This window comes from Castanea sativa, chromosome 2, assembly GCF_040712315.1.
Source record: "Castanea sativa cultivar Marrone di Chiusa Pesio chromosome 2, ASM4071231v1".
In the NCBI taxonomy this organism is placed as follows: Eukaryota; Viridiplantae; Streptophyta; class Magnoliopsida; order Fagales; family Fagaceae; genus Castanea; species Castanea sativa.
This window is the reverse complement of record NC_134014.1, coordinates 29,171,359-29,243,447: the sequence shown is the minus strand read 5'-3', so window position 1 is coordinate 29,243,447 and position 72,089 is coordinate 29,171,359. Positions and strand designations below refer to the sequence as shown.

Genomic DNA, 72,089 nt, shown 5'->3' with positions numbered 1-72,089 from the left:
GATTTTCACCTGGACCAAGGGCTGGCCTTGTAATCGCAGGCTTGACACCAAGTCCCACATCGGTTAGAGAACCCTCCCACTCATGGTTTATAAGCTTCTGGAGCAACCATGAGTGTACCACTACAATACATGTGTTGTAGTGGTACACTCATGGTTGCTCCAGAAGCTTATAAACCATGAGTGGGAGGGTTCTCTAACCGATATGGGACTTGGTGTCAAGCCTGCGATTACAAGGCCAGTCCAGTGAAAATCCCTGCACCGCACTCGGGGACGAGGACAAAACCGTGAGGGACTGGCTCCCCAAAGTGGACAATAACCGATTAATTGGGGAAGTGACCTCACACTTACTTTGTTACTTTCTTGTGCATAGTTAAGGTGTCAATGTCAAGTCTTAATTTTGTGTCTAATTTACCCTTTTTGCGTAATAGGAATAAAAAAAAATTCCTAATTTTTAAACCTATTCTTTATATCTTGATACACTCAATGTGCATTATTTTTTATTTATTTATTTATATTTGATATACAATCTTCATCATTGATAAATATGTTAGCCACTTGTTGATGGTTATATTGGCAAAAATGCCCAATAGCAGGAAGAAGCCCAATAATATGGGTAGAAAAGAGTTAGTAAATTGGAGGAAAAAAGTCATTATGCCCAAATGGCAGGAATAATGGATCATAGGCCTAGAAAATAATAAATGGGCCTCAAAGGAAGTAAGCGGGCCTAAAAGAGCCTAGAGGAAGAAGTAATAAACTCATGGGCACTATGAGAAATGGAAAGTAAGCAGGAATTGGCCAAAGAGGCCCAAAGTGAATGAATTAAGTAAGTAAGGGAGTAATGGCAAGCCCATAAACCCCCAAAGGAAAAGGATGCGGAAATTTAGGCTAAGGAACCCAAAAAGAGTTAGCAAAAGCCCATGGGAATGCGGAATTATAATGGGTCAAGGATGCTCAAGGAAAAGAAATGGGTCAAGGATGCCCGTAAGTAATAGAATTGGGTCAAGAGGGCCCGAAATAGCATGAATACAGGCCCAATGACAATACGGGGTCACTGTAATTAAGTAAAAGAAAAGCATACAGTAGGCTCAAAAAAGGTACAACTAGCATGGATTAAATAACACCACGACAGGAGTAAGAGAATGGTGTGGCAACAATGCTAGCAAATCCACAGAAGAAACAAGGAGTGAGTTAAGAAGAGAAAAGTCCACAATCAAGCAAGGCTTAGCCCTCGTAGAAAGCAAGCCATAAATAATGAAGGCTAAAAAATTAGTTCATGCCACAAGAAGTCAAGAATAAGCAGCAGAACACACAGGCGAGCATCCAGGCCATGGCAAACACATGAGCAGCAGACAAGCTTTGGACACACACAGAAGTGGAGCACGCATAAGGCTCAGGCACCACCAACCTGTACCCAACCAATACAGGAGTGGTGGGTCATGGGTCAAGGGTAAGAGAGAGTAAGGTCTAGCGGTGGGGAGAAGGGGGAAGCCTATTCTGGGGTTCCCACTGGGAAATGTTCTGCTGGGATGACATACTACCCAAAAGAGAGAGGATAAGCTAAAACCACTAGATGCATGCCATGAGGGATAGTGAGAGAAAGAATGCCCACCTTGTTGCGGTTAGGAATGCCACGGTGAACAAGCAAACAAAGTAGAATTTTTTGTCTAGTAATTGGGAGTGGCATGGCCAGCACAGGTAAGTGGTGGTGGCCGGGTAGCTGACAAACCAGTAAGTGGTCTAGAAGTACACCCGCACTTAGATAAAAGTGATCAGAGGGTAAAACAGTAAAAACCAGTCACAGCAGGAAATATATAAGGAGCCTCCATTGTGCACAATAGACATCATCAACACGATCATCACAATCACAACAATATAATAACAACAACAAGAGCACGGAAGTAAAAAGAAAAGAAGATAGTAGAAAACAGAGTAGCAAGAACTTAGGAAAAGAAAACTAGAGAGAGTAGGCAAGAGTAAGATGGCAGACATGCACCAATAGGCTAATCCCTTCTCTCCCTCTAAAAGCCTACCCTCTGTAAAGGATTAAGGATTTTCTTTGGGCATAAGTCATTCAAACCCATTCTTTCAAAGTGGGTAATTTCTACAGCAAGAACCTCCTGCGAGGTTATCCACATTGAGGAAGTGGTTCCTTTCTTGGTCTTAGTTCCATAATGCAATTGAGCACGGCAGACTAACCATTTCTTCTTTGATTTTTCTGTTTAAGCATCAGTATTATTTTCTCTTTTATCTTTGCCATTTCACTTTTTACATTGCATTTCCTGTTGTTGTGTTGTTCTTTTCTTTATCTTAATTGAATATATTTAGTTTATTTTGGCTAACGACAAGCGCGTCTCCTTTGCTATCATTATATTATATTTGTCTACCGTAACACTTTTGTAACAGTTTCATTTGCCAAGAGCAAGTGACCAAAGTTTTTTCAACAAAGGGGTCTTAGTTTGTGCACAAGCCGGTTTGAGGTGAGTTATAATCAAACCAATCCCGACTCTCGATTCAGAACCTTTAGGCCTTAGTGTGGTAGGAGGCAGTCAAGCTTACAAATCTCAAAAAGGCCCACCACATTTAAATTGGCGACTTCACTAGGGAGTTGGGAAAAAAGACAGGGAAAATAGATAGAAGCCTTCGCAAGCTATGTCCCCTAGGCGAAAAATGAGTATTGTGCCCTCGCAAGCATAGTCGAGACCAACAATGCCCCACCAACCCCAACCTAACTAGGCGAATGGTGCTAATGGAGCGAGGGCTGAACTTCAGCAACAACATAGGGTCCCCACGGACAACGCCAATGCTTTTGTCGAAATGTTGCAATCACTACAACACTTGCAGTAGCAGATGATGGAAGAAATTCGCCAACTGAAGGCGAACAAGACGAAGGAAAAATGAAGCCAGCACGACCTAGAGCATGCGGCAGACAAAGAGGAGGCACTAGTCGGAGGTGCTCAGCAGAACGCAGAACAATGTTTCATCACTATAGCAGAAGTAGCAGCTCTTTTGGTGCAGGAGAGGGCCAAAGTGTCTAAAGAAAGGTTTTACGCAAGGAGACCTCCTTACCCACTAAGAATACTCAGCAAGCCATACCCCGAGAGGTATGAACCACGAGTTTTTGCACAATACCATGGCAGAAAGGGAAGCATCGTCGAGCATGTGAGCAAGTTCATTGATACACTTGGCCCTTACGCAGCAGACGAAGACCTATGTCGTCGGCAATTTTCCAAATCATTATGTGACCATGCATACACCTGGTACATCGATCTAAAACCAGGGTCAATCCCAATGTGGGATGACATGATGGACATATTTTGTACTAAGTACTTCCACAGAGAAGAAACAGTAACACTTGCGACTTTACAAGCAACTAAGCAAAGAAGTGGTGAAGATTTGATGGAATACATCAAAAGGAAAGTGACGAAAGGGAGTATGACACCCCTCCACCACTACCATGTACCCCGAAAGAGCTGGACGTGCTCCTAGATAAATGGATAGCAGACGGAGTCTTTAAGCCCAATCAAGTTTCTGGAGAACCCACAGAAGAAGAGTAGAGGAACCACGCTTCTACCGCTTGCACAATTATGTGCAACATCCTACCACAGAATGTTGGACGCTTTGCAGACTAGTGCACTGAAGAATTAAGGAAGGGACTTTGGAGCTGTCCCAGCCAGAAGTTCAAAGAAACCCACTTCCAAATCACAAAAGGAAGGCTGTAGCGGCGGTTGTCATTTATGCGGATCCAGGGGAGGATGACGAAGAAAGTCCAGCCCTACCTGCCGTAGCAATTACCACATTACAAAAAAGTTCCAAGTTCAAGAACTTATTTGACCAATTGGGTCTCACGGTAAATGATCGAAGAATAGCTACAGAAGCCCTAGTAAGCATTGCCTCTGGGGTAGGAATAGAATGTTTAACAGCAAAAGTCACAGATGACAGAGCCCTCTTGCAGGAGGCAAGTGAAATCACTTTCACTATCGAAGATATGGAGATAGGGTACTTAGATCATAGAAGGCCCCTTTACTTAGCAGCATCTATAAAATCAAATCCCCATCAAGAGAGCTTTGATAAATACGGGTGCCTCTGTGAATCTTATCCCACTGAGCACCTTGTAAGCAGCATGAATTTTAGAAAGAAAGATTCAGGGATGCCAGATGGAAGTAACAGGATTTGGGGGAAGAGGTGAATACACCGCAGGCCACATTCTGCTGTGGTTGAAGGTAGGACCAATAACCTCTTTGGCCCACTTCCATGTGGTGAAAACAAAGGTCTCATACCACGTGCTATTGGGGAGACCATGGTTGCATAAGTACCGACTGGTCCCATCCATTTATCATCAATGTGTGAAAGGAAGGTTGAATGGCAGAATGATACAAATAGCAGCAAACCCGTCGCCCTTCGAACAAGCAAAGGCTCATCTAATGGAAACTATGTTCTACGACAAATGGGCACCAACTGGGGAGAGCTCGATATCAAAACCACAAGACACCTTTGTGCCTAGGTGGGAAGACATTTAAGATGACCCAAAGCCTGATCTAAGGAAACTGCTATCGCAGAAGAAGAAAAGAAAAGAAGCACCCATTTTAGAGTCAGGTGACACACCGCAATGTGTCAGGGTCTGTGTCAGGATCATTTATAAATTATAAAGGTGCGTGGGGCCCACATGCGATTTGCAAGCGAGCCTTGGGTAAGAATGGCAGCACAAAAGTTTGGTGTGTTGTGTGGTTCAAGAAGGTTCAGAGGAAGAAAGTGATACGGAGGAAAAGGAGGGAGTTACAACAGAAAAGGATGTACAAGTTACAACAGAAGAAAGATTGGAAGAAATTGATCTGGGAACTAATCCACAGGAATCAAGACCCATCTCAATTATTTCAAAACTATCCGAGAAAGAGAAGTCAGAATTGATATTATTGTTGAAAGAATTTAAAGATGCTTTTGCATAGGATTATAGCAAAATGCCCAGATTGGATCCTGGGCTGGTGGTGCACATGTTGAATATGGACCCTGAGGCTAAGCCAGTGGCTCAGCCTGCTAGAGTGTTTCACACTTAAATAAAGGAGCAAATAGTAAAGGAGATGAAGAAATTGCTGGCTGCAAGTTTCATCAAGCCCATCCAGCATCCACGTTGGTTGTCCAACATTGTGCCAATAAAGAAAAAGAATGGGCAAATAAGGTGTTGTGTAGATTTTAGAAATTTTAACAAAGCTTGCCCAAAAGATGAATTCCCGCTACCAAACATGGACTTGTTGATAGACTCTACAGCAGGAAATGTCATGTTTTCATTCATGGACGGGTTTAGCGGGTACAATTAGAACACCCAAAGGCAATTTTTACTACATTGTGATGCCTTTTAAGTTGAAAAATGCAGGTGCAACTTACCAACGTACCATGACGGCCATTTTTCATGACATGATGCACCGTGAGTTGGAAGACTATATGGATGACATAGTTGTGAAGTCAAGAAGGCGAGAAGATCATAGCCAAATATTAAGAAAAGTATTTGAAAGGTGTAGGGCTTTCAAATTATAAATGAGTCCTCTCAAGTGTGCATTCGGAGTATCTTCTGGGAAACTTTTGGGTTTCTTGGTTCATAGTAGAGGAATAGATGTAGACCCAACCATGGCCATGGCCATAGAAATCATGAAGCCGCCTACCACGGTAAAAGAGTTGAAGAATTTCTTAGGGGAAAGTCTCATATATTCAGAGATTTATCCTCGGTTTAGCATTAATCACTTCAGTCTTCGCCAGGTTACTCAAGAAGGGGCAAAGTTTTGAGTGGGGGGAAGCACAGCAGGCAGCTTTTAAGAGGTTGCAGCAAATCATGCTAAAGCTTCCTACAGTACATGCTTCAATCTGTAAAAAGCCACTACTGCTTTACTTAGCCACCAACTCATATGCCATAGGAGCATTGATTGCCCAAAAGGATAGAAGTGGCATGGAATAACCAGTCTACTACATCAGCCGTGCCTTAAAAGACGGAGACTTATTACCCAAGAGCAGAAAGAGCATGCCTGGCGATAATATATGCTTCACAGAGGTTACGCCATTACTTCCTAGCCTACAAGGTATGGTTGATGACTAAGTCTCCCACAATCAAAGCTTTGTTGCTGCAACCAATTCTTTCTAGAAGGATATCCCAGTGGCTACTACAGTTGTCATAGTATGATTTGAGGGCGAGAATGCCCAAAGCAATGAAGAGCCAAGTTATAGCAGACTTGTTGGCACAATTCCTAGGAGAAGAGGAATTCCCACTGGATAATGAGGTTCCAGGAGAGGTAGCCATGGCAGAAGAAGTCAGAGAGCAGTGGGTAATGAAGTTTAATGAATCCTTGACCGCCTAATCTGGAGGTGTGGGAATAGTTTTGTATCATAAAGAGGAAGAAGTTGTAGCACTCTCATTCAAATTGGAATTCCTCTGCTCAAACAATACTGCAAAATATGAGGCTTATCTCACTGGGCTAGCCACAACCCTAGAAATAGGGGTCAAGCATTTAAAAGTAATGGGTGATTCGAACCTAGTAGTCTGCCAATTTAAGGGGAGCTTTTCTTTGAAGGAACCCAGTTTGGCCCCATATAGAACAATGGCCTAGAAAATGGAGGAAAAATTTTTGACGTTTGAGATTGAGCACTCTCTGAGGAGTGAAAATTGGTATGCAGATGCGTTGGCCGCGTTGGGATCTCAAATAACGTTTGAAGGAAGCAGCACCAGGATAGAAGTCAGCAAACGGAAGGAGTCCATTGTTGAGATGCTAAAGGAAAGATTTCGAGAGGAACAATGTGAAAAAGATTGGAGGATTCCTATAAAAGAAGCTTTGATGAGAGAAGGAGACATGGCAGAATTGAAGGTGTTAAAAGACTACGCCTTGGTAAAAGGAGAATTATATCGCAGAATGCCAGGCAGAGTCCTGTCAAGATGGGTGAGGCGAGAGGAAGCCCAAAGAAAGTTGAAGGAAGTGCATGACAAGACTTGCGGGTTCTGTGGAGAAGTCAACCTTTACCGCAGACTCCAAATGGCAGGTTTCTATTGGCCAAGCATGGGTAAGGACGCAGACTAAGTCCAGACCCAATGTGAGGCATGCCAGCATACTGTAGACAGAGAGGAAAGCTATGATGTATTCTTCAGCGAAGATTAGAGGAGCCTATTCGTGCAATACCTAACAGAAGGTATTCTGCCACAAAAGCACAGTGAAAGATACAAGTTTAAGAGGTTGGCAACATGTTACTTTTTGCATGACGGAGTTCTTTTGAAAAAAGGATATGATGGAGACCCACTGCGATGTCTAGGTCTTAAGGAAGCGAGTGAGATGATAAGAGTACACGCAGGAAAGTGTGGGGAGCACCAAGGGAAGAAAAAGTTGTACAAATGCCTGCTACAAATGAGTTATTATTGGCCCATCATGAAGAGGGACACAGTAGAATTTGTGAAAAAATGTCACAGTTGCCAAGTACAAGCCAACTTGATTCACACTCACCCACAAAACTTACACAACATGGTCACCCCATGGCCCTTCCACACATGGGGCTTGATTTAATAGGGCCGATTAATCCACTATCACGTGGGTATATATGGATCTTAGTGGCTACAGAGTATTTTACCAAGTGGGCAGAGGCAATACCGCTCTGTAAAGCCATGGGAGGAGCAATGGCAAACTTCATCAAAGAGAACATAATTGTCAGATTTGGAGTACCCCATAGGATCATCAGCGACAATGGCATGCCCTTTGTCAACAACGATGTAAGAAAGATGCTTGAGTTCTACCAATCAAACACTACAGGTCATCGCCCTATTACCCCCAAGGGAACGGACAGGCAGAGGCGACAAACAAGACCCTCTTAAAGATTATCAACAAGATGAGCTAGGAATATACTGGAGAATGGGCACCGCACCTGCCAAATGCCCTTTGGGCTTATAGAAATTCACCAAATTTAGCCACAGGGTTTTCACCATTTTCCTTAGTCTACGGAACAGAGGTGATGAGCCTTGTAGAAGTAATGACTCCCTCTCTGAAAGTCATGCAAATGCGGAACAAGGAGAAGGAAAAAGAAGTATTTGCAACAGAAAGGTGCGAGGTCCTAGAGGGGCTTGACAAAAAAAGGGGAAGAGACTCAAGAGCGCAGCCGAAGATATAAACAAAAGATGGCCGAAGCATAGGGCAAGATGACTAAAGAAAGAGTGTTTACGGAAGGGCAACTCGTACTAAAGGTAGCGGATCACGTCAGGCGAGGTATGACAGGACTATCTAAGTTCTCACCAAAATGGAAAGGACCCCTTATGATAAGAGAAGCACATGTAAGTGGGTATTATTGTTTAGCCTAGATGGATGGCAAAGATCTAATGGATCCCATCAACGGCAAGTGGCTAAAACGATACTATGCTTAAAAGAAAATCATGTAGTTTTCCTTTTTGTTTAATTAATTCCATGTTTCCTTTCCTTTCCTGCAAGTGACTATGTCACAAGGCAATATTGTAACATACTTTTATTTAGAATGTAATGAATAAACTAGGAAGTATTAGAAAGCATATTGTATCATAGTCATAGTGATAGCAAAAGCAATAGCAAGTGAGTGTAGTATCATAAGTTTACAAACCCAAGCCATAATAGTTATGTAAGACTTGCCAAATAAGTACTGTAGAAATCATAAAGTGTACTAGATATGGAAATAAGGGGAAGGAAATAAAAGGGAAAACTACATAACATCAATGAAGTCCAGAAATAAGAGTCTGATCTCCAAAGCGACTAGACCCACCAACGTTAGAAAGAAGGCACTCACGACGTCCCTTCAAGTCCGCTACCTCCTTCCTCAGAGCCTCAATGCGTGCATCAATGGCGTCAATAGCAAGCTGAACCTTCTTCATGAAGAAGGCTCGGGCAATCTCACGTAGATGGTCCAACATAAACTCTACAGCAAAACCCACATTGACCAACTCCTGTACCACAGCCCTCCACTACAAGATCCTCTCTGCGGAAACAGTATAGATGAAGTTTTGCTCAATGTCATTCATCACGCTCCCCAACAACTTCAGGAAGTGCTCTCTTGCAGAACGGCCAAGAAGAAATCCTCGCATGAAGTCTCTACAGCTCTTATATACTGCCTCCAAGTGAGAAGCACGCTCCCTAGGAACTCTGAAGCCATAGAAGTCAATGTACGGAGGTTCAGCACCCTAAAAGTCTGCAAGATTAAGATCATTAACCTCGGGTTGATCAAAGCGATTAAAGAAGGCCACAACCTCGCTCACAGGATCTGGAACCGTGGCAGAACTGCTGCCCATCTCAAACTGGGAAGGGGCAGTAGGGGTCGGACCTGAAAGAAGACATGAAGTGCGGAATAAGGAATCCATGAAGTGAAGAGAGCGAATTTATAATGAAGATAAGGAAGAGGATAGAGGAAAGAAAACATACCAAGACTCGCGGGAATGGATGCTGTGGGAGCAGCAGAAACTGGTACTAGAAGTATGGCAGAAACTAGTACTTAGGTATGACGAAAGCTGATGCTGAAGATATGGCAGAAACAGGTGCTGCAGGTGCAGTAGGAGAAGGGCCAGTAGGCATCACTCTGTCTGTTGCAATCTCAGACTCCTTGGGAATCTCTATGAATCAAAAGAATGAATATGCAGGAATAAATGGAGATTGCATCAAGAAGTCATGTAGATACATATAAAAAGAAAAAGGAAGAAGATGGAAACGATGAAAGAACTTAACAAATAACAAATATGAGAGATACGTACCCATAGTCATAGCCTCATGCTCATCGCCCTCCTTTTCATTAGAATCAGAGATCCCCTTCTTCATGGTAGGTTCATAATCAGAATCCTCAAGAACCTCTTCGGATCCCTCATCAGAAGATAAGTCTGCATCAAGCCCATGAGTGGCAGAGCTAGGGATGGACGAAGGAGTAATCACCAGAGAGGAGTCATCCTTCACAGCCTGAGACAAAGCCGCGAAAGGATCGCTCGTCGAGATGACAAGAGGTGTAGCAGGAGACTCAATCTCAAGCTGGGGAGCAATAGGAAGAGTAACTCCCTCTTGGGGAGTGAGAGTCTCGGCAGGAATAGGGGCAGGCTCGCTAGCCCTCTCAGTATGGGCACCCTCATCTACAGGCACCGGCTCGGTGGAAGGGATAGGAATCTCAGCAGGAGATCCATGTTCAGCAGCAGGAGCAGCAGAAGCCATGGCCTCAGCCACCACATCAGCCCCATCAAAAAAGCCCTCTATGGGTGTGCCCATGGTAGCAGAAATCTCCTCAGTCGTGGGGTGATAGATAGAGATGGGCTCAGGCTCAGCCTGAAGAACACGAGACACAAAAGAAAATAAGAAAGAGAGGAACACATGATAAGTGGCAATGCAAATGTACATATATATATATATGAAGAGAGGAGGCAATGGGAGACACATGCAAAAAAGGAGGAAAGAAAGACATACCTCCACCTCAGGCTCATCAAGTAGAATAGGGCGAGTGGTAAATGTGTCCTCCTTGTGCTTGGACTGCAAAAGAAAAGACAAGACAAAAGGAAGAAAATAAGGCAACAAGTATATGGGGTTAGCTACAAGAAGGCCCTACAAGAAAAAACATAAAGGAGAAATAAAATTAGAGATAACATACTCTCCTCTCAGTGGTGGCAGGCGTAGGAGGAAGAGATGTCTTCCTCTTGCTGCCTCGGGTCCTACTAGAAGGAGGAGTATCAGCGGAAGGTCAGGGGGTAGTGGGCTTAGAACTGCCTGCAGTAAGGCGCCTGTTGAAATGGATACAAGCAGAAGGAGGAGGAGAACCCTCCAAGACTATGTTACCTACAGGAGGAAGGCCACCCTTGAAAGGTACAATGTTTGAACAAGTCTCGGAGGAGTCATCACCCTTCTTGGCAGACTTAGGCTTGGTGGATCGAGGCGCAGAACTCTTCTTCACAAGCACAGGGAGGTTTGTCACCTTCACTCTTTTTTCCTAACCTATGGGGTAATCACCAGCATACTAGAACCACCCCCTCTCCTCCTCAACCCACTCAAATATAGCAGACTGACTCTGCTTTCTAGCAATGCCACCACAAACTTGGTGGGAAGAAGCAATCAAGGGTTAGGAGAAATGACTGCATGAAGGCCATCAGGAGGAATGAGAAAGAACCCATGGCTACCCAATAACTCTCTCTTAAAAGAAGTCATCACGGCCTGCCAATACTCATGCATAGCCGCAGTACAAATACCCTCCTTCTGTGAGCTTGGGATGGTGGCTGCAATGAAACGCCTACTCCAAAACTCAAAGGCAATGTGCCGCAAGAATGGCCAAATAGAGATAGGAGACTCCATAATGGCAAAATAGTCATCAGGAATATCCTAATCCAGCCTAAACTGCCTCCTCACCCTATCAACAGAATAATGTACAAACAGGACTCCCTCATCAGCCAAATAAGGCAACCACCCAGTATTGGTGGCTGCCAAGTAAGTGATACCCCTCTCATCAAAACCAGTCAATGGGGTAGTGGTCCTAGCAATATCAACAAAGGACCCATGACAAAATCAGCACATGTAAAACCTATACCCAAACTCCTATGTGCTTTTCAACAAAGCCCAACTCCCTTATCAAAAAACTCAACAGCAGGATGTCCAATTGGCTTCAACCTGACCCAATGGAAATCCAATGGAAAATCAGATGCAAACCCACCACATAATCAGTAATAACTCTCGGGCACGACTGGTATCTCTCCTTGGCAAAGCGAACAGGCTTACACTTTGCCAAGTGTCTAGTACAAAGCTCATACAACAGATGCTACAAAACGGTACTATGAACAGAAGAAGTAACTATATGGCAGGAACCCGCCTACTCCTTATCACTTCATAAGATATCTAACTAAACATATAAATGACCCAGAAACATGGGTGCCAGACTCACCCCAGCAGAAATCTTAATGGCTAACTGAAAAAACAAAGGCTTCATAGCATAGTGAGGGTGAGAACCAAAGATGAACTTATAAAGCTAAAACATGACAAAGGTCGCACAGCGAGCAGCAACAGAAGCCTTAGAGAAGGACCCAACCTAATGTGATAATTTCGCGTTCCCACTCATCCCCTTCCTCAACTCGGCCTCCATGACCTCTTCCTCCAAAGAAAGCTCCAAGGCACCAGGGTTGACATCACTAAGCATAGGCAGAAGCAACTGGTTTGCCACATCCTCCAAGGTCATGGTGATCTCACCACAAAAAAGAAAGAAGGTGTGGGTCGCAGTGCACCACCGGCGGACATAATGATGAAGGTTGAACAAGTCCTTTTAGTTGGACAAGCAACACGATGAAATAATGGCCTTTAGCACACCAGCCCGCTGTAGTGCTTCCATAGAACCCTTATTGGACAATTTGGTGTCCACCTATTCCTTCCAACCCAAAGCTGTACCCGACCCAAACTAGAAAAGAATGGGCACAGGAAGTGCAAGACCTTGGCGGATAACGATATTGGGGATTGAAGAAGCCAACGGAGCCCAAGAAATCTCTATATTGCAGCAGCAAAGGGCAAGCCACACACGGCCCAACGGCGATGACGTGTAATCGCCAAGAACTTCTGGTAAATGGGCATGGGTGCGTACCATGGGTCTATAAGGGGAGAGCACTCACTAGAAAGGTCCGATTCGAAGTGAGGAGCCTCTTCACTGACGTCTCGTGTGGTAGGATCATCGGAGGCAATCTCTTTCCCTTTACAGTGGGAAGAACCTTGGCCTTTTGCCAGCGTCATGATGGAATGTTTAATCGGAGTAGATGGGTGAGAGTGTTTGAGGGAGAAAATGCGGTGAAGAAAGGGAAAGGGAGAAAGTGTTTTGTTTCAGAAATATGAAAGGAATCTCTTTAAGTACCGACGTCATTAAACCTGACACAAAAGGATGTGATGGGTCACCCATCAAATAAGGCATGGAATTAATGAAGCGGAAGCTGTGTTTCAAAATAACTACTAAACTGGAAAATTTGAAGAGACAACATTGTTCATAGCAAGAAGGAAAAATAATAAGGTGGGGCCCACTGTTCGAAAAAACCCACAAAGAAAAAGAAAAAGAAGAAGGAAAAACATAAAGAAGAAGAGTTTTTTATTCACATATGAACCGCATGAGCATTTCATATGCTCAGGGGGTTGAATGTTGATGGTTATTATGGTAGAAAAGCCTAATAGCAGGAAGAAGCCCAACAATATAAGTAGAAAAGAACTAGTAAATTGGAGGAAAAAAAACTATTATGCCCGAATGGCAAGAATAATGGGTCACAGGCCTAGAAAATAATAAATGGACCTCAAAGGAAGCAAGCGAGCCTAAAAGAGCCCAGAGGAAGAAGTAATAAACCCATGGGCACTATGAGAAATGGAAAGTAAGCAAGAATGGGCCAAAGAGGCCTGAAGTAAATGAATTAAGTAAGGGGGTAATGGCAAGCCCATAAACCCTTAAAGGAAAAGGATGTAGAAATTTGGGCCGAGGAAACCCAAAAAGAGTTAGCAAAAGCCCATGGGAATGCGAAATTAGAATGGGCCGAGGCTGCCTAAGGAAAAAAATGGGCCGAGGATGCCCAAAGAGAAAGAAATGAGCCAAGAATGCCCGTAAGCAATAGAATTGAGTCAAGAGGGCCTAAAATAGCAGGAATGCAAACCCAATGACAATATAGGGTCACTGTAATTAAGTAAAAGAGAAGCATACAGTAGGCCCAAAAGAGGTACAACAAGCACGGATTAAATAACACCACAACAGGAGTAACAGAATGGCATGGCAGGAATGCTATCAAATCCATGGAAGAAACAAGGAGTGAGTTAAGAAGAGAAAAGTCCACAATTAAGCAAGACCTAACCCTCGTAGGAAGCAAGCCATAAAGAATGAAGGCTCAGAAATCAGTTCACACCACAAGAAGTCAAGAATGAGCGGTAGAATACACAGGCGAGCATCCAGGGCGTGGCAAATACATGAGTAGTAGACAAGCTTTGGACACACACAGAAATGGAGCACGTACAAGGCTCAGGCACCACCAACCTATATCCAGCCAATACGGGAGTGGTGGGCCATAGGTTAGGGGTAAGAGAGGGTATGGTCTGACAGTGGGGAGAAGGGGGAAGTCTATTCTGGGGTTTCCGCTCAAATTCTTTTGGGGAAAATGTCCCGCTGGGATGACATAATACCCAAAAGAGGGAGGATAAGTTGGAATCACTAGATGCACGCCATAAGAGATAGTGAGATAAAGAATGCCCACCTTGTTGCGGATAGGAATGTCACGGTGAACAAACAAACAAAGTAGAATTTTTGTCTGGTAATGGGGTGTGGCATGGCCAGCACAGGTAAGTAGTGGCGGTCGGGCAGCTGACAAACCAGTAAATGGTCTAACAGTACACCTACACCCAGACAAAAGTAATTAGAAGGTAAAACAGTAAAAACCAGTCACTACATGTAGTATATAAGGAGCCTCCGTCATGCACAGTTGACATCATCAACACGATCATCATAATCACAACAATATGACAACAACAACAAGAACGAAAAAGTAAAAAGTAAAGAAGAGAGTAGAAAACAAAGTAGCAAGAACATAGGAAAAGAAAGCTAGAGAGAAAAAAATAGAGAGTAGGTAAGAGTAAGATGACAGGCATGCACTAATAGGCTAATCCCTTCTTTCCCTCCAAAGACCTACTCTCTATAAAGGATTAAGGATTTTCTTTGGGGTATAAGCCATTTAGGTACATTCTTTCAAAGTGGGTAATTTCTACAACAAGACCCTCCTACGAGGTTATCCACATTCAGGAAGTGGTTCCCTCCTTGGTCTTAGTTCTGTAATGCGACTGAGCACGGCAAACTAACCATTTCTTCTTTGATTTACTGTTTAAGCATTAGCATTATTTTCTCTTTTATCTTTGACATTTCACTTTTTACATTGCGTTTCCTGTTGTTGTGCTGTTCTTTTCTTTATCTTAATTGAGTATCTTTAGTTTATTTTGGCTAACGGCAAGCGCTTCTCCTTTACTATCGTTATATTATATTTGTCTGCCATAACACTTTTGTAACAGTTTCATCTGCTAAGGTCATGTGACCAAAGTTTTTTCAACAAATGAGCCTTAGTTTATGCACAAGCCGATTTGAGGTGAGTTACAATCGGACTGGTCCCAACTATTGACTCAGAACTTTTGGGCCTTAGTGTGGTAGGAGGCAGCCCAGCCCATAAATCTAAAAAAGGCCCACCACACCACTCTAATTAAATAATATGATGGATAGAAGCAATTAACGATTAAAATATATATGAAGAAATTAAAGAAAAATTAATTATTTATCATCAATAGTTTTTATTCCAAAATTTTGTTGTTCTTGTTATTGTGGGCGCAAGCGCTCATGATGTGGTATCATCCCCCTATCGTGTTTTGGAGAGTATGCCTTGGCCTAAGGTGGACCATGGTAGAGGGTGTAAAATGGAGTTGCCATCTAGTTTAGGTCTAAGAACCATAAATATAACGCCCTTTGTGGAATGACTGATTTTTACCAAAACACTTGTTTGGAGTTTAGGTATGAGGATAAGAAGGTGTTAGGCACCTAACCCAACCCCACCCAACCCGTGGGTTGGCTTCCACTCATTGTGTTCCAAGTCTTAATTTCGTTAAAGGCATATTTGACATGTTATTGTAACTCACACACACACAGTAGCATGCATCTAAAGCAACCAATATGGCATAATCATCCCCAAACCTAACATTTATCTATCATGGCATGTAAGCATATATCTCTAAGGGCAGAAACATCACAAGGCAGGTTAAGACAAGCATGTTAAAACATCAAGAGCATGAAATTCAATCAAGCATAGCATGTTCATCACCCCTATCATATTCATCAAACAAATTCATGTTCATGTGACAATGCATGGCTTACCTCACTTACCTCATTGCATTATAGCACCCATGCATCAGTGCATGATCATGTTCAAATGCATGTTTATGGTATCCAAGCAATCTAAAACCCTAATAGGCATCGAAGAGATAAAACAACAACAAAATGAAATAAAACAGAGAGACAAAGACTCAAGAACAAATAAAACAGGTTAAATAGAAGGTAAAACATGTTTATAAGACAAAAGAAAAACAAACATAAACAAAATTAGGATTTCTAGGCAGGAGTATGCGTGCGCATACATAGGGCATATGTACATAGCCCAACTGTATGTGTACACATACTACATGGATTCGTACACATGTAGATAGCATGCGTGCACATCCACACCCAAGAACACTCACTAGAAACTGCAGAACAAAAACACTGAAAACAGAAATCTAGCAACCTAATATGCTTTAAACACAAACACAAAGTAAACCTAGGGTAAACAACATGTTATAAACATATAAACACATAGAAATGTAAAGAAACAAAGGAAAATAAAGAAAAATGAAGAGCCAAAATTAGAAACTTTACCTCAACACTAGGACTCTTTAGAGCTTGATTTTGACCGTTCCTTTTAGTCAATTTAATTACAACCAAATTTGAATAGGTTAGTAGACTTTAGAACTCAAATATCAAGACCAAAAAATGTCTCAATTAAGCAAAATTTGACTCGAGGATGTTTTGTGAAAATATCCCTCTTTGATTCACTATTTTTCTAGCAGATTTTATATGTTTTTCCCATTGGAATCCCTCCCTTGAAAGAGTACTATTTATGGTTTTATATAGTAGAAAAATAAGGGTTTGGGTGGCTCCCAGACAATGTGGGATTCGTTCCAAATCTAGTTTAAATGTAAAAAATTTGTCTTACATAGTTTCTAGAACCCTAGCATGTGCACACATGCACGTGTATGCGCATGCATGCATGAAGCATGCATATGCAGAGCTTAAGCATGTGTGCGCATATGCATATGCATATGCATGCCCTAGTTTTGTGGTTATTATTTTCCAAAAATAGTTTATTTGGTCCAAAAATAAGTAATATTTTCCATAAACACTTTCCTCAAGTCAATTTCCATTTGATTCGTCCCTAAACCAACTTTGAACTTTAGAATTCTAACATCATTGGGGAACAGGGGCCCAAGTCATAAGGGGTACAAAATGTGGTGTCTATAGTTATGTTATGCACTTAACCCTCCAAATTTCATCACCGTTGACTCCTCTTCTAGACCCATCACTACTAAACTATTCTCTTCCTAACTCAAACTCACTAGAGATTGCTCCTCCAAGCCTATCCCCACCAAACTCTACTTGTCCATGTCCAAGCCCATCGAAGAATATTGTTCCAAGCCTATCACTATCAAACATTATTCCTTCAAAACCATCACCACCACCAAAGAGTGCTCTAAGTCCAAAGTTACCAAAACCATCTACTCAACAAGTTTTAAGACTCCAGTTTCAACATCTTAAATAATAATAACATAAAGAATGGCACAAATACATGATAATAAATTATTTGAAGATGCATTGAGCCATACGAAAGGCAGAGAGAGAGAGAGAGAGAGGCATGGGTTGACAATATGATATAAAGAAGAAGAGAGACAATTGATGAGAGAGAAGAATTGATTTCACTCCTGTTTTTCAGCAGCAATTAATTTCTAGCACTGTTGCTCACTAAAGCATCACTGTCATTTTTTGGGTGTAAATTTAATACTGGCTTGGTTTATATTTATTGGTCGAGAACCAAAATTTTCACCTCTATGGTTGAAATGACTTGATATGGGGCTAGTATTTGGAGTGATACAAAACAACTACATTTATATACCAATCTAGGTATTGATAAGGAAAATACGGTGCAAAAATTGTCTCACTTGGTAGACAACCCATTTTGCAATCTACATTTAACCTCAACTAGGGGAAAAATGCTTATTTCACATTCAAAGGGTAAAATAATAATTTTGACAATAAGATATGCAATTACTTCACATAAAACAAATTTTGAAGCCTTAAGGATCAAAAGGATATGTCATGGACTTTGATCGGACTGTGTAATCAAAATATATCACAAAATCAAATTTCAATGGCTAATATGCATTCACATGATTAATCACATAGGAATATGAACAATTGATTTTTATTGGTTCATTAAAATAAAAATTTTAAAATTAATGATGTGTCATAATCTTATTGGATGAGGTTTACAAGAATTATTTGAGTGTCTGTTTAGATAAATTAGATTATTTGATATTAATAAATTAAGATAATTGTTGGAATTATCTTGTGTAAATGGGTAATTAAATCTTTTTTTTTGGTTAACCAAATGGGTAATTAAGTCAATAACTTGGATTTAGTAATATCAAAATAACTGTTTTATAACTAGAAATTAGCCATATCAAGCATTTTTTTTTTTATACAAGATAGAATTCTACTCTAACCTAATCTAAGTGTATATGTGTGTGAAGCTCCCTCCTGGAGACTTGAACCCCGGCCCTTACTCCCCACATCCCACAAGCACTTATACTTATAGAGTGACCATCACACTAAGGGTGTGCGGTGGTCATATCAAGCATTTCACAGTGGCTAGTTTCATGCTCAAAATTCAAAAAATATTGAAAAATGTACCAGTACAAGGTACAAGTCAGCACTTGGACCATCCCTCTATTTTTAGATCAGCACTTGGAGCAATCCTCCATTTTAAAATTCTAATGCTAAGCACAATTTTGTAGAAAAAGAAAAAAGAAAAAAAAAATCATGTTTTAGAATGTATTTTACGAGTTAAATTTAAAATGGATCGAACAAAAGATTCATCAGTCCGCCCACCGTGGGGCTCGAACCCACGACCACAAGGTTAAGAGCCTTGCGCTCTACCAACTGAGCTAGACGGGCAGGTTTGGTATCCCGGTCTATACGGTTTATATTAAAAAAAGTAAGGGTGGCAACTAGCAACTAGCAACTAGCAACTAGCAACGTATGACAAATAAGGGCAAACTTTCGTCTATTCTATTGTTTCTATCTGTCTCCTTCATATAGATGCGTTAAAACCCTTTTTTTTTTGCTGAATAGATGCGTTAAAAGTGAGTAAAAGTTTCTTCCTCAAAAAAAAAAAAGTGAGTAAAAGTTAAAACTGAGAAGTTTTTCAGAACCCCAACGTCCCTCATCTCAGACTCGTGGATTTCATAAGGAGGGAACGGCTGCCTCCTCTCCCTACTCGTCTAAGGTATTATTGTATGAGTATGGTAAATCACCATTTACATTTCTTGCTTAGAAAATGCGAAGCAAAGATATGCTGAGTTGAGTGAGAAACTCCACTCTCACTCGACGTTCGTGAACGACTGCATTTTGCAATTCAAATGAATTGGGTTTGCTCGCAAGGTGTTTGATGAAATGCCAGACTTTTATTTTATTTTATTAGATAATCCGAATTTAAATGACTATTGTATTGTATTGTATTGTATTGTAGTACTCTGTTTATCTTAACATGTACCCACCCAATTGGTCTCCTTCAGGTTTTGAGAGTTCAACTGGAACCATGAAACCTCAACAACTTTTTCTTTCCTCAACTTTGAAACTGTTCAAACAAAGGCCATACAATTCTCGCCAAGGACTGCACTGGAGCACTAGTAGTAAGTCAATAATAATTGTATTCTTTCTCAACTCCCTTTTTTTCATCAAATTTTGAGTTCCTTTCTAATTTAATTTTTTTTAGAAAGTCTAGCGTTGCTGGCCTGCTCTGCTTTAATTCTAACAGAGTATAATAAAATAGGCCTTTCTCAAACCTCGGATAGATTGATTTTGAATTTTGAGAGATAGTTCATCACGTCCCAGCTCTCACCTACTTGTTGCATATATCTCATTCTCATTGCCTGCCCTTTTCCTTCCTGTTTTGCTTCATCATTGTAATCTCCTCTGCTCTGAACTCATTCATTCGCTACGACCACAATCCACAATCCACAATCCACAATCCACAAGCACAACTGGGTCTGGGTGATTCATTCGCAGACCAGCAATGTAATTTGTTATTATGTTTCCATTTCTGTGACCTCCATCCTCCTTCATATGTTAATGGACGGCAGAGGTGGACTGATTTGTTTGGGATTTTTGTCAAGGGTAATGTTGTAATTTTACCGTGCAAGGGTAAAATGAGAAATTTACCCTCTTTTTTATTTATTTATTTTTTATTTTTTGCATGTGACCGTTAGTTTTAAACTCAATCTGACTTCGGGGTGCAATTTCAAGCTTTTTTAAAATTGGGACGGTGACTGTAAGTTTTAATAGTTTGGGCTGTAAGTGCAAAGACCCCTATAATTGAGGTTGCATTTGGTCTCGTGCGCGGGGATTTACTTCTACAAAATCCATTCCACTGTTTTTAGATTCACTTTCTTCTTGTACATAAGTTGTTTTGTTTTCCTTTTTTGCTTGTACATATTTCCTTCGTTTACTTCATCTCTTTGATGGAGTAGTTTCTTTTTAATACAAAATTTTCTTACCTATCAAAAAAAAAAAAAAAAAAAAGTTGCATCTTTGCAATTAAACCTCAATTTGTTCTCCCTCTCCTTTCATTTGTTTTTTCTTTTTAGCTGTGATTATTCTTGTTATCCCATTTCATTAGGTTTTCAAACTTGATTTGGTAGAAGGTCTAAGCCCTTCTATTGTGTGAAATTTTAGAAGATGTCAGTGTTATATACATTCTGTCATGTGTCAGTCATGACTCATGAGTAAGAACCAGGTGTTGTTTCTGTAGAAACAATTTTGCATTTAGATCTTTTGGTTATAGCTCTTCAATCTGTTTATATAGAAGTGAAAGATGTCAATCTAAGATTTATAGCAATTTTCCTTTTGCTAGGTGGTTATTATCAACAATCTAGAAAAGCTATTAACTTTTCGGCGTTGTTTGCAATCCCTCTACCTCATTCTTTGAAAAGAATCAACAGAAAGATAATAGAGAGTAATTGTCAAGCCAAGCGGTAATTAAATCTTGGTTTCTTTACAGTATTCTGTATCTTTTGTTTTACCTTATATACAATTTCGCTATCTGTCATGGACATCTTCAATAGTTTTGTGGATCATTTTTATATTTGTGAATTATTAGCATTTTATTTTTATTTTTGGTGTGTCTGTGGAAGGGTAGCTTTAATGACTTTTCTAACTTATGATTAACAGTCTTCTTTCAGGTTCTCAAACGATAACAGAAGTATCACATGAGTGTCCCCCTGAAAGTGATCTTTTTTCCTTTATTAACATCACTTTAAATGAGCTTGAAGGTATTAATTTATTTCCTTCTTCCAAATTTGCTTGGGTAATGTGCTGATTTCTGTTTCTTGTAAAGTTTAAATAGTATATCTTCTCAAGAGTTACTAATTTTTCCACTTATCAAAAAATATATTTGAGGTAAAAGGACTTTTTTTTTTAAATGGGAAAAGAGATACTCCAAAGGATTGTTAATTTTATAAATTCTCTCCCGTTCTTCATATCTGGTATGGTAGAGCTATTCTCGTGCATATCAACAGATCAGCGTTAAATCTTTTGAGCAGCTTTGGCTTAGCTTAATTTTGAACTGCTATGCAGTGAATTTAATCACTCTTTCATGCTTGGTTAGATTTCTAGTGCTTTTTATATGTAATTTACCTTTTTGCTTTCTCATCTGTCTTTCTTGCTCATTACCATTAAAATCTACTACTAAAAATGTGCAATTCTATTGGCATGTTAATTAGCTGTCAAACAATGATAGCTTATAACAAATGTTGTCAATTCTTGTGCTTGGATTCCATTTTTCAACTATTACAATTTTTAAAGAATTTTTTTATTTTTTAGATAAGTAATAGAAAGATATATATCAGAAAAAAGGAGTCACCCAAGTATATAGGAAGGGGTGAAACAATTAGTTGCAAAAATTGCATACATCTAATAAATTAACAATAGAAAAGAAAGAAAGATTCCTCATGGCAGTCAGCTAGTCCAATAAAGTTCTGACAGAGAATAACTTCAGATCAGGCATAGAATGCTCGGTATCCTCACAACTTCTGCTATTCCTTTCCCTCCAAATGCACCACATCAAACAATGCTAGTAATCATCCAAATGTGACCATTTCAATGACGACCAAAGTGATCTTGCTAGCAAGCTAGAAGATCAACTACAGATTTTGGCATCACCCAGAAAACTCCAAACAAAACCAAAAATCATGGACCACAACTCTAAAACAATGGGGCAATGTAGCAAAAGGTGGTCAATAGATTCACTATTACATTTGCATATATAACAACAATTTATGATCTTTACCTTTCTCTTTCTTAAGTTGTCAATAGTCAAAATATTACCCAAAGCTGTAATCCATACAAAAAAAAATTACTCTCAAAGGGACCTTGGATCTTTAAATGATTTTCCAAGGGAAAAGATGATCAGTAGTAGCAGTATTAATATTAGAGTCCAAAAGTCGGTAATAAACACCTACCTTGAAGCCCTTTTTCTTATCCGGTTTCCCGCACATCTTATTCTCTCCAATTCGCCCTAATTTCTGAACCATAAATGGTAGTCATGAAAGTCATCAAGGACTCCAATTCCCAATCTTGTATTGCCTGCATAGGGTGGAGACCTCAATGAAGAACCCCATTGTTGAAATGCATAGAATCTACCACACTGGCATCCTTATTGCAGCCAAGTCTAAATAACTCGAGGTAACAAACAACAAGAGAAGTCTGCCGACTCTGCCCACACCATTGGTCTTGCCAAAATTTCACCCATTTTCCATTCCCAACCTTATAGTGAATGTGATAAGACAAAGACGGCCAACCTTGTCTAATAGTTCTCCATAGATTAACACCATAGGGACTAAGGAGCTGAGCTAATACACCACCCCCACTATTCACTACCATATTTCACCTCTGTCACTCTTCTCCAAAGAGCATCTTTCTTAAAACCATAGCGCCATGACCATTTTCCTAACAAGGCTTCAAAAAAAATATTAATTTTCTAAAACCCAAACCTCCTTAAGAAAGTGGAATGCAAAAAGTCTCCCATTTAACTAAATGGAACTTAGTCTCTTCCCCCATACCACACCGTAAAATTTTTTGTTGGAGTTGTTCAATACGGTTAGCCACATCTATAGGGATGAAATAAAGAGAGAGTAGGTAGGCAAGCTCGATAAAGTACTCTTAATTAAAGTGACTCTACCTCCCTTGGATAAATATAATTGCTTTCATCCCACTAGGCTCTTTTCCATCTTCTCTAAAGTTGGGCTCCATATCGTCCTCGTATTGAAATTGGCACCCAAAGGAAGACCTAAGTATTTCATAGGAAGAGATCCCAGTTTGCACCCTGAATAATTACCAATACCAGATTATTTGGAATTGCTCCCACTGGAACCAACTCTGACTTACCCAAATTTATTTTTAATCCTGAAACAACGTCAAACCAAATGAGCACCATATGGAGAAGAAGAAGCTGATCAAGGTCTTCATCACAAAAAATTAGAGTATCATTAACAAAGGAGATGTGACCCTACTAAAGAAGGTCCCTGTAAGTTGCCCACTTTGAAGCTTGATAGACAACCCTCATTGATAGCTTTATCCAACATTTTACCCAAACAATGACGAAAAGCAATGTAGACAACGAATCAATTTGTCTCAACCCTATAGAACTCCCAAAGAGATCACAAGGTGAACCATTAATCAAGATGGAAAAGCGGCTAGTAGATAAACCAAGAAAGCGCAGACACGGCAATTTGCCTACTGTGCCTGTGTCATACAGGTACGGGACACTGATATGCGTACGACACGGCTGCACGCATGTCCTTCCCCTTTTTTTATTTATTTTTAAAATTTAATAATTGGACACGGCTGGGACTTGGCGAGGAGAGGGGGAAAAAAAAGGTAAAAATCCTAACCTGATTGCTTCTTCTCACACTGATCTCCTCCTCCTCCACCTCTCGATCTGTCTCTCCCTCTCGGTCTCTTGGTCTCCTACCTCTTGATCTCTTGCTCTCTTTCTCCCTCATGGATATCAGTTTAGGCTAGTGGTGTGGATGTCGGTTTCTATTCCGTGTTCTAGGCTATTTTAATTTTTAAATTCTGGGTTTTTCTTAATTAACGTTTTTAAAAAAAAATTAAGAAATAAATAATAAATGGTGAAATTAGATGGTGGGTTTTGCATTTTGGTCTATTTATTTTTACTTTCTTTTTTTTTGTGTGCCTTTCACGTGATAATATATAATAGGGGAGCAGAAAGTTTCAGCTTAATTGAACCTTCTCCACTCCTATTTTCAAGTAATTTTCTTCTGCAACTTATTCCTTTTATGGAATAATATATATGTGTGTGTGTATATATATATATAATTAATTAATTAATATATGTATCCATGCCGTACTCATGTCCTACTTTTTAAAAAATTCCTGTGTTGCCGTACCGCAACTGTGCAGGTTCTTCCTAGAGCTAAACAGAAAAAAAAAAATCCATTGCCTCCACTTTTCTGAAAAACCACAACGCTCTAACAAAAGAATGAGAAAACTCTAGTTCACATGATTAAATGGCTTCTCTACCTCCAATATACAAAGTACTCCTGGTTGGCCAGATTTTAATCTACTATCCAAACATTTGTTGGCAATCAAGACAGAATCAAGAATTTGCCTCTCCAACGTGAAAGCGTTCTGAGATGATGAAATGACATCTCCCAAAACTACACTCAACCGAATAGCCAGAACTTTAGCAATGATTTTGAATACCCCCAATCAAACTAATAGGGTGAAAATCCCTCTCTTCCACCGCATCAATATTTTTTGGGGACAGTGCGATGAAGGTAGCATTTAGACTTTTCTCAAATTGGCTCTTGTCATAAAAATACTGGAACACAGCCAGAAGATCAGATTCGAGAATATGCCAGCAAGATTGAAAAAAAACCATTGGGAAACTGTCAGGTCCAGGAGATTTATCTCCATTGAAGCCCCTTATAACCTCATGCATTTCTGTTTCTTCAAAAGGCTTTTCCAACCATAATGCTTGTTCCCTGGAAAGTCTAGGGAATTCCAACACATCTGGGAAAGTCTAGTGACTTGCAGTTCCAAGTATAAACTTCTATAAAACCGAGTGGTACTGTCAATAATGCAATCCTGAGTAGATGTCAAAGCCCCATCAACCAGAAGACTTGAAATACTGTTATATCTTTGATTAGAGTTGGCCATGCGATGGAAAAACTTTGTATTACAGTCACCTTCCTTCAAATGCAATACCCTAGACTTCTGTCTCTTACTAATTTCTTCTAACAGTGTAATCTTTTTAATATCTGTGCGGAGTCTTTCCTTCTCTAATTTCTCCTCACCCAATTAAGGAAATCTTTGTGCTTTAGCATCCAAGTCAGTCAACTTCCTCCATAAATTCTGTTTCCCTGTTGTGACATTGCCAAACTTCGTTTCATTCCATTGCTTTAAATCCGATTTCAGTGCTTTTAACTTCATGGCCAAAATATAACTAGGAGTCCCCTGAAAACAATAAGCTTACCACCAAGACTTCACCTTGTCCACAAAGCCCTCTGTCTTCAACTACATGTTTTCGAAACAAAAAGCTCTACACACCCATTTTGTTGATTCCCTCACTCTTAACTGAATAGGAATGTGATCCTATAAAACTCTAGGTAAGCTTCTTTGAGAGATGCAAGTACTCATCCCAATGGTGGGAGAAAAGAAAAGGATCAATTCTAGAACCTGAGGAAGAATTAGACCAAGTGAAAAGATGTTATGTGTAGTTCTAGTAGAAGTCGTATTTAAAATGTGCAAGTGACAACAGTGCAGCTATTATTTTATAGCTTGATATTTGATCATTGTCCTATTATGTTGGATTATGGGGTTTTGAGGAAAGGGAGCCCTTCAACTTTGAGAATATGTGGTGTATGCAGGTGGCATTGCTGAACAGGTGAAGGTTTGCTGGAGTAGCTATAATTTCAAGGCTTATCTGGTTTTTGTACTGCTAAGAATTTTAAAGCTTTCAAATATTATTTTCAGGAAATGCCAAAATGGATTAAGGAACTATTTGGAAATGTAAGGGCTTAGAAGGGGGAGACTATTAATCATCTCCTCCTACATTGTGTTTGGTCCATAGTTTAAGCTTTATTTGGTGTCTCATGATGGAAATATAATGGGTTAGAAAGGGGAGACTATTAACCGTCTTCTCCTGCATTGTGTTTGGCCATAGTTTAAGTTTTATTTGGTGTCTCTTGGGTCATGCCTTACTTGGAGAAAGATCTTCTAGCTGGTTGGAGTAGTGGTTTAATTGCCATCAAAGCAGACTTATTGTACACTGTTCCTTTATGTCTGTGGTGCATTTGGGAGAAGCCTAATTCTATGTCTTTGAAGGTATTGAATCCGTGTTACTTCAATTGAAGTTCTTTTTCTTAGATCTTGCATTTTGATTGGTTAAAAAATATTGGGGATCTTAGTTGTTCTTCTTTTTTGGAGTTCCTCAATCTTAGTAATTAGAGGCTTTAATTTTGTTGTGTAGTTCTTGTATACTTCCTGTGTACTTGGACTTTTGCCCTTTCTCTTTCATTAAAATTTTATTAATTATAAAAAAAAAAATCCATTTTGGTTTCTTGAAGTCACACCACATCACATCTCCATTCTTTTATCATGTTCTTCACCACCACTCTTTTATTGGGGTCATGCAAGCCGCTCACATTCCAGGACATTAAAAATCGCTTCTTGGGAATATATCAACAGTGCTTGTGATGTTGGGAAGTTTTGGAGGTTGTTGTGTTATAGAAAGTTTGAGGTAGCCTCTTTTACTGCTTTGAGAGGAAATAGTGATGTCATTTTTTTTGGAGGAGAGAGCATGAAGGCAATGTTGGGTAGATTGTGGCTGGTTTAGGGTTAAGAGAATTTTGGAATTAAGGTTTAAAACTTAGCAAGAAAGGAAAGGTTCAAAAATGGCTAGTGTTTTGGTAGAGAAAAGGGAAGTTTTTATTTTGGATTGCAAAAAAGGAGAGAAAAGGTGAGAAAAACTAAGATTGAATTTGTCTATTGAGTTGCAGAAATTATAGTTAGATCATATCTTACTTTAATGTCCTATTGCTGTGGATTTGTGGTCTATGGTGTTGGGTTTATTTGGAGTTTGTTGGGTCGCTGGATGAATTGTTAGCTTGTTGGCTGTTTGTTTTCAGCATCTTCAACATGTTCAATTGTGGATGGCTGCCCTGCATTGCTTGGTCTCAAATTATTTATCTTAAGGACTTTGTTGGATTGGATGTCAGTTTTGCATAGTTAGTATTTATGATGCATTATTGTTTTGATTGATTGTATGGTCCCAAGTTGCCATACTATGTGTATACTCTATTTTTTTATAGCAATAAAAATTGCCTTACTTATTAATATTTTTTTTTTGTTGCAGAAATTGTAGTTCTATTCTATCCCCTGATTTGAAAACTAAAATTAATTTATAAAATAAGGACTTCAATGAAATATTTTTTTATAAATACTTGTAATTAGAGCTTGTTAGAAAGAGCATTTTGGGCAACAAGGTATTAATATTTGGAATGAAATACACTGTTTTATGGTGAAGAACGACTCATTAATGGCCTTTTGCATTCTACTGTGTTAAGCTTTCTTTTTGAGAGCATGTATATCTACTGTAGGTATTTCTCCTCTTTTTTTTCCCTGATTTTATTGATAGTATATATCTTAGACTGTAATTGTTGAAAGATTCTCATGTAAATTTCTTGTGTACCTTATTTATCTTATCTTGCTGAAGTGACAAATAGATATGATAGATATCAATAAATTGTTGTTCTCGTCTAGAATGATTGGGTTTGTAAATTTAATTGGACTCTGGTATACTCCTTTTCCTGCTTCCCCGTATTTGATTTCTTGACATACGAGTGCACAGGTCCCTATCATTGTTGGTTGAATTTTGGTGAAAGCAAGGATTCCTTCAAGAGAGTTGGAACCTTCTTGGTTGTTGCTGGACAGTTTCTTGAAAATTCAATAATTGACTCAAACTCTCTCTCTATGCTTTTAAAAGTAAAGTCACTTCAGCAAAGGTAGAATAAGTTCATATAGTTATTTCTTTCCAGTTAAGTTGGGTGAATTTATTATTCTAAAGTTTCTCCTGACTCCTTCTCCCTCTTTCCCTGTTCTAGGTTCCCTCAGCTTCATATTATGGGTCTTCAGTGTGGCAGTTCAGTTTGCTCTCCTATTGATCAAAGTCACCTAGTCCAACTAATAATGAAGGAATACATCACATTTCCAATTTTATTGTCTAACAAGACATTTCCTGAGGTGAAGTATAAATTCTTTGTTCAGATTTTAGGCTATATTAAGACCTTTTGAGTGCAAAAAGTGTCGCATTCATTATGTTGTATTAGGCTGGCTAACTTTTTCTGGTTGAACTTTATTTCCTGGCCTTGTTGTTGGGTAAAATGGCATTAGTAAAGACCTCCAGTCATGCATGCAATGTTCATAGTTTTATAAGTTGGAGAGTAAAAGGAACCAGAAAAAGAGAGATGTTCAAGATTTTAAGGTACAGAGTAGTGGTTGGAGACTTAGGATGAGCTGTAGACCTAGATATTCTAGGTTCAATCCCCAGGAGGAGTTCCCCTGGATAACTTGATAGTTGATACATGATTATGGAAGGTGGGGTCATGTATCCGTGGTGATGTTCCATATCATATAAAAAAAATTATTAAAAATCTAAGTAGATGATAATTATTAAAAATATAGATATATAGAGTGCCATATATACAAGAAGATCACCTTAGTTTTTTTTTTTTTTTTTGACAAGTAAAGAAAATTTTATTCAAATTCATAAAAAGGAGCCACCCAAGTATACTACAGGGAACCAAAACAATCAAATAAACCAAAAACCATAGACCACAAATCCATAGCAATTGGACAATGAAGGAAGAGATGGTCAACCGATTCACCATTACGCTTGCACATAAAACACAAATCTAATATCCAAACCTTTCTTTTTCGTAAATTGTCAATCGTCAAGCATTTCCCTAAAAAAAGAAAGCTACTCGAGAAGGGGTCTTCTGCTTCCAAATACTTTTCCATGGAAAACAACTATCATTAGAGCCCACTAGAAGACTATAATAATTGTTAACATTGAACCCCTTATTTCTATCTGGTTTCCAACACATCTTATCTTACCAAAACCCCTTACTGAAGAGCTGTAAATGGTATCCATGAAGCTTGACACAACCTCTAATTCCCAAGCATGAACACCCCTAAAGAAACTTACATCCCAAAAAATTACCCCATTAGCGGACTTCATAAGCTCAGTCATACTTGTCTCCTTATCTCGGAAAAATCGAAACAATTTAGGATAGTTGGCTGCAAGAGATGTCTCCCCACACCAACGACAATGCCAAAACTTCACCCTTGACCCATCACTAATATCATACAGAATGTAATATGAAAAAGAAGGTCATCCTTGACTAATATTTTTTCACAAACCAACACCATAAGGACCCAAAACAAATCTGGTACACCAATCACCCCATACACATCCATATTTCACCTCTATCACTTGCCTCCAAAGTAGACTAGCCACTACTAATAGTCTTCCATAAACTCACCCCCTAGGAGCCTGGAACAGAATTAGAGCACCAACCTCCCTCCTCACTTCCATATTTAACCCTTATAACCCTTCTCCATAATGTTTCTCTCTCATACCCAAATCTCCACAACAATTTTCTCAATAGTGCTTCATTAAAATATCTCAAATTTTGAATTGCTAGACCCCTAGACTGGATAGGAGAGCATACCTTATACCAATTCATCAAGTGACGTTTTGAATCATCTCTCAAACCACTCCATAGAAAATTTGGTTGAAGTTGTTCTTTACAATTCACTATTTTTCTGCCAGAATTGGGAAAAAGGGAAAGGAGATAAATAGGTAAATTGGGTAAGGTACTTTTTATGAGAGCAAGTCTACCCCCTTTGGAGAGATACAACCCTCTCTATCTGCTAACCTCCTTTCCACCTCTTAGTTATCCTAGTAATATCATATTTTATTGAATTAGATTGAAACATATGCATGATTGTCAAAATTTCATTTGGAAGCGTAGGATCCTATGACCCCATTTTACCTAAATGATCCAAATTGCACAAGGATCTGGGCAGTATTAGTTGGATTGTGTAGGATCCTGTTCCTATTATCCAAGCCTTTGTGAGCTTATTTAGATTTATTTTTACTTCAGGCTAAATAATCTTGGATTGGGTTGATTAAGTCTTATATATTTAAGTGGTTTACAAAAAATAGCTTATTAGACATTGCTTTAACAAAAAAAGCCCTATAGTAAATCATCTTTAGCCGCCAATGAGTTATATAGGTGGTTTTGACCAAAAACCAAAAATTAGCTCATTAGACATGGCTCAAACACAAAAGTGCCCTATAGTAAAATCATCTTTCACCTCCAATGAGTTATATACTCAACTAGCACTTTCTTTAGGCATAATAAATGGTTGGATGGTGGGCTTCTGGGGTTCAAGACAGAAGATGGTTGTTTGTGAATGGGGAGGAATTCACAAACTAGACACATATTAACTGAAAAGTAGTAGCTTCCTATCAATAATTATACATTGAAGATGGAGATCGACTTCCCTTGCTGGGTGGTTTGCCTTTTTCTTCCATTGAGGAAGAGGAGGCCAATTGGCTGGATAGAGGCTTCGCAAAGGAGGAAGTGTTTGATGCAGAAAAAAACATGAGTGGTGACAAAGCTTTAGCAACAAATGATTTCTCAATGGTGTTCTTCTAGTCTTCTTGGAGCATTTTGAAGCAGGGCATCATGAAAGTTTTTCATTATTATTTTCATGAATATGCTGCGTTTGAGAAAAGCATCAATGGCACTTTCATTGCTCATATTCCCCCCCTCCCCCCCAAAAAAAAATCAGGGGCTTTGGAGATTAAGGATTTTTGGCCTTAATCATTGGGGTCTACAAAATCATGGCCAAAGTATTATCTAATAGGTTGAAGATGGTGTTGGAGAAAGCGGTGTCTAACTCATTTTTGTTAGAGGGAAACAGATCTTGGATTCAGTTTTTATTGCCAATGCATGTTCAAATAGTAGGTTGAAATCCGGTGTGCCATGGCTGTTGTGCATGTTAGACTTGGAGAAATCCTATGATCATGTGCATTGGAATTTTTGTATTTATCTCCAAAAAAAAAAAAATTTTGGGGGTAAGGCTGTCTAATAGGACCTCTCTTAGACCCTGCAAAAGTGGGAGCTTTGTGCACTAGGTACAATATTCTTATATATTGCAAAGATTTGGGTTTAGTCCTCGGTGGAGGAGGTGGATTTATGCATGGATCTCCATAGTTTGGTTTTAAATTTTGGTAAATGTTAGTTTGAGCGGGTTTTTTTTTTTTTTTTTCCCAAAGTTCTTGGGGGTTGAGACAAGGAAATCCGTTATCTTCATTGTTATTTATCATCATTATAGAGGCTTTGAGTAGGTTGTTGGAGAGGGCAGTGGGAGGGCATTACCTGTTGGGATTTACTGTGGGATGCATATCTTATAATGTGATCACAATATCCTATCTTCTTTTTGCTGATAATATGTTAATATTTTGTGAGGTTGACTATGAACAAATGTGGGATTTGAACAGTGTGTATGTGTTTACAAGCAGTCTCTGGTCTAAAGATAAAATTGGGGAAATTCAAGCTGGTTTTGGTAGGTGATGTGTCGAATGTTGAAGCTTTAGTTGGTAGTTTAGGTTGCAAGGCTTCTAAGTTATTGATTAGAAATCTGGGTCTTCCTCTAGGATCTGCCTTAAAAGAAAAGGCTGTGTGGAATTCCATGCTTCATAAGATGGAATGATGATTGGCTGGTTGGAAAAGAATATGTCTCTCTAGGGGAGGCCTAGTGACACTAATAAAGAGCACCTTATCCAACCTCCCAACCTATTACTTAACTATTTCCTATTTCTATAGGGTTGCTTGTTGGGTAGAGAAGCTCTAAAGGGATTTCTTGTGGGGTGGATTTGGCGATGAGTTCAAGTATCATCCGGTTAGTTGGAGATGTGTGTGTGAGCCCCTTCAAAGTAGTGTTTTGGCTATCAGGAATTTACTTTTGTTCAATTAGGCGTTGCTAAGGAAGTGGCTATGGAGATATGCAATTGAGAGAGAGGCTTTGTGGAGGATTGTGGTGCAGCACAAATATGAAAGCATGTGGGGAAGACAGCGCTCAAACAAAACTCAAGGTCCATATGGGTAGTCTTTGCAAATTCATAAGGGTTGGGGAAAGCTTTTACCAGTTTACTAGTTTCAAGGTAGGCAATGACTTTTTTTTTAAGTTTGGGCATATCTCTTGGTATGACGGACAACCATTACAAGAGAGGTTCTCAAATCTATTCAGTATTGCAAGAGACAAGGATGCTGCAGTGGTAGTCTTTTAAGGTATGATTGGGACTCTTATTCATTGGGATATTACTTTGTTAGATAGGTTCATGATTAGGAACTGTAGTTGGTGGCCTCTTTTATGGATTTCCTTTATTCAGGGCAGATAAGGTAGGGTGGGGTGGATAGTCTGCATTGGAATCCTTCTTCACAGAATCTCTTTGAGGTTAAGATCTTATTACTTTTTGCACCCCAATTGCCTTTACCCTGGAGGAGTCTATGGAAGCCTAAAGTTCCTCCTAAGGTCGACTTTTTTCATTTGGACAACAACTTTGGGGAGAATTCTAACTATTGACAACCTCAAGAAGTGTCAAATAATTGTTATTGATTGGTGCTATATGTATAGGGGGGATGTGGAGACTACCGATCATATGCTCCATTGCCCTATTGCTCACAAACTTTGGAGTATGGCATTGGATTTTTTTTCAAAATAACCAAATCCCTCAAACAATTTTATTAGTTAGCAAGGTTTTGAAACTATTTAGCAATCTAACAAATTGAGTCTGTTAGGGTTGATTTTGATTTTTGAAATCGAGTATCACGGAGTCGATTTGTATGTGGAAATCGAGTCTATGAGACTCGAGTTTTGCAACAAAACCCTAGAAATCATAAAACACTATACACAAGCAAAAAACAAAGATCAACAAAAAAGTAGAGAAATAGGAACCCAAAACAAAAACCAATGAAGACAAAAAAGCAGAGAGATCAAACAGAAACCCAAAACAAGAAGACAAAAAACAAAGAAAGAGGAACCCAGAATTTGCTGAAGATCAGAGGGCGTGGGTTTGTTAAAGATCGTGTGGCATAGGTTTGTGGGATCTACAAAAAACAGAGAGATTTGGGTTTGTTGTTTTTGCTGAAGATCAGAGGGCGTGGTTGAACATCGTGTGGAACCTGGGTTTCAATATGGAACTCGAGTGTTTCACTCTCGAGTATGAAACTCGAGTGTGAAACACTCGATTTCCAACTGCAACTCGACTCTCATTAACTCGATTTCAAAGAGCAAAATCGACTGTAAGGGACTCGATTTGTTAGATTGCTAAATAGTTTCAAAACCTTGCTAACTAATGAAATTGTTTGAAGGATTTGGTTATTTTGAAAAAAAATCCTATGGCATTCTCTATTTTCGAAGTTTAGAGGGTTATGCCTAAGGATGTTGTGGAGCTTTAGCAAGCTGGCAAGGAAAGTTTAGTAGGTGTCAGTTTGGCGATTTGGAGAGTGATCTCACATTGTCTCATGTGGGGCATTTGGCAAGAGCAGAATGCTGCAAGGAAATCACTTTGTTGCTTTCTTTCTATGTTTTATTCTTTTGGGTAAATTGTGAAGTACACCCCTCAAATTTGGGGTTACTAGGATTTTACACCCTGAAGTTTGAGAAGTTAGATCTTACACCCTAAAGTTTGGTTCCTGATGCGAACCTCAATCGACACGCTTTGAGACTTAACAAAAATATTGGAATATTTACCTAGGAAAGCTAAAATTCAGATTTTGATAGAACCCTGACCCAACGTTTATAAGTGAAACGCGAACCAAAGGTATAAGTAACAGACCTTGACCCAATGATTATAATTGAATCACGAACCGAAGGTATAAAGTTTGAACGCCACAAAGAAGAATCCTTGATAAGTTCACAGTTCCTGAAGAACCAAAAGAAAAACAAAGCCTCACCTTTTCTGATTTTTATTCAATAATATATGAAAAACGTTTACAGACTTAATAGCCTATTTAAGGGCTCCATAAAACTTGACAGACAAGAAAATATATTCTAAAATAACTCCTAATTGATACTTTACCATATCAGGAATCAAATTTGACCTAAAAACAAGGAATTAAATCACCTAAACCTAAAATAATGTTTTTACATAAAAATACCAAAAATAATAAATTACAATAATTAAACAGTAAATTGTGTCCTACATCAGTTCCATTAGCAAAACTCCACCCTCTGTTAGTTTAGACTGTTAAGTGACACACTGGCGTGCTGATGTGTTTATTTTTTGCCAAATCAGCCCTAAAACAATACTGTTTCACTTAAAACAAAAAAAAAGAGCTGGCACTGAGTCGTTTCGCCCAAACTAGAGGGGGAAAAAAAACTGGTGCCAGTACAACACTGTTTCAGCAACTCAACCTAAGTCTTAAATCAAAACCCCACACACCCCATGAACCTGATAGCAGAGCAGACCCATGAACCCAAATTAAAACCCATCTAGTGTTTTCTTAAAGCTTAAAGAAATTTGCAAAAGAAGACAGATAGGTGAAAATTTTCCTCCGTTTTCTATTTTCCTTTTAACTTGAAGAACGGAAAAAGACCCAAACCAAAAGAAAGAAAAGAGACAGAGATGAGAATTGAAGCAAATTGCAATCGACAAAGCTCCACTTAGCTTAGCATAAGCATAGCCACATTGACGTCAACCCCAATTCAACCATTCCCAGGGTAATGTGCACCCCTCTGATCAATCTTTATTCACACGCCACCTTTCCTTTCTCTTCCAATCCGATCACCAAAGCCCTAGATAGCAAAAACACACATACAAAACACATCAAATTCCAGTTCTTTTAGAGAAATAAAGTTTAATAAATGTTCATCATCATCAACTTATAGTATAGTTAAATTGAGAGAGAGAGAGAGAGAGAGAGAGAGAGAGAGAGAGAGATAGTTAGAGAGAGAGATCAAAGGACTCAGGGATCATTAAATTAGTTGGATGGGTTATGATATGGTTTTTGGGGTTTGAATTTGGGAGTAGGTTGAGTTACTAAGACGGTGTCATACTGGCACTAGATTTTATGTTTTTAGTTTGGGTGAAACGACTTTGTGCCAACTCTTCTTCCTCTTCTTCTTTTTCTTCTTTTTATTTTTTAATTATTATTATTTTTAAGTGAAACAGTGTCATTTTAGGGCTGATTTGGCAAAAAAATAAACACATCAACACACCAACGTGTCACTTAACAATCTAATCTAATAAAGGATGGAGTTTTGCCAACGGAACCAAATTTCAGGGTGTAAATCCAACTTTTCAATCTTTAGAGTGTAAAATCCAAGCAACTCTAAACTTCAAGGGTGTACTTTGCAATTTACCTTATTCTTTTTTAAACTTTAGATGATTTAGTGCTGTTGATAGTTGATTTCATTTACATCATTATTTTTGCTATTGTATGTAGGTGGCAAATGCTGCATGTTATATTCTCTTTAAAGATTCTAGGAGTAAAGTCTTTTACCATGAGAAGGGCCTAGATCTTAGAATTCTTAACAAAGGTATGCATGTTTGCTGATATCTTCCACACTGTAGCACTTTGTACTTCTTGTATTAAAAAATTTAAGCAGAAACATCCTCCAATTAATTATGTGAAATTATAAAGTATATTATAAATTGGTTTGTTATGTAATACCTCCTTTTGAATTTGATGTACTTCTCTGGTGGAGTTGCCCTTGCTTACGTTCTCTATTCCTGGTTGTGCTCCCTTGGGCTGTTTCCAATGAGTTTTCATGTTTTAACAAATTAAAATAATTTCAAATACCAGGGTCATTAATGCATTACCCTTTCTTTTTTGTCTTTTGTTTTTCTTGGTTAATTGTTATATACCATTATTGTTTACTTGATATGAAAACTTTTTGTTTTTGAAATGCATGGGAGATCTACATGAACGCATTTTCAATATGTGTGCTTGTTTGCAGCTGTTGAGGAGTTTGGTATGCAACCTGATGAGTCTAGGTTTGTCCATAACTTGAAAAGCACTTGGTTTAAGAAAGCTGAGATCACTAAGGAACTGTATTTATGTTCTTTGCGGAATTTGCTTCTGTACTTCCCAGGTAAAATGTTTCAAATCATGATTTGTATCTTCATGATATTCATCATGTGTACTAGGGTTCTTCTGCTTTCTTTTTCTTTTTCTTTTTTTTTCGTATTATTATCCTAGTACATGTGGAGTATACAAACAAATAGCAAAAAGAGATTTCTGAATTAAGCATACCAGGGCAGTATTTCCCTTACTAAAATTAAAGGGAAGCCTGGCTCCTAAGATGCTGCTTGCAAAAGATATCATTCTTGATCACTGCTTTAATTTCCACTTACATCTGAATTTGGATATTCTTATAGACTACCTTTTTTGTCATGGAGAACCCTGAGTATTTATTGGTTATTCATGTTGATAAAAAATAAGACCAACCAATTTGTAGGATATTTTTATTTTGTCCTACCTTTAATGACCATCTCATCCTCTTATTGTGGCATGATTGGAAGATTGTTATTGTTATATCGTATGTAGAAGACTTGGTCTTTTATATACATATTTACATACATTCAAGAGTTGTATATATTTATGTACCATGACCGAGGGCATAAGTGCCACTAGGAGGCTTGAAGGAATTTTGACAATTATGTTGATAACCAGACATGGTAGCTATCATTTTCACTCACTTTGGGCTTTTCTGTTTTAGTAAATGGAAGTCGTGGTTCCGTAACTGTGCGTGTTCAAGATACCTTTTATACTACTTGCCTTTTCTTTTTGTTTGAAAAGTGGCATGTACAATATGTTATTGAACTAAGTGTATATTTTTGTGTGGGGAGGCTTGAAAGAATTTTGACAATTTTGTGTGCGTGCGTGTGTGTGTTTGTACTCACGTGTGACTTATACTTGCTTTTGTGTTCATAAAAGAGGCAAAATTTTATCCTAATCTAATGGTAACCATCAAACGCCATTTTGTATGTGTTTGACATTAGCTTATTTAGTTTTTTGCTGAAAGTATGCTAAAGTATTCTTATACTTCGAAAAAGTAAGGTTTTAAAAAATTGTATATAAAAGCTAAAAGCTAATAAAAAAAAGTTGTTGCCATGCCAAACACACTTTATCTTAGTGATGATTTTCCTGTTGACTTTTTAAATTTATTGTCTTCTTGTCCACCAAAAAATAGAAAAATTGAAATCACTTAAATCTAGGATTATTAGTCCGGGCTTGGATTAACTAATAAGAACATGGTGATATCATATATTTCAAGCTGTTGTTCAACATATTTCAGGATCAACTTGATACCTGTTATTTGAACAGTTTGACTTGACTTTTCATTGTCATTGAGATTTTAATAAACCTAAATTAGGTTTTGAATCAAGATCATGTCAAGGAAAAATCTTGAGATAATATGTAAATAATGAAAATTGGTTCAGTTGATTTTATTTTTCTTGTTTAGATCAGAAGTTGTGATGTGATCTTTACTAGTTCTTCATGCTGCGATAAAATACTTACCTAATTTTCTCAAAATCTGCCATTGTTTATTACAGGTTGCATCTCTGCTGATGAAAGTGGCAATCGTCTCTTCCTTTCAGACAGCAATCATCATCGAATAATCATATTAAATGTCAACGGAAAGATTTTGGATTGTGTATGTATGAAAACCTTTAAATGAGTTCATGTCAAAATGCAATTCAGTTTTAAGTCTTTCATTTACTGGTGGTGTTACTGTTTGGTTTTTTGTAACAAAATAAAATGGATATCCCAAATAACACACATATGACCATGAACGCACACAGTCACACTTGCACACACACAGGACAGGACCCTCACACGCATGCATGCACAAACAAATTTTACACGCATAACTTAATGCTAAAGGCAAGGGTTTGTTGCAAATATGAAATTAAAATAAGAATTGTTAATTCTCAAAAATGGAGTTGTTCATTTGATTTGACAACGTTATGAAGAATTACAATTGCCATGATCATCCCAGTTACCATAAATTAGGGAATACTCACACTTTTTTGTAGGAATGTTAATTCTCACATATCTTGTATGGAAATTACTAATCTGATATGTAATTCAACTTTTCTTTAGGAAGGTAACCATATTGAATTAATTTAGAAAAATAAAATTCTTATTTTCAACCAAAAATATTTTATCAATGTTTAAGGGTTTTTTTTTGGGGGGGGGGGGGGGTGGGGTAGAAAATTATCCATAAGGGTTAAATTGTTGATTTTATAGCTACTAAATGTATAAGATTATTTTAAACAATAAAAGTCACACTCTATAAAATTAAAAAAAAAAAAAAGAAGTTATACTTGTAAATATAGTGTTGTCTAAAAATACAATATAATTCAAATTCTTTTTCATAGTCAAAATCATTCAACTTCTAAGCATATTCAAACAAATAAGTGCTTCTAGATTTCTTGGAATGCATTTCCATACGTAATGTATGATTGTTCTTCTGGTTAAATTCTGTACGGGATATTCTTTCATGAGAGCTACAATGAAAAAGACGTGTGGGAGTCTATAAAGAAGAGCTGCCTATCTCAAGATTTTGTTATAGTATACACAAGTTAATTCTTTCTTTTCATTTCAAGACAAATACATAACAAGTTTGGTTTTTACAAAGCCACCTTTACTTTTATTCAACTATAGGCATTCAGCAACTAATCATTTGTGCAAAATTGACTGTCAAAAGACAGTAGTATAGGTTTGAAGACTGTTGTCTACTGAACTTTTGATACTGATTATTTGAGTTCTTTCAAAAAAGTTTGAGCCAGGAAGTTCATTTGGGGGACAAAAATTCCTCCCCATGGTCACTACTCTCATTGGACTTTAAAAAAAAAAAAAAAATTTATATTTGATTTTAAATGGATGGCCAATACTTCAAAATGAAGATAGGCAGAGTGACCGATGAAGTCCTAACCTTCAGCTATTTCGTATGATCAACACAAATCAAGGGCCAACTATCTTGTGATTGGTGTTGTGATGCTTCCAGGGAATAATTATTATATATACGAATGTTGTTGATTTTCTTTGAAGCTATTACGGGCTTGAAAGTCAATGTTGGTAAGAGTGAGATTGACGTAGGACAAGGGGGAACAACAAACTCTGATTTAGAACAACGAGGCAGATCTGGTATAGCTTGGGTTTTGAAGGATTATGGTTAGGTTTTGGTGGGGAATAGGCTATAAAACAATAGGGATTATAGGGTATTCAAAGGGGACAAGGATTAATAGGGTTTGGGAATGAAAGCAAAGGTGAAATTCAAGATTTAGGTTGCTGTGAACAATGATATAAACAGTAACCGTGAATAGTAAAATTAAAGAAAATAGATAAATTTAGGGAATCACACCTAGACTTCCTAAGCATCACACCTAGGGTTCCTTGGCATCATACCTCGGAGAAGGTTGCATCACACAAACCATAAAAGAAAGCATAGCCCTTAATTCTGAAAATATTCATTAATAATCAAACTAAATAACCAAACTAGGATTTCTTAAAACCCTAATAAGACTTGGACTTGGACTCCTTAAGCTTTTACTACTAAGCCCAACTAAATAACCAAACTTAAATAAAACCCAAAAGATGATCTAATGGACTGTTGGCATAGCCTATTCCAGAGTATTATGAAATTACAAAATTGCCCTTGATGCTTAAAATCAAATAAAATATAATAAATATGTCTTCTCATTGCCTCCTGCTTTAGAGATTGTTCTAGCTAGTGAGGTAGGGAATCTAAATGCTTTCACTCGTGTTTTAATGTTTTATGTTATAAGGTGGATAGCTTGTCTATGACTTATTTGGGTATGTCTCTTTCCCATTATAAGGATTCTTCTATTTGGAATCATATTTTAGAAAAAATGGAAAGGAGGATTTTGGGTTGGAAACGTCTATATTTGTCAAAAGGTGGCAGACTTACTTTGTTAAAAAGTGCTATTTCGAGCCTTCCTACCTATTTTTATCTTTGTTCAATATCCCTCAAGCTGTGGCGGCTAGACTACTAGAAAAGATTTAGATGAATTTTCTTTGGGGGGGCTTCTGAGGAAGCTTTTAAATATCCTTTAGTCGCTTGGAATAAGGTTTGTTTGCTGGTGGAAGTAGGTGGGCTGGTGATTCAGAGGATTGGATTGTTTAACCCAGCTTTGCTTGGAAAATGGTTATGGTGCTTCGGGAAGGAAAGTAATAGGTTATGGCGTCAGGTTATAGCAACTAAATATGGTGTGACTAGAGAAGGCTGGTGCACTAGAGATTTAAGAGGGAGTCATGGTTGTGGGATATGAAGAGTATTAAGGCAGGAGTAGTAGACAGGTAGTGTATGATATTGGCGAGGGTCATCGTATTTGATTCTGGTACAATCCTTGGAGTGGACATACTCCTCTAAAGGATTTGTTTCTAGATTTGTTTGCTTGTTCTCAATTTAAAGAAGCCCGAATTTCTAATTTGGTTGTTTTTACATTAGAGGGCTGAATTTCTAATTTGGTGTGTAAAGGTTCCTAAAAGGGTGTCTTTCTTTTCATGGACAACAGCTTGGGGAGGGATACTCATAATTGATAATCTTGTTCAGAGAGGGTAGTCCCTAGTTAATAAGTGTTGCTTATGATGGGGAATCTGTGAACCATCTTTTACTCCATTGTAAATTTGCTCATGCTTTATGGAGTGAAGTTTTTTAGGTGTTTAGGATCCAATGGGTGATGTCGAAGATGGTTAGTTCTCTTCGTTTTGCATGTAGGAATTGGTTTGGAAAGCACCTATCAACTACTTGGGATATGGTTCTAGCATGTTTAATGTGGTTAGTTTGGCAGGAACGTAATACCCATACCTTTGAAGATAAGGAGAGACCCTTAGATCTCTTAAAATCTCTTTTATTTGGTACTTGTTGGCATGGATTTGGGGTTTACACAATGTCTTTCCATTCCTGATTTTTTGCATTTTGTTAGCTTTAGCTCTTGTGTTCTACGTATTTGTTTCATGTTCAGAGTGTTCATCATCGTGAACACATTCATTTCATTTAATAAGTCTTATTACCTATTAGAAAAACTATTTTGTGATTTGTTGGCCCAAAAATTCTGTATTTACTATAAATAGACTGGGGCTTTGGTAACTAAAGGACATTCCTGATCATTCTCCTCTAATATGACACACTCTTTTCAAGTTATATGGATAATGGGATTAGTTGACTAGAGGCGGACCTGTTATTCTTTTAGAAGGAGAAGAATCAGAAAGATATGTGGACAACTTGAGAGCAAGCAAGACCAGTTTTATCTGACATGAAGGATTCTATAAAGAGAATTAGTGTGCTGGAGATTAATAAACTAAGAAAGAGACGGCCAAAAGGATCACTTGAGGAACTACTTCTTAGACTATCTTAGAATAAGAGAAGCAAACTTTTGAAATTACTTGAAGCCTGAAGCTGTTCCTGCAAGGCAAGGAAGCTTCTCTGTAAAGTGGCTTGCTCCTCCCACAGAACAATGCTCCTCAGAAATGCCCTTCTCTGAGCTGGGGCAAGACACCAGTGGGTCGTTTTCTGCTGGAATCCACTCCCCAAAGACTTGACCCCCCTTGTTAGGCAGTTCTACCATTCACCGAGTCAAACTCATTTGATTTTGTATACCAAGCAATTCAAGTTCCTAGTATGTAAATTTTTGTAATTTTTATGCAGTCCTCTATTTTATTTTAAATTTCATGATGCATTCAGATTACCCTTTTATTTTTCCTTCCCTTGGGTTCTGGTCATCCCAAATTTCGTCCCTGCAAGAATTTTTTTTTAAATCTATCTTCTGATATTCGTTATTTATGTGTCAGATTGGTTCTTCCCCTGGTTTTGAGGATGGAGCATTTGAGTCTGCCAAGTTGGTCCGTCCAGCAGCTTCACTTTATCATGCTGTAGATGATTGCCTATATTTTGTGGATTCAGAGGTATACTTTTGGAACTTATTGTATAACTAATTGTGATGTGACAGATTTTGTATCAAGACCCTTGAGTTCATATTCTAGGCAGATAAAACTGTGCTGATTGACAATTTCTTTAAGAACCCAGCCTTTTGAAACTTTTGTACAACTCCGCTGCACCAACTATCTGGTTATTGATGGATTCTGCCAGACTTTTAGAGGAAAAAAGTAACAGATATCATCTATAATAATAATCCTTCTCTACTTATTGTAAATGGACCACAATTTTTTGGTTTTTCATTTTAGATGTAAGGCAATAAAGACTACTGGTTGATCAACCAATTGCCATGTGAATGAGTATATGAGTAATGATATCAATAAGGTCATATAATCTGATAATGTTGCCTTAGTTTATTAGTTCACGAATCCTCTGATTGTGAATATGTTCTGATTGGCAACAGGTTTCTTGTGCCTTGTATTAGATGCCTTTTCACGGGAAATTTATTCTTACTAATATTTCACTGAGCAAGCTGAACTTAGATTAGGGAGGCCCGGCTACCTCGAATTAGCCAGAAATCCTGTTTTAGTTTCTATGTTTTAAGATTAGTATGGGGGGTTTCCGAAGTTTCTTTATTGAATCTAAATTGTTTCAGTTGGTGGTTGAGGAAGGAGGGAATGTTTTCTCCCTTCAGATCTTTGAACGGGGAAAATACTTTATGCAATCGGTGTTTATGGGCAAGAGTGCGGCTCTGTGGATGATGCGGAATTTGGAACACATTGTGATTGGGGTTAGTCCTAAGCAATTTTTCACGCTTAGGGAGGGCGCGACTGCGTACACCTTGCAACGGGGGTCCAATTCATTTGGGCAGTATGTTTCAGTGACAGAGCTTAAGGTTGGTGGGCGGCGGCGAACAATCATTATTCCTGCCGGTAAATTACAACAAGGATGGAGAGCTTTTGGGATTGAATTACGAAGGATGTTGGAACCTGCTCAATATGCATTGGGTGGATTGCAGTTTGTACCGTACAGGTCTAAGCATATCCCAAAGCATCATCCTAACAGGTCCTTTGTGGATGCTGTCAAAGCTCCTGTGCAGCCAATGTTGAAGCATGTTCAGCAGCCCCTCTATAAAGATAAGGTTAAGGCTGATAAGGTGAAGAGTACTGTGGAGATTTCAAGTGAAAAGTCTTCTACACAGGTTGTAGTATTTGAAACTCAGACGGATAGTTTTCTTCAGGCAGCCGTGGGTGGTGGTGAGGGTGGAGTAGGTGATATTAATGGTAAGAATAAAATTGAGGAGAAAATCCCGGAAGGAATTAATTGCAATATCCCGTTGAAGCCCAATTTGATTTCAAAAATGGTTGAGTTTGGAAAGTTGCGTGGTAATAGGAAGGGACGTTGGTGAGAGGGTTAGTTGTGAGTGTAAATGAAGATGGAAAGAGGCGGGTATCTTGGGATGCGGTTAAGGGAAATCGGCAAGTAGGCAAATGGGTACCAAGCACTAGTGTTTCTAATAATGTGGTGGGTACGGGCCCATCCAAGATAACGACCCCGGACTCGTTGGGTAATAAAGAACCCATTTTGGGCACAGGGTACGCTAAGCCCGTCTAATTATGAGGGCGGAGAAAGCTCATTCGGTGGGCCGAAAGATGCGGAGTCCTCTTGCCGAATGGGTTCACGGTGCCCGATCCGAGGTCGAAGTGAGCTCATTGCTACGAAGGTGCTTAGGTGCTCCGGAGCTAAACCCATCGCATCGGAGCTACCGAGTGAGGGGCATCGACGGTATCGGTGAGCCCATCCGGGACTTCCCGAGCCTCCGTGATGTCGCGACGGAATCGATGGTCACTTCCACCATCTCGGAACAACCTTCGTCATCGCCGACGGTATCGTTGGATGTAGTAGTGCGGAAGAGTGAGCTTAAAGGTGTTCGGCCAAGCTCGATGCGGACTAGAGCGGCCAACCACGGCCGACGGGACCGGCGGTGGTGGCCCGAGTCTCCCACGATCGAGGTGTCGGCGGCCGGTGCTCTGTGTGGGTCGCATTTGGTCGGTGGTGTCATCGGCCTATAAAACGGAGCGAGGGAATGAAGGTGGTAGACGATAGTGTCGAGTTGGTGTCTCATCTTCTTCGGGAGCATCGGAGGTTGGGGATGAGGAGTATATGGGTTTGGAAGGTTCGGGTATTGCGCTTTGAGGGAGTTCAATTGCAGCCCACTATAAGGGACTTGGTTGAAGACTTGGATAAGTCTTGGGGTAACTCCAAAGGCTGGATTTTACAAATGCGTGATGGCCGGCAGTAGTGCTCCCATTGTCGATGTATCGTTCTCCGGATTGTATGTCGGTACGCTCAAGTTTAGAGGGAGAAGGTGCACCGTGCTGTTTCTTGTAATGCGAAGGGAAGAGGGTTACTTGGGTAGATGAGAGTGAGGGGTTAGTAGATTCCTTGGTATGTGGTTCCGGGTTAGTAAATGAGTTGTGGGAGTCGATGGACGGTTGAGGTCTGTGAGGGAGGTGATGAGCCTTTAGTTGTGGTACCTTTGGCTTCGAAGGTCCGTTGGAGTTGGAGAATAGTCCTATGAAGGAAATTGGGTGTAAGGAGAGGGTGGATAGTTGTCAACTATCACAATGGGTAATCAATAGGATAAAGGCTTTCAAAAAATGCTGTGGGCACTTCCTGGAAGGTTTTGAGGAGCGATTACGGGATTGTTATTATCCATTGAGGCTAGTAAGAAAGATAGACGAAACTTGTGGTGGGTGATCAAAGAAGTTGGTTAAGTCCAGGTCGAAAAGGGCGGCGGGAGTTGAAGAATTCTTTGTCATCTTTACATGTTGAGTATGATACGAATAAAGTAAGGAGTGCAAGTTCCGAGCGGGCGGTAGTGTCTTATCAATGAATGTGAAGATTATTTCTTGGAATGTTAGAGGGTTGAATGAGCGAGGATAAAAGGCTCGAGGTTAGAAATTTGATTAGAAATTGGGGGCCGGATGTGGTTTGTCTCCAAGAAACCAAAATGGGGCTGATTAATAGAGCGATGATTCGTAGCTTGTGGGGTGGTCAACATGTTGATTGGTCTTACTTAGGTTCTTGTGGTGCTTCTGGTGGGGTGTTAGTGATGTGGGACACTCGGGTAGTGAATAAAATGGAGGAAGCAGTGGGGAGATTTTCAGTTTCTTGTAAGTTTACAAGTGTGTCGAATCGGTTTGTATGGGCGTTTACGGGTGTTTATGGTCCTAATTTACACCGAGATAGGAGGCTATTATGGGAGGAACTCTGTGGCTTGAATAGCTGGTGGGATGTCCCATGGTGTGTGGGTGGTGACTTTAATGTGGTTAGGTTCCCTTCTGAACGATTGGGCTCTACTTCTTTCACTACTGCAATGAGGGAGTTTTCTAATTTTATCTCAGAACAGGGTCTTATTGATCTGCCTTTGCAAGGAGGTACTTTCACTTGGTCAAATTCTAGAGAAGTTGTTTCGAAGGCTAGGCTAGACGATTTTTTGTTTTGCGAAGTTGGGAGGACAAGTTCCCAACGAGTTTCTCAAAGGCGAGCATCTAAATTGTGCTCGAGATCATTTTCCAATTGTCCTTGAGGGTGGTTCTTTTCGGAGAGGGAGTAGGCCATTTAGATTTGAGAATATGTGGCTAAGGGATGAAGGTTTTATGGATAGGGTTCGGTCGTGGTGGGATTCCTACCGAGTTCATGGTGCACCGAGCTTTATTCGCTAATAAATTAAAGCTCCTTAAAAATGATTTGAAAAGATGGAATGTGGAGGTGTTTGGTCATGTTGATGTTCGAATAAAAAAATTGTGGAAGGACCTTAGTGTTCTAGAGAATAGGGAGGGAGAGTCGGGATTATCTGTTGAGGAAAGGGTGGAAATGGGAAGAATTCGTGATGAGTTAAAGAAAGTTACTCTGTTGGAAGAAATTAGTTGGAGACAGAAATCTAGAGTTCTTTGTGTTAGGGAAGGAGACGAATACTAAGTTTTTCCATCGTATAGCTAATTCTCATAGGAGGGCTAATTCTATTGATAGGCTCATGGTGGATGGGGTGTTGTCTTCGGACCACTGCTTGCTATAGCAAACCGTATTTCTCAATTTTATAGACGGCTTTACCTTGAGGAGGTGGCTCACGACTGTCTTAGATGATGTGGAATTTTCTAGCATCTCGGTGGAAGATGCAAGTTGGCTAGATAGGCCTTTTGAGGAAGGAGAAGTGTTTGAGGTGATCCATGATTTTAATGGTGATAAGGCACACTGGCCGGATGGCTTTTCCATGGCCTTTTTCCGAGTCTTGTTGGGGTGTTTTGAAACCTAATATTATGGGCATGTATTCCATAATTTCCATTCTCGGGCGGTGTTTGAGAAGAATTAGAATGCTTCATTCCTAGCCCTTATTCCTAAGAAAGTGGATCTTTGTGGAGGTAAAGGATTATCGGCCTATCGGCTTAGTTGGTGGGATGTATAAGATTATTTCTAAGGTATTGGCTAATCGGCTTCGTAGGGTGGCACGTGGTCTTATTTCGGATTCACAAAATGCTTTTGTGAAGGGCGGACGATTTTGGATTCCGTCTTGATAGGCTGGCGAATGTATTGATAGTAGATTGAAGTCGGGAGTCCGGGTGTGCTTTGTAAGTTGGATGTTGAGAAGGCGTATGATCATGTGAGTTGGGATTTTTTATTGTATATGCCTTTTGCAACGTTGTAGTTTCTCGGACAAATGGAGAAAGCTGGATAAGATATTGCATTTCAAGCTGTAAAGTTCTCTATTTTGATCAATGGCGCCAACTGATTTTTTTGGAAGTTCTAGGGGGCTTCGACAAGGGGATCCTTTATCTCCATTGTTGTTTGATATTGTGATGGAGGCATTAAGTCGTATGTTGGATGTGGCTGCCTCTGGCAGGCAATTTTCGGGTTTTTACGTAGGCGGTGTGGTTGGTCCATCGGTGATGGTGTCTCATCTCCTATTTGCAGATGACACTTTGATTTTTTGTGATCTTGAACCGTCTCGGATTGCTAATTTGAGGAGCGGTTCTTACTAGGATTTGAGGAGGTGTCCGGGCTTCATATTAATTTAGGGAAATGCGAGTTGGTACTGTTGGTGGCGTACCCAATTTGGAGGCTTTGGTGGGTACGGTGGGGTGTGGGCGGTCTTCTTGCCCTTGAAATATTTGGGCCTTCCTTTGGGTGCTAAATTTAAGGACTTATCTGTTTGGAACCCTATTCTTGAGAGAATGGAGAGGAGATTAGCAGGTTGGAAGAGAATGTATTTATCTAAAGGGGGTAAGGTGACCCTCATTAAGAGCTCACTATCGTCCTTACCTACATATTTTCTTTCTCTTCTTCCTTTACCGGAGTAAGGTGGCTAAGCGTATGGAGAAATTACGAGAGAGATTTTTTGTGGGATGGGATTGGTGGTGAACCTAAAATTCATTTAGTTAATTGGGCCAAGGTTTGTAGGCCGAAGGATGGGGGGTTGGGTATAAGACGGTTAGGTAATTTTAATTACGCACTTCTTGGGTAAATGGTTGTGGAGGTATGGCACCGAGATTGATGCTTTATGGAGAAGGGTTATAGAGGCAAAATATGGGAATATTTGGGATGGTTGGTGTACGAAGAAGGTGACAAGTCCTTATGGGGTCAGCTTGTGGAGATATATTAGAAGTGATTGGTTGAACTTCTCTAAATTACTTGTTTATGATGTGGGGGATGGTACTAGAGTGAAATTTTGGAAACATGTGTGGTGTGGGGATTGTACTCTCCAAGAGGCCTTTCAGAGCTTTATTGTCTTAGTAGGTCCAAGGATTCCTCGGTGGTGAAGTTATGGGTTGATGCAATTTGGGAGGTATCATTGGAATGTGCAATTTCGTCGTCCTCCACAAGGTAGGGAAGAAGAAGCCTTTGATCGGTTTATGGGGCTACTTTACTCCTCGTCAACAAGAGGGTTTGGACCGAGATAGGGTATGTTGGAAGCACACCAAGGAATACGAGGTTTTGAGGTTAGAGGTTATTACGCGTTCTTTCTACCCTCGTAATCTTGTTTCCTTTCCCTGGAAAATGATATGGCAATCGAAGGCTCCTCCAAGAGTAGCCTTCTTTTCTTGATGCTGCTTCCTTAGGTAAGATTTTAACAACGGACAACCTTCGTAAAAGACGAGTGATTGTGATTGATTGGTGCTTTATGTGTAAGAAGTGTGGGGAGTCGGTGGATCATCTTCTACTTCATTGTACCATAGCTTGGGAATTGTGGTCTTTGGTTTTTTGTTTGTTTGGCATTCAGTGGGTTATGCCTCGTACTGTTCTTGAGGTGTTTGAGGCTTGGCAAGGAAAGTTTGCGCGACATCGTCACATTGATGTTTGGAAATTAGTTCCTCACTGCTTGATTTGGTGCATTTGGCGAGAAAGGAATGCTAGAAGCTTTGAGGGCTGCGAACGCTCTTTGATGGAGATTAAGTCTTTCTTCTTACACACTCTCTTTGAATGGAGTGTGGTTTTTTCTCATTTTTCTTGTTCTTCCTTTTCTATTTTTCTTGACCGTTGTTCTTTTGTTTCTTGATTTTTGTACCCATAGTACATCCCCAATGTACTCGGCTTGGCGACTTCTTTTTCATTATTATTAATAATATTCTTACGTTATTTATCAAAAAAAAAAAAAAAAAAAATATTTCACTGAAATTTGTTCTTGCCAGTGCTAAATTCTGTATTTTTCCTTGTTAAGTACTAGAAAATGTATTGCATTATCTATAGATTACAAACTATAGATTACATAGCAAACCAAGAGTAATAATTGAGGCATAGTAATTTTAAATTCTTCTCAACTAGAATTCACAAATTCTTTTAGGTTTGCCCAGCAAATTGCTTTTCACTATTAGTTCTCTATATGACTGCTCTTTTTGTTAAATGAGAGATGCTGTCTTTTCTCACTAGACATTTTATTTGCATTTTTTTACTAATAATTTTATTTGCATTTGTCTGTGTCTACTAAGAACCATGCCATCAGGAGAGCTGATATGGGAAAGAGAATTTTGGAGACTCTCTATCCAACAAGCAACATTGATAAAAAGAGTAATGGTTTATGGACCTGGATCGTGAACAAGCTGGGTCTAGGAAGAAGTGTCGATACAAAATCTGAAGATTTGGATTCTGAATCTTTGATGTTCCCTTGGCATCTGATGAAATCAAAGGATGATACTTTATTTATCATAAACCGCAGGTAAAGGAACTATTTTGTTACTATAACTTCTACAGTAAATTGTAGTTACTTGTTTCTTTTCTCCAAATGCTGCAACCATGGTAGACTAATTCGTTGCTACTTCAAAATTTTGTCAATTCAAGAATTATTTTATTGGATCAATATGCAAGTCCAATTGAAGAAAAAGTCTTAAGGTTTTAAAAGTCTAGTTATAAGTATTCTCAGGTTGGCACAGTTTTTTAATTTGAGTTTTTATTTTATTGGTGTGGTGAAGGGCAAGGATTTAGTTCTTTTATTTTCTGGATTTAGCAGGTGTTTATGTATTCATTTTTGGAGATTCTAGAATCTGAAGTATTGTCTGTACTGTATTGCTGCAGTACCAGGGGCCTATACATCTAGGCTCAAAAGTGAAAAAGATTTTCAACATAGGTGTTTTTTTTTGGGGGGGGGGGGGGGGGGTGCGCTATGAAGAGGGATTATTTTCTGCTTTATTCTCAGAATTAGTTGGAGTGATGAGGAAAATAGTATTTGTACTAATTTGTTTTTGAGGTCAGACTTTAGTGTGATGGCAAGTGCCTTTTGTTTAAATAATGTTTAGTGGGTTTGTGTCCAGGAATTAGTCTCTCTAAAATTGGAGATAAGCTGGCTACTAACTACCTTTTACAAAGCCGCATAAAATTGGGAGCTATGTATATGAGTATAGCCTTTCTTTTTTGGATCTACTAGTTGCAGCAGTGGAAAACATGTTAGAAATTTCTTACTGACACTGTTATGAGGTATACACAAATATTGATAACCTTTTAGATATCTCAACAATTGTATCAAGGGAAAGGATAAAAGCATAGATATTTATTTTTATGAGTGAAAACATATCAATAATTCAATTAGCCAATATTGGTCCAGCTAAGGCAGTGCAAAGATATTACTGCCCAAAAAAGTATTTTGTCCTGTGTGAAGTTTGCAAATAGAACGTAATTTTGAGCATGCTGATTATGCTCAGTGTCCATGTGTCTCCACTAAAATAAGATATAAATGTCTTAAATATATTCAGTTACTGGCCTACACATTTGTTGTCAACCATACATTTATGTAATTCTTTAGGAGTGGGTATCATAAATTGGTTTTATTTGCAGCTTTGAAACTCTTTGGATCATGGATATGACTTCAGGAGATATAGAAGTTATCAAAGGTTTGGAATTAGTTTCTTGCCTCCTGGTTTCTTGTTTAAATTGTGTCAACTTATAGATCTAATATTAGCTCATGAAAATTCTTACGAAGGATTTCCAAAGATTTTGGAAACCTGTGGACAGTGGATCATGGAGAAAGTATCCCTTTTGAAACAGATTCCATGTGATTGGTTGCAACCGCAGTTTGAAGCTTCCTGTTCACAAGAGGAGCTTTCATATGCTCATCTCATGTCTTCATTAACAACCTTGCAGAATCACATATTCATTTGTGACACAGGTATCAGTTTTTACTGGATTATGACCATCTACCTTTCTTGTGAACTTGTTCGATGGGTTGTGTACTGTTCTTATATCATCTCATGTGTTTCTCCAGTTGGACAGAGGATTCTGAAAGTTGATGGAGATTCTGGTGTCTTTTCAAACCTCCAATTTTCAAATTTTGGGATCCTTGGTTTACCTTATTGGTTGTCTTCCCCTTTAGAGAGAGTTTATGCTGTGTAAGTATATGTTTACTTATGTTGAAAATGTTGAGGCTTTTTCATTATAAATATTTGGCCATGTTTGTACTTACAAATGCAAATATAAAGCAGATATGGTTCCCACTAGACTCACTATTTTTTTAATCCAACATCAATCTAATGTGATGGCAGTGTGCCGAGTTTCTTTATTCTGAACCCCACTTATATTACCCCCCAACTTTCTGGCTGCTTTGACAGTAATTATGGACTCTGTGGAGCTCAGATGGATCAGCTTCAATGTTTCAGATTGTTGCCAGGTATTATGTTTGAATTATAGTTGACAAAACACTTAGCAAAGGCTAGGTGATGGGCCTACCAATTGCCTAGGCAGTTGCCAAGTGACATAACATTTAAGGATTTTGCCTTTGGACTTTGATTTGAACAACTAACGCCCTGGTACGTGGTGTGCACATAGTAATAATGGCATTTCAAAATTATTGATGATGTGCTAGAAACTATGAAGCACGGGTGCGGGTGCGGGTGCGGGTACGGGTACGGGTTCGGGTGCGGGTACGGGTGCGGGACTCGGCAATTTTTGAAAAAAGTGGGTGCGGGTGCGGCGGGACTCGGCAATTAAAAAATTATTAAAAATATTTTTATTTATATTTTCTATATATTTTTACTATTAAAATATTCTTAAAAAACATATTACTAATTTACTATGCCTTGATTCACAAAACAAAGAAAGAAAAAAGCAAGAAACACAAAACACAACACAAAACCAAAAAGAAAACACAAAAAAAGCAACAAATATTCAAAATAAAATTAAGGAAGGATAGATTTAGGGTTTTTGGGTCTCATTTAGAGCCAATTTCGGCTGTTGCAGCATGATTCGAGGCCTGTTTTGGCCTGTTTCGGCCGTTTCGGTCGCCGGCCGATATGGCCGAAACAGCCCGATTCTGGCCGAATCGGCCCGAATTTGCTCGAATCGGCGCCGCGTCAGCGCGATTCAAGCCGCGTCGGCGCGAGTCGGCGGGAAAAATAAGATGCCACGTGGCCGACGCGGCCGGACGCCGCACCAACGCGCGAGCAGCGGCGTCCCTCGCGCGTCGGCAAGTCCCGCCGCGTCGGACGCGGGTGCGGCACCGGAGCACCTCCGGTGCCGCGTCCGTGCATCCCAGGCTAGAAACAACGTGCAGGTAACATGATTAAATCTATTATAACCTTTGATGAAAAAAATAAATACTAGCAAAAATTTTGATATGTTACAAACCTAATGTCCAAGGGGTTAATTGTTCAAATCAAAAGTCTCAGCACCAAATTGACACTAACTTCAAATTCCAATGGTTGTATTTGTAAAAGGCTCTAATAGTCATATATACTAACAAAAGGGTGCACACATTGATATTGATCCTACCATCTCCACGGTTATTCATCATACAAAATAACTGCTAAGTTTCCATTTTATCCATCAGGAAATAGTTTCTAAGATTGAGGGGTAAAAGGGAATTATAGTAATTGTTGGATTGAGAGAGAGAGTGGAAGAATTTCTGAAATAGAGTAACCTTCGTATATATATCATTCTTACTTATCCAAAAAAAAAAATTTCTGAAGTGGGGTGTGAGTTATTCAATGGATGTGATGTTATGTTAGCTAGTTTCTTAATTAATGTTTTTAATTGAAATGTAGAAAATTGCTACATAGCAAATAGAGAGGACCATTCTAAATTTCTGTCATAGATCTGGTGATTCCATCCCACCTCAGGGTTTGCTCTAGTAATACTAGAGTTTGTATGGCATGCATTACTATATTAGTGTCCTACAAGTTTCCACCTATCAAAAAAAAGTGTAATACAAGTTATCAATTATGTGATTCTAGGCAACTTGATATATAAGAAAAATATAGTGCAGAAAATATTTGTTGGAAGTGTTCTGTCTTTACTAGGTAAAACCATATATTGGAGAAAATATTAGTCTTTGTTTTGAATTATGCATAAGGTCTTTGAACACGTGTGCGTGTGCACGCGCGCGCACGTGTGCATGCATATGCGGGGTTGAGTTCAAGTTAAAGGGCATTGGATAGCATTGAAAGATTTTTTGATAATTAAGTCTCTTTCTGCAGGGAATGCTATAGGGTAGCATTAAAACATAAATTTGCTCACGCCTTACCTTCAACAGTAAATGCTTAGTTCTACTCCTTCCATTTCATATTGTTGGTCCTCTAATTCATTTTTAGATCTCCCAAAATATTTATTTATTTATTGATAAGTAAATAATTTCAGTGAAAAACCAATTAGGTACTACTGTGGTTTGTGGGAGATAAATATATATATATATATACACATACATACATACATACATACATACATACATGAAGGAAGCATAAAACAGTTGAAAAATAAACTAAAAGCAGATAGATAAAACTCAAAGTCCACGAATTCTTAGATCCCCTTGATAGAAAGGGACAGTGAAGTCAAACTCCACTCTGCTCCTGTCTCTCAAAGCACCGCATATTCTGTTATCTCCAAAGACACTACACGAGACTGTTTTGCTGCGGGGGGAAGGGGGGGGTTAGGTGGGTTGGATCACACTTTCTATGGAAAAATATTTGGAAAACTGTAAACTCCTGTCCCATGAAGGGAAAACTATGGTGTGCAGCTCTAAAGAGGATTTTGACAAAGGATAATCTATGGCAGAGGTGTATAATCATTTTGGAATGGTGCTTTGTGTAAAAGATTTTTTGGGGTGGGGGGGTGGATGTGAATGATTCAATTACACTTGGTGAGGTGGTTTGAGATTGTGATCCATGATGTTATGTGATTTGGTGTTTCTTGAGATGGCCCAAAATATGGCACTCTTTGAAAAGTTAATAAATAGAATATTGATAACTTTCCTAATTTACCCCTTCCTTTATTTAAAAAATCAATAAACTCAATATCTCTCTTCCAATAGAGTTTCAATTAAGGAGAGTAGTTTTGGAAACTTGTGCCTTTTCATTTGAAAGACACTGAATTAAATGATATTATTTTTAAAGTTGGATTTTCTAATCAAGATCAACAATATGGGACAAAGGGAGTATTGACTTTGCATGAAAACATCCTTGAAATTTTGGAAGTTCAACCTTGATGTTGTTTTTCCACTTGTGCTCATACTTCAATGAATCTTTTCCTTAGAGGAAATCCAAAGGGACTCTCAATGGGTTCATCACTCCTTACACTGGGAGGATGCAAGTGTTGCACCATCTTGGTCAAGACAATATTTTCCCTCTCAACTGCTCAATCTCATTTTCTTGAGGCTGATGTTGTTGATCCTCATTTGTTCCACGTGAGGACTAAAAAGTACCACGGTTGGGATTTTCTCCTTTCCTTCACCCCCTATTCTGTCAAGCTCTTACTCCCCATTATTAATTAACAAGTAGAGCTTAGTTTCTCAAGTAAGGATTTCTAGAACAACTGAAATCAGAGTGAAAATCAAATTGGAAGATCTTGTATTCAGCCAAGACAAAAAAGAAATCTGATCGGAATTCTCAATTAGATTCTGATATGCTTGGCCAAACAGTTCTTCAAGGGGTAACTTGATCAAAACAAAAGGAAATCAAATCAGAATCCCCAGCTAGCTGAATTCTGAAGGCTCTTAGCAGATTTTGCGACATTCAAGGAAGGAAAATCAAAGCCAAAGTTCTAATACCTGAAATAATGCAACAAAATTTGAGGCTTCAAAAAAAAAAAGAGTGATGAAAAATGATAGAGAAACTCTTATCTCAATGTTGATTTCAAAGTAAAATTCTCATGCAATGTCTAAAGTTGCAATTTATACACTAAGGAGTTGGTTATGCTAAGACATCATCCTTAATAACCACCTCTTAACAAACTATATAGCTAGCACATGTAAAAACAATTAATCTCACATGCTAAAATCATAACCAACGATAGCTAAGCACATGTAAAATAATTAACCACATGTTTAAAATCATAACAAACTTTTACCGTAAAAAAATTAGTCACATATTTTTAAAAGAAGGTTCATTGCCTTGTAGATTATTCAGCAATGTCCTCATCACATGAGGAATAGTCGGCCACCTCATGATGCCCATGTAGATTATCTGGTCATGCAGCATGCCATATGGGATTAGTCAGCCCTCTACAGCAAGGTTGAATCTCAAAACAAAAATACAAAGTTAGCGTCCATAATTTTTGAGGTGCTTTAATTGGGAGGCCAAAACATGAAAATACACACACACACACACATTCAAAAATAAGAATTATACTAAATTTCAAAACTAAATTTCTATGTGAAAAATAGAACTAACACCTATTCTTTTTTTTTCAAAAAATAAACAAAAGAAAATATATGAAAAGATTGTTTCTTGATACATTTCTATTCAATCATTTGAATCTATCATAATGCAACTTGTCTTCTAAAAAACAAATTACAAAAAACATCGATGATTGATTTAGTACTAAAAATCATGGTAATTTCCCTTTCGATGTACAAAGAAGTTTGGATTTCTAAGTTGGTTACTATTGCATCAGACGGTGGTAGTAGGAGTTGGAATATCCAATTCCACCGTGCTCCTGATGATTGGGAGGTGGAGAGAGTGTATTTTTTTAAGAGCATATTTATTCCAAAATGCCAAGGGGTGAGGGGGTTGATAGATTGGTTGGAAGTTAACCTTGAATGGTGTTTTTGATGTGCGCACTTCCATAATTCCTTATCCAACCCTCCTACCATTCCTTTCCCTTGGAGGTGTCTTTGGAGTGTTAAGGTACCTAGAAGAGTGTCTTTCTTTTTATGGACAGTAGCTCGAGATAGTATTCTCACTATTGATAACCTTGTAAAAAGGAACCTGCCTTTGGTTAAATAGTGTTGCTTGTGCCATTGTGATGGAGAAACAGTGGATCATCTCTTGCTTCATTGTAAGTTCTCTCATGCCTTATGGAGTGAAATCTTTCTGATGTTTGGAATGCAGTGGGTGATGTCAAGGACAGTTGTTTCTCTTTGTTTTGCATGGGAGAATTATTTGGGGATTCACTTTTCTTTGGTCTAATATATGGTGTCAACCTGTATGATGTGGCTAATTTGGAGGGAATGAAATACCCACACTTTTGAGGATTTTGAGAGATCTGTGCATCCGTTGCAGGCTTTGCTAGTTGGGACTTTGTTTGTATGGTCTTGTATTTGGGGTTTTATGCAATGTATTTCCGTATTTGATTTCATTCAATCTGCTTATATTTCTCTTTGATTTGTTTGTATTTGTTTCAAGTACAGTTTGTTCATCATCATTGCAAACAAGATGTACTTTTATTAATGAAATTATCTATTACCTATCAAAAAAAAAAAATTTGTTAAAAGATCATTGGTTATTTTGTTGTGAAACCTAGTTTAACAAATTCATCATAATCTAAAACGCTTGTTATCCGAATGGATCTTGTTGAGTGAATTGTTTCATTGTTGTATGTCCTACTTAGTTAATTTTTTCTTAGGCAAAAATCCAAAACTAACCCTCTAACTTTTAGCTTTTGTCATTTCAGTCCTCTAACTTTCAATTTTGTTATTTCAGTTCTCTAAGTTTCAATTTTTGTCAATGTAGTCTTCCGTTAGAACTCAGTTATCTTTTTCCGTTAAGTGACCAAAACAACGCCATTTTGACTTCTTTTTTTTATAATAATTTTGATAGTTAAAAGAAAACTAAAAAAAATGCTGTAAAAAAGAAAAAAAAGAAAAAAAAAGAAAACATGTTGGAAATGGCGAACACAAATCCAGAGGGAATCAACGGTGTTCGGATGAGTTGGAACGTGTGGCCACGAACGAAGGTTGAAGCGAGCAAGTGCGTAATCCCACTTGCTGCCTCCATTTCTCCAATCTGCCCTCACCCTTACATCCCCATGCTCCGCTTCGCCGCAAAACCTGTGCCTCTGCTCTCAACCCTTACGCTTGCGTCGCCAAGGTCTGGATCTGCCCTGTCTTAAACCAGCGCAACCATTTCCCTCCTCACTATTCCATGATCTCCGATACCAATCTCCCCAGTGAACTCTATGCTTAACACACCACCGTTCAATACACTCTCCCTGGTTTTCATTTTCGTGCTCAATACTTGCATGATCGAGGAGGAGATGGGCTATGTCAAATCGGCTTTGAGGCATGCGGCGTGCGGCATGCCATTGGCTTGTTGCCCGAGAACGCCCATGTTGGCTATGTTTCATTTGGGACTCAGATTCAGCTTCATGAATTGGGCTTCTCCGACATGTTCAAGGTTTTGATTTCTCAGGTAAGGGGAACGACGTCGTTCCCCTTACTTGACTTTTTTTTTTTTTACAGCTTTTTTTAATTTTCTTTTAATTATGAAAATTATAAATTAAAAAAAAAAAAAAAAAAACGGAGAGCTGAAAGTTGAGGGCCACTTAACGAAAAAAGATAACTGAGTTCTATGGGAAGACAACATTGACAAAAATTGAAACTTAGAGAATTGAAATGACAAAACTGAAAGTTAGAGGACTGAAATGAAAAATTGAAAATTAGAGGATCAATTTTGGATTTTTGCCTTTTTCTTACTTGGTCCTGCAGTACTTCTTTTGACTACTCCTAAAGATATAGTGGAGACATTTTGTTATGGTATAGAGTGGGGAGTGAAAACACCAATGTAGCAGAGAACTAACGCATAAATCGGATCCACTTATATAATTGCAATAAAAACTAAAAGAGGAAATAGAAGTACAACCATTCTATGATTGAAACAGCGTGAACCACGAAAGTTAAAAGTCATATTTATTATCATTATATGTCTAATATTCTTATTTAAAAAAACCTATGAATGTAATACACCAAAAAAAAAAAAAAACTGCACACACAAAAAAAGAACTCAAACAATCCTTAAGGTAAAAAACCATGAAGCATGGCATCACTAAAAACCCAAGTCTCAAACTTTTAACTTTGGATCTCAAACACTGAACAAGCAAACTATATTGCCAATCACATATACATCAAGTGACCATTTTATTTTCTAGATTCTTTGGGTCAACTTTCAATTTAGAAGTGCTAGTTATTAATTTGGGTTGTGGGGATGGCCCCCTAAAGAAATTTGTTGTTTCTTTCTTCTTCTTCCTCTGGGAGTTCAGCCAATCAAGTCAAAGTACTTACCTTGGCTGAGCAGTATTTTTAAAATAAGCACTTGTTTTGTTCACATAAGGAGATCATGTTACTGGCTTGTCACATAAGTAATAAGCACTTGCTTGTCAATGGTAAATTTACCTGTCAGAATTTGTGATTCTCATCTAGAATATTCTCATTGTTCAAATTATGCAATATGAAATAATCTGATTGTGATCATTGAATTCACCTTATGTGGCAGGTAGGATTGATATTCAGTTAAATGTGGATATCCCTGTGGATACTGAGCTTGTAGAACCATTACAAGAAGGATGTATATGGTACCAGGCAAGAGGAGCTGCTACTGAAGTCTCAGCAGTAGAGGATGTTGCTGGATCATCTGAGAAGGTTCTCTCTCTCTCTACTTCGCAGTACTTTATTTTCTGAAATATAATTTTTGGACCTTCATAAATTTGTTACTCATACTCCTATTATGCCTGTTGCTTAAGAGTTCAGCTTTTGAATGAATGTAGGTTGGTGTTGCCCAACAGTGGTATGATGAGTTGGATAGTCTTGCCTTCTCTACACCTGAAACAGAATTGACTGTTGAAGATGATAATATAACTAAGGATAATAAATTTCAAGATGAAAGGGTTCACATTAACTGTGCTGTTAATACAAGTCCAGGAACAAGTGAGGTATGCTTGTTCAATTGTTTGTATTTTATCTGTTTGTTTCATTGTTTGAAAGCAACTGAATCTAAGAGCAATGAGAAATTTTCTTTTTTTTCCTGCCAACTGTGCTCGACACTGGAATTTGGAGCAAAAGAACCATCTATCCCATAAATTGTGAATCCTGAAATAACCATATTTAACTTAGAAACAACCTAATCAGCTGAGTCGGTTGACAAGTAAAACCAGTTTGTTGTCTGCTTCAAATTTGAGTAGTAAAATGAATTACTGACTAGTGAATGTTTCAATTCAATTAAATGATGTTGGATGCTGTGAACTGTCAAATGAATTAGTTGTAACTTCTATATTGGCTTAACTATTACTTGTGAATAAAACGAGCTCAAATGATTATATCTTTTTCCCCTTTATTGGGTCTATCTGATGAATAATAAAAATGGTGAAAAGAATATGGTGTGAGAAAAATTATTTTTACTCCAAAACCTCTTTTGTTATTTATATTATCACTTCCCTCGTCTTCCTCTCTTGGAGGATCTTCTCAAAAAGTTCAAAAATAGAACAGAGGTTCAATTAGCATCTTGTAATATAATTAATTAATACTATAAATATGGCTTGTAAAATGCTTGTCTACCATTACAATGTAATTTTTGGATGTAACATTTTTGGGTTCATACTTTGTATTTGTTCTTTTCTGAGACTCCATTTTTGTTCACTTAGTACTGACCATCTTCTTTCCTAAAAATGCCACAGGTTATTATTTGTGCAGTGTTGTATCTAAAACTAAGAAAAAAACCAGATTTAGAAGAGGACAATCAAGAGAAATACGCAGCAAGGATAGTGGATATATTGAAACCAGAGAGAACTGTAAGAACAGGAGAAGAGTCGTGCATTCACTTGTTAAAATCAAACAAGGATTTGAGAGACCTCATTTTCATGAAACCCCTGCATGTGAGGATAAAATTTGATAGTCCTGATCACCCAAAAGCTGATAATTCAAAAGATATAATATTAACGGACTCCTCCGTTGAGGTTAATTTGTCACTTTACTCATAATGCTGATGAGTACGTATTTTTTCAGTCATTTAGTTCAATTTTATTGTAATGTTCTGCAATCTATCATTAGGATTAATGGTTTTGCTGTTCTTAAGGAAAATGACTGATACAGGGAGTGAGTAAAGTCGTGTGTTTTGGAATTTCAATGTGTTCGGATGATTGTAGACTTGGATTATTGAAGTATGATACGAGTATCAAATACCAGTTCCTTTTTGTCTGAGAGAGAATCGTAAGACTTGTATGAACTACATTCTCAGTGTTTCAGATATATCCTTGAATTTATGATGTTAGAGAGAGAGAGAGAGAGAGAGAGAGAGAGAGAGAGCAATGTTTACTAGCTTCATTTTATATAAAAATACGAGGTTGTTACCCTTTTATATATTTTTGTGGCAACTGCTAATTTTTTCATTTTTGATAGATAGCTGGTAGGGGAAGAGGAAGCGAAGTCCAAATTACAGACATGGGCACCACAAATGATGTTATCATTGGATTATCTTTTGAATCCCATTGTAATGATTGAGAAACGCTCATCTAGCAAAGAATTTTGCCAAATTATCAGCATTTAGCAAGTTAGAAAAATGAAATAACTAAACTTCGTAGGAAGAACTAAACTTTTTGTCAATGATGCAACATAGACAGTACCCAGGAAAAATGGTTGTTTAGTTTTAATTTTTGAACTATGTAGCCAAATAGTCCACTTTTTAAAACCATGTAATAAGATACTCTTATTTTGGAACTTGATATTGTTGATGTCAAGTTATGACTAGAACTTAACATTAGTAATGTCGAGTTTTATGCATATTTTTTAGTGGAAATCGATATTTCTAATGTTGAAATTTGCTCAAAATTTCAAAAAAAAAAAAAAAAATTAAGTGGCGAATATGCATTGAACTCGACATTACTATACACATAGAACATCAATAATGTCGAGTTCTAAAGCATGAGAATTTTGCTACATAGTTTGAGAAATGAGTTATTTGGCTACATAATTTAAAAATTAAGGCTATTAAACCTCTCTTACTTTTTTTCTTTTTTCTCTTTTTTTTCCTGAGCCTACACTTGTGGGGAGGTAAAAAAAAAAATTGCTACTTTTAGCCAACTAAACTCAAAATTCACCCTCATTAGTCCATGTAAGATATTGTAAAAATATATGGTTTTTATTGATGTTATTCATTTTGCATTTAATTTTTTATTTATTTTTATTGTGTGTTTCTCAAAAAAAAAACTATTTTTTTTTCTCTCAAATATGATTTTCTATTCTAAACTATATATATATATATATATGTGTGTGTATATATGTGTGTGTGTGTGTGTGTATTATTTTTCTTGCTTTTCAAAACATCTACTTTTCTTTATCACAGTTACTAAGACACAAAAGCAATAAAATATTGATTTGGGGAATGAACAATGCTTTCCTATATTGAGGGAAGCACTATAGCAAAATCCTAAAATAGGGAATGGATGGATAATTTGATGTGAATTGTTTTTTTGTGATTTTTTTATTTATTATTTATTTTACTTAACTATAATCATTCCTAACCCTATGTGTATAGAAGAGTTTATCATATAAGAAAACTACAACATAAGCTGTTTGAAAGAAATCAAGCCATAACATTAAGAAATTCATAATCTAAAAAATAACAAGTTTAAATCTTAGTTTCAATTAAAGAATAAAGAAATTTTGGATTTTATTTTTAAATAACATTAAATATTAAAAAATTTAGTTAGTTGCCACGTTTTAAAACAATGTTGAAAACTAGCATCTCGAGTGTCTAAAACTCGAGTTCCTAGATAAAACTCGAGTTTTTAAGTCTCGATTTGTAAGTGGTGGTAGCTGATGTGGAAGAAAAATCCACGTGGAACCACGTTGAAATCGAGTTTTTGAAACTCGATTTGTCTCAGGCTGAAATCGAGTTTCAAAAACTCGATTTATCATCATTTTCATCAGTTTCTGAAACTCGCTTGTCCCAGCGCCCAGACGCCCAGACGCTCCATCTCCTTCAAACCCCAAACCCTCTACCGCATCTCATCGGCGGCAGAAAAACCCATCGGCGACCGAGACCGAGACCGAGACCGAGATCGAGACAGAGACAGAGAGCGAGACAGAGAGAGGCGGAGAGACAAGGAGGACCGCGACTGTGACCGCGACAGAGACCGAGACCGAGACCGAGTTAGCCGCAGCAAGAGGTCCCGTACACCGGACCGCACGCGAACCTCGCGCCACACGCGGTCCCACACTCGCTCACCGGACCGAAAGCGCCGCCGTCAGCGCAGCGAGTCCACCGACGAGAGGGACCGTCAAAAGGCCGCCATGTCGGAATTCGTCGACGGCATCGCGAAAGAGCACCAAAAGCTCACTGATCACGGTCTCAAAACAGAAAAGCTCTCGTCCACTGGGATTTTGTTTTTCCCTCATTTCCAGGTAAGGCCAGAAACACTTAGAGAGATTCCGGTAGAAATCGAGTCTGGCGGATTGGGCACTGTTGTGTAAATCTCGAGTCTGAAAGACTCGAGATCTGTGAGAAATTTTTTTTTTGTGCCGTTGAACTCGAGTCTGGTTAAATGTGTTTTTATTTTTATAAAAATCGAGTTTCTAAGACTCGAGATCCAGGTGGCATTTTTCTCCACCTCACCGAGCGCAAAGCGAGCACAAAGCGAGTCTAGAAGACTCGAGTTTTAATGTGAATCTCGAGTTTCAAAAACTCGAGTTGTTAGTTTCCTTTATAGTTTCAAACGTTGCCTAACTTACTACATTGATGCCATCCACATGCCTAATCTGCACATTCCCCCAAGAAATTTTATAGTAAGCAGTAGAAACACGTTATCAATACAAAGAGTACATCAATAACAAAGATTAGCTTATTTGCAATGGCTAGAGTTCGTCGCTAAAGCACAAGAAACCATCGCAAAATGTATTACCAACAGCAAAAAGTCGTTGACGTCCATTGGCAAAACTGACAAGGCCATTGCTAAAACTCATTTTCTACCACAAAAGGTCATTATAAGTAGTTGATATTTTTCGTCAATAATGCGATAATGCAACTTCATACGAGGAAGTTGGATGACTAAATACAATTTGTGACGTACTAAGGTGGTCATTAATTTATTTTTTTACTTGGTTTGTTGTCAAAAATTCAAATTCATAGGAGGGAGTTGGATGACCATCTCCTTTTGCAATGAACAATGGCTATTGTTCATGTATTTTTTTCGACAACTAGAAGCCATCGTCAATACTTAAATTTTTTTAATAAAAACTATAACATCAATGTGACCTTTTTTTTTGGACAAACTTTAACCATTATTAAAAACCATTTGCAACAAAATAGCTCCGTTGAAAAAAAAAAAGGTCTTTTTTAATACTTTAATTGAGATAAAAAAAAATGCTGTCGAAAAAGAAACTTACAAATCACTTAGTTATATTATATAAAGAAAATTTATGTTTGGAAAAAATTTTGCGCCACTTTTTTTTTTATTTGAAAAACTGTCAATATTCCCATATATAGAATAATTAATATATAAATTACAAACATAAATCTCACAAAAGTTTCTCCATGCAAATAACAAGCATGAATCCATAATTGTTCAAAACTAATAAGTTCATAATGCAATATAAAAACGAAAATATTAAAAGGTCTACAAAATAGCATTATGTTTAATAATACATGAAAGCCATATTATCTTTCACCAAATTTGAAAACATGAATATTGGAAGATCAATCATCATTTAAGTAAATGTCCTCCATTTGAGATTCAAATTCCTCCTTAGAGTCATCTTCTATGGAATCTTTTATGTCATTATTCACATTGTGACTCCTCCAACATTGGTCTACAATATTTTAGATTAAACTGAACAAATTTACAAAAAAATTATTACTACACAAATTATAACAAAGAACCAACTAAAATGTTTTCATTTAACAACATCGGCAACAACCACCACAATAAATGACAATATCGTCAACAAAAAAAAAAAAAAACAATTATAATAACACAAACATTGTATCGATGATAAATCTTTACTATCAACAAGAACCTTGAGTTCTCTTGTGAAGGAGAACTCCAAAGAATACATTCACCACCAATAACCATATTAATAGTACATTCCTGACACTATTAATAATTTGTTCATCACCACAAAAAGCTACATAAAATTATATATGCACCGATAATAGCAATGTGTCATAATAATAATAAAAAAACAATAAACACATCAACAATACATCCCTAGAGCCATCAACGATGCATACAACACCACCACAACTCACACACAAAAATATGTGCACTAACAATAGTAGTATGCAAATCATCCCCATCAAGTTACACAATCATATTAATAACATTTTCATTGCAAACCCAAAAATCATGTACTTTAATTGGATAGGCAAAGAGTTACTAACTTCAATCACATATTTTTTAATCTAAATTCAGCAATTCATATTTAGTAAATTTATCACTTATTTCAACAAGCTCAAGAAAATAGCAAAAATAAAAATATTGATTATACTGAAAGAATGCACTATGTGTGGTAGGTGCTTGCATAGAATTAGGAAGCCCATCAATTTCAATACATTTGATATAACAAAAGGCATCTCCTCTTTTAATTGACTAATTATTCCCTCCAATTCTTTTTTCTTAGCAAACCTTTTATACTCTATTTCTTTCAAACGAAACATAAAATCCTCATTCTCTTTCAGGCTATACTCTTGACGTCACTTACTATAATGGCTAGATGAACTTGGGCCAAACACATCTCTAAGCTTGATACCGGCACCCATGCCAAGCACACGACCATGAGTATGAGGTCCAGTCACTTCAAAAAATATTTGACTATCATTCACAATCACACCTAGAGATGCAACCTCTAATTTCTTACCATCCATTTCTAAAATGTACTAGCCAATAACTAGGTGATGATTTAGATCCCCAATTTTAATTACCAATTAATTTTAGGCTAAACCCAATTAAATTTACGTAATTAGCCAATTAATTAGCTAAACTACCAAATTGATGAACATAATTGAACAAAGCAATTAAGTAAAGGCAATAAGTAAAAGACTGCAAACCAAAGATAACATTGGATGTGTTATCGAAGAGGAGAACTGGAGAACCCAATGTAAAAATCTCTTCGTGGCTTGACAATCTGAATTGAAGCTCTAAGAGAATAAGCTAAGTACATGGATAACAAAGAGACCCTTCAAGCCTAATCTACCCACTGCATTTAAGCTCTCCAAGCTTCAACTACCAACTAACTTCACGAAGTCTTTTCTTCTCTAACTTTTTGAATCTCGTAACATCAACTGGTTGCACCGCCACATTTTTCTAGTAGAATTTTTTCTAAGCTAAATGCTTCTCAATGTCCAAGACACACTTAACACTCAGTTTTTATGTAGGATGTGTATAGGTTAATCTCCTAAAGGTAAGTCAATGAGAGAGGGAAGAGAGCAGAGAAAATATAGGGGAATTAAGTAATAATTTTGTAGGCTCAAATTCACTAACTCTCCAATGGTATTTCTAGGGGGTTTTTTCCTTCAAAAACTCTCCTTACAATTTCGTGAGAAATAAGGGTATGTATATTGTTGAAAAAAAGGATGAAGGTTGCATCAAAGAAATGGGCTTATCAGTGTAACGCATGGGTAACTCATAGTTAGGCTCACTCGCAAGTCACTCACGAGTCACCACAACGGTAACTGAGTTTTGAAATTCTTCACATGCTCCTCACATGTCCACTCCCATGTGCTGCAGTCCCAAGCTACTTATGAGTCATCCCAAGTTCCATTGAATGTGCAATTCTTCACCAACTCTAAACCTAGCCCCACATACATTAAAACCCACAAAAATACAAAGAAATAAAATAAAGGAATTACAATAAAATTGGTATGGAATACAGCCAACAAAACACTACGAAAAAAATCACAACTTTGCACATTTTCCCAAAAAAAATATTGATTCTTTATTAGATATGTACAAACTTTAAATTCAATAAGACTTTTTTAAATTTTTTTAATAACATACATGTAATTCCTTTGCTTTTTTACTAGCAAAAGAAACATTGTCCTTTTTCAAATGTATCGACCTGAAACATTCTATTGAACCTGGTTCATTACCAGTCTTCTCCTCATATTACCATTTTAAAGGAAAATCATAAAAGAAATCAATTCAAGATTCAAACTAATGTTATGGAAATTTAACATGTCAATTTTATCACACCATTTATTTTCTATGCTTAACCATTGGTATAGAACCTGTAGTCGCAATGATGGTTGCATGTATTTTTTTTTTTAATCACTTTTAACTTGGTTTTATGTGAAGCAAATTGAAAAGTACATATTTTTATTTATGAATTGAAATTGCACATCTCTTGAAAATAATTAGAAAATTACATGGTTTTGGTTCTAGATATAATATTAATATAAGAAAGGTACATGGCTTTGATTCTTAGTCACAATCTAGAAAATGAAAATTACAAGAGAAATAATAATCTACTAACCTTAATCTAAGTTCAAAGGCTAAGTTACAAGATGAAAAGGTGTTTGGCACCCACCTTGCCTAGTAAAATCGGTCTTCTACACTTTGGTGGGCAGTGATCATATCACGTTATTCAACAGTTTATATCATCCAAGAACATGTGGTTAAAGATTGAAACAATCATTCATAAGCATGATGAAAACCCTGTTCTAGGCATGCAAAAGTCAAAGCAAGGTGAATATGTGTGATGTAATAAACCCTGATCTAAGAGCATATGAACATGTTATTTAAATTAAAATCCTAAAACATGCAAGGACTAAGAACAACCTACATCTAACATGCTAACAGTAAAAAACATATGACGAACTCGAAATAAAACATGCTTGAATTGAAAAGAACTAGGGCATAGTTAAAGAGAGATTTAGAAACCTTACTTGCATGCACTAGCACTCTTGAGCACTCCAAGTAAGAAAGCTTCTCTAGAGTGAGATTTGTTAATAGAAAGTTGATAGCTTGAGACCAAGAGGACCAAGCTACCCCTTATAGTGAGTTGAGACCAAGAGGACCAAAACAACAAAGGAACATTCGCACTACTAACTCTAGATAATAGGACAAAAATAGAGAGGGAAATTTTAGTTTTTTCTTTGAAATTTAAGGTGCTTTGAACAGATGCTAGAAAGGGGTATTTATATTGAAATTTCAAGATTTTTTTTGAAATATCAGGATGAGTCCTTAGGTAACATGGGACTTGAGAAAAGTAGATTTTATGAGTGAAATCGTTAGGTTCCGGGTCAAAGTGAGTAGGGAGTAAACCGGAGCAAAAAAGGAAGGATATATGGAGATTCTGGTCCAAGCTTGACTTTCATTTCCATAATGAGCTTTTGAATGTTTAGGTTTTAGCAAGAGTAAGACCATCTTATAGACTCCAAGTTATGCTACTATGGAGTGGGTAGTTTTAATATTTTTGGAGAAACCTCCAATCCAATAACCTCTGCTATCTTTTATATGGCCTACAACACTAGTTTTGTCTGGGCTTCCGCAAGTTGATCCATTAGTATTGAGTTTGAAAAAATTCGGAAGAGGGGGTTTTCAACCAATAAAGATACTAGCTTTGTTGAGAAAATTTACTTTGATAGGAGAGAGAAACAAAGATCTATGCCGAGGGATCTTATTTTCTTTAGGATGCTGTTTGGTTCAAAGAGTTTGATTTTCCATAATCATTTTGTTGTGGGCTAACTATGTTGACCAAGCAGTGATAGGGAAGATAATGGCTTGTGTGATGTTAGAGTGGCAAGAGGTTGGAGGGGCTAACTTGAACAAATGCACGGATGGTCCGGTCAGTTGTGGAGAGAACGTTGAGTCTTGTATTCCAAGAGTTCCAAAGAAGCCAGATATTGCCACTAAACCAAGTAGCATACATCTTCTGCTCGTTGGTCAGATATGTGAGTTTCCACAACAACAACAATTTGAGGGTCTATGTGTGTGGGTGAGATTAACAGTGTTTATGTGGAAATTTAGGTTTCCAACGCCTCTACAATTCTAGACGAGGAAGAGGGTCTGGCAAGTGATGAGGCATGGGTTAAGTAAGATGCAATACACAAAGCAATTTTTTGGTTGGTTTAGAAGGGAATCTATTGATAAACAAAAGCAATAGAGTTGATAGAGGACTCAGATGGTTGTGATTGTTTCCTTCTTCCTCAGCAAGGGAAGGTGGATGAGAGTGCTCTCCAAAGTGAGAGTGACTGTCTTGATTTCTTGGGCTCCAACATCGTTCTTTCTAATTCTCCTCAAACTGTTTGAGTGACCTCCACGATGAAAGGTACCTTTGAGAACGATGTGAGGTTCTGTCCAACAAGAAGGAATGGAGGAAGTAAGCATTATTGTAAAAAAACACTAACGTAAGGTTAGTGAAAGAAGGTATTATAACCTACTTGAATTGTGTGTTTAGAGGAAGAAAGGGAGTTTTGATCCAAAGTGTTCTTTCCTTCTCCTATTTGATTTGAACCCAAAAATAATTTGGGTAAGCTCGAATCCATCTAAGGAGGTTGTTGTTGATTGGACTTAAACGTCCTTAATGAAGGAGGGCCTGATTATTATGGGTATATGGCTCAAAAAAGGTGGTTCCAGGGGTTAAAATGAGGTGAGACCTTAATAGCTTGTTTGGAAGTTTAAAAAAGGAGGGGGAGTAGAGTAAAGGGAGGGAGAGTAATTAAATTATCTTGTTTGGAAGGAAGGAGAAGGAGGGGTTTGGAGAGGCTTCAACTACCTCTAACCCCTCATTTTTAATTTCCTCAAATTGGAGAGATTTGGAGGGAGAGTAGAGTAGATAAATTATTGACCAAATGAATTCCCAATTAACCCTTTTTAAATTAACAAAATTACAAACTGATTATATAAATAATCTTTGATTATTCAAAAAGAAATTATTCAATATTTGACAGGATATTTTCTCCAAGAAAGTAACATTTTACCTAGAAACAAGCAGTAATTAACGAAGTCGTTGTTAATAGTACATAAATTTCAAATTGCTAGAGCTTCTTCAACCTCGTGCTCCAATCTCCTCTGCCTTATCTCCGCCTTCATCTCCCCAAATCTCCGCTGTCAACTCTTAACCGACGATACCAGAACCTTCACGATCGAGACCTTCGTTCCATTCACCTCTCACAAATGCGAATCGTTGTCGCGCTTGGTCGAGACCACGCCATCGGAGCTCCTCTCCTTCTTCCGCGACATGGCGATGATGCGCCGCATGGAGATCGTCATCGACTTGATCTACAAGGCCAAACTGATCAGTGGGTTTTACCACCTATACAACAGCCAAAAGGCCATTGCTGTCAGGATGGAGGTCGCGATCACGAAGAAAGATAGCATTATCATCGCTTATCGCAATCACTGTACTTTCCTCGACCGTGACGGGACACTATTGGAGGTTTTCTCCAAGCTCATGGGCCGCATAAACGGTTGCTCCAAAAGAGAGGATCTATGCATTTTTACAAGAAGGACTCGGGGTTTTACAGTGGACATGGAATCGTCGAAGGTCAGGTTTTGTTAGGTTGTGTATTGGCTTTTGCATAGAAATACAAGAAGGATGGAATAGTTATGTTTGCTTTGTATGGTGACGGTGCTGCCAATTAGGGACAGTTGTTTGAGGCTTTGAATATCTCTGCGCTTTGGGATTTGCCTGCGATTTTGATCTGCGAGAATAATCACTGTAAGGATTTGTGGATTTTAGGTTAAAATTGAATTTGAGATTTTGACTTTATTGGTTTTGTGTGATTTGGATCAGAAAAGAGAATGTTGATTAAAGGGGTAAATTTGTCTATTTAAATCATTTCCTCTCATTTTCATCCTAATTTTTAAAACATCCAAATAAGAGGAAGGGCTAATTACTCTCTTCTCCCTTACTAATTTTAAAAACATCCAAATAAGGTGAAAGATAATCATTCCCCTCTACTTTCCTCCCCACTACTCTCATCTACTCTCCTCCCTCTCTAAACTTCCAAATAGGCCATAAGGTTCTCTCTTTGTCGTGGCTAGAGGGAAAATGCATAAGCAAGAAAGGTTTGAAAGTTAGAAAGTTTGAGATTTCCAAAGAGAGAGATATGAGAAATTTTTGGTGGGTTAGTGCTCTAAAAAGATTTGGATAAGTTGGCTAAAGAGGGAAAAGAAGGAAGTGCTATGGTATTGTCCATAGGGATATGGGATGGGGTTTCTATTTTGATGAAATAAGGTTCAAATGTTGAGGAGGGATTAAGCTCTTTTTGGTGAAGGTGCAATAGCCAAAATAGTCTTTATGGCCATGGGATCAAAAGGCAATGAGCTAAAGGAGGAAGGGACAGGGGTTGGGTATGATGGAGTAATTTGTCTTTTGCAAGGGTGAAGCAAGGGAAGGGGTAAGGAAGAGGGGCATATTAATGTCTTTTGCTATGATGGAGGGACAAAGTTTTTTTTTTTTTGAGAGAGAGAGTTTCAATCTATAGCGTCCACTCCTGATGATAACTCTTTATTATCAGACTAAGACACTAATCAGTTTTGAACCCCAGATCTCTTATTCAACTATCAGAGACTTTATTAGTTGAGTTAACTGGAGGGGACACAGTTGATGTTGGAGGTGTAACTTTTGTGTTAGGAGGGCAAAAAGCTGTACGAGCCTAGTAACCATAGATTTGCTTGGTGAGCTGTCAAGGTCAGATGAGCGGTAATTTGGAGAAATCACAATAGTATTAAGTGTCTGTGGTAGTTGCTAGGATTTTGAGTTAAAAGGAGTCCTAACGTAAATTTCTCTCTCTTTTTTTGTTAATCCTAATGTGATTTAAAAAAATAAAAATCCTACTGTAATTTTCTCTAATATTGTAGTATCTTAATTAAAGAAAATAAAAAATAAAAAAAATTATAATGAGATGTTAATTTATGAAACTTGTAGAATTATGTGTCAAAAGTTTAAAAAGTTAATAAAAAGTCAAAAAATATATATGTGTGTGTTTTATTTTTATGATTTTTATGGGAGATTATTATTTTTAATATCTTATTATTATTATTATTATTATTATTATTATTTTGGTCTGGAAGGTCAAATAGGCAAAGAGACAAAAGATAGCGGTGAACCCCAGCTCGGCCCAGCCCACATCTCTGAAACCCTAGACACAGCTATAAAAACGAAGCACAAATATTGTTAGGGTTCTAGTAGCCTCCTCTTCATTTCAGAGAGAGAGTCAGAGAGAACACACAGAGAAAGAAAATGCCGGCTGGTCATGGTGTTCGTTCTCGGACCCGAGATCTCTTTGCTAGGCCCTTCAGGAAGAAGGGTTACATAGCCCTCACCACCTATCTCAGGACCTTCAAGATCGGTGACTATGTCGATGTCAAGGTTAACGGCGCCATTCACAAGGGTATGCCACATAAGTTCTACCATGGCCGCACTGGTCGTGTCTGGAATGTCACCAAGCGCGCTATTGGAGTCGAGATCAACAAGCAGGTAACCTTCCTTTCTTTTCTCTTTTTGTTTTTTTTTTTCGTATCAGTAATCTTTTTCTTTTTAGCTTGCTGGGTTTTGTAGAAATAGTCCTTTAGATTTCTGGGTTTTGTGGTTTTGTTTGATTTGAAATGTATGATTATAAAATTAAGGCAAGTTTCTTTAGAAATTGTGGTTTATATTTCTGGGTGTTGTGTTGCAGTGCTGTGTTTGATGATTTGCTTGTGTTCTCAATAGGCTTGATTGGTGTAAAATGGTTTTGTAATCTGTCCTTGACTATAGATATTTTGGGTTTTGTGGTTTTGGTTGATTTGAAATTTATATGGCTATCTATCTGGAAGAGATATCACTCTGATTTTCTGCTATTATCTTGTGTAGCTGATGCCCTCGCATACATGTGTTCTTATTGATTTTAGAGCAGTAGGGGCTGTGATTGGTCCAAAATGGTTCTGTTATGATTTTTTATTGTGCTATTATGACCCGATGAAGCTGCTTTGCACTGAAATTTATTTACTGTTGCAGCTTTAAGATTTTCTATTGGAGAACGATTTATCGTACTCCATTTGCCTATGTCAAGATATGGCATTCTAGACAATGCAGCGTACTCACTTAATTTAGGACCCCCAACTTTGAATCTCCAACTTAAGTGGTAGTGGGTCTAACTTCGTTATTGTTTTCTTGCTCCTTCATTTCTCCATTGTGCAATAGATCATTACTAGTCAAATTGCATTCCGGTCACTATGTGACTATTTAAAATGGTTGTTGTTGATTGTAGTCTGGACCATATGTCTAGGGATGTTAGAAGAGTTTCAAATTATATTGGAATGCTTGTATGTGAATGCAGGTGGGTAACAGAATAATCAGGAAGAGGATCCATGTGCGTGTGGAGCATGTCCAGCCCTCAAGGTGCACTGAGGAATTCCGTCAAAGGAAGCTGAAGAATGATCAACTGAAGGCTGAGGCAAAGGCAAAAGGTGAGGTCATTAGCACAAAGAGACAGCCAAAGGGCCCCAAACCAGGTTTCATGGTGGAAGGTGCAACACTGGAAACTGTGACACCCATTCCATATGATGTCGTCAATGATCTTAAGGGTGGTTATTAGGTCATTGCTACTGTTGTTTGGTTGGTTCTT

At 38.0% G+C, this 72,089-nt stretch overlaps 2 protein-coding genes, 1 non-coding gene and 1 pseudogene across 4 annotated transcripts in view; 3 read left to right on the top strand and 1 right to left on the bottom strand.

Annotated features, from left to right (window-relative positions):
* Positions 1 to 18,671: 18,671 nt before the first annotated feature.
* Positions 18,672 to 18,744, bottom strand: TRNAK-CUU (transfer RNA lysine (anticodon CUU)). Its single transcript has one exon. It is a non-coding gene; the product is annotated as a tRNA-Lys (tRNA).
* A 173-nt stretch (positions 18,745 to 18,917) lies between these two features.
* Positions 18,918 to 59,893, top strand: LOC142625742 (uncharacterized). 2 transcript variants are annotated; one of them, XM_075799452.1, is made up of 18 exons: positions 18,918 to 19,075; positions 19,365 to 19,481; positions 20,702 to 20,822; positions 21,019 to 21,119; positions 27,722 to 27,875; positions 27,975 to 28,113; positions 35,394 to 35,487; positions 35,908 to 36,042; positions 37,508 to 37,608; positions 41,772 to 41,885; positions 48,843 to 49,069; positions 50,182 to 50,237; positions 50,327 to 50,512; positions 50,609 to 50,732; positions 50,952 to 51,010; positions 58,041 to 58,186; positions 58,312 to 58,476; positions 59,218 to 59,893. In XM_075799452.1, exons 2-18 carry the CDS (start codon positions 19,388 to 19,390, stop codon positions 59,518 to 59,520), a joined length of 2,319 nt encoding a protein of 772 aa, XP_075655567.1. In that variant the 5' UTR covers positions 18,918 to 19,075; positions 19,365 to 19,387; the 3' UTR covers positions 59,521 to 59,893. The 2 variants fall into 2 exon arrangements, with proteins under 2 accessions (XP_075655567.1, XP_075655566.1); XM_075799451.1 differs by lacking the exon at positions 18,918 to 19,075 and adding an exon at positions 19,124 to 19,230.
* A 7,359-nt stretch (positions 59,894 to 67,252) lies between these two features.
* Positions 67,253 to 69,222, top strand: LOC142625170 (pyruvate dehydrogenase E1 component subunit alpha, mitochondrial-like; annotated as a pseudogene).
* Positions 69,223 to 70,591: 1,369 nt separating this feature from the next.
* LOC142624251 (large ribosomal subunit protein eL21z/eL21y) overlaps positions 70,592 to 72,089 on the top strand; it is a 1,652-nt gene continuing 154 nt past the window's right edge. The window contains exons 1-2 of the mRNA XM_075797781.1: positions 70,592 to 70,960; positions 71,802 to 72,089. The exon at positions 71,802 to 72,089 is cut by the window's right edge and continues 154 nt beyond it. Of these exons, the coding sequence (XP_075653896.1) occupies positions 70,724 to 70,960; positions 71,802 to 72,059 (495 nt within the window). The 5' untranslated portion in view covers positions 70,592 to 70,723 and the 3' untranslated portion in view covers positions 72,060 to 72,089. The remainder of the gene's footprint in view (positions 70,961 to 71,801) is intronic.

Bases quoted from the DNA above. Each gene is read 5' to 3' on its own strand.
- LOC142625742 (XM_075799451.1), top strand. From the start codon at position 19,209: ATGAATTGGGTTTGCTCGCAAG. The intron at 35,488-35,907 runs GTATGCATGTTT...GCTTGTTTGCAG, and splicing joins TCTTAGAATTCTTAACAAAG to CTGTTGAGGAGTTTGGTATG. The intron at 50,513-50,608 runs GTATCAGTTTTT...GTGTTTCTCCAG, and splicing joins CATATTCATTTGTGACACAG to TTGGACAGAGGATTCTGAAA.